The sequence below is a fragment of the Microchirus variegatus genome (assembly GCF_963457635.1).
Source record: "Microchirus variegatus genome assembly, chromosome: 22".
NCBI classification, from domain to species: Eukaryota; Metazoa; Chordata; class Actinopteri; order Pleuronectiformes; family Soleidae; genus Microchirus; species Microchirus variegatus.
Window position 1 is genome coordinate 8,957,619 of NC_139823.1, and position 67,427 is coordinate 9,025,045.

At 40.4% G+C, this 67,427-nt stretch overlaps 11 protein-coding genes across 13 annotated transcripts in view; 6 read left to right on the forward strand and 5 right to left on the reverse strand.

The window, feature by feature from the left end:
- LOC310942990 (coiled-coil domain-containing protein 89) overlaps positions 1-1,821 on the forward strand; it is a gene marked incomplete at both ends in the record, with an annotated part of 6,233 nt that extends 4,412 nt beyond the window's left edge. The window contains 6 exons of the mRNA XM_083908464.1: positions 819-895; positions 985-1,115; positions 1,255-1,331; positions 1,409-1,482; positions 1,566-1,656; positions 1,735-1,821. Of these exons, the coding sequence (XP_083764590.1) occupies positions 819-895; positions 985-1,115; positions 1,255-1,331; positions 1,409-1,482; positions 1,566-1,656; positions 1,735-1,821 (537 nt within the window). The remainder of the gene's footprint in view (positions 1-818; positions 896-984; positions 1,116-1,254; positions 1,332-1,408; positions 1,483-1,565; positions 1,657-1,734) is intronic.
- Positions 1,822-1,923: 102 nt separating this feature from the next.
- Positions 1,924-5,800, reverse strand: LOC310943271 (ATP synthase subunit beta, mitochondrial-like). The gene is made up of 10 exons (XM_083908805.1): positions 5,667-5,800; positions 4,950-5,123; positions 4,683-4,857; positions 4,365-4,486; positions 4,091-4,275; positions 3,075-3,233; positions 2,851-2,973; positions 2,550-2,762; positions 2,248-2,449; positions 1,924-2,157 (listed from the first exon to the last, which is right to left on the reverse strand). The coding sequence occupies exons 1-10, from the start codon at positions 5,770-5,772 to the stop codon at positions 2,060-2,062; spliced, it is 1,557 nt and encodes a 518-aa protein (XP_083764931.1). The 5' UTR covers positions 5,773-5,800; the 3' UTR covers positions 1,924-2,059.
- A 4,287-nt stretch (positions 5,801-10,087) lies between these two features.
- On the forward strand, positions 10,088-23,515 carry col28a2a (collagen, type XXVIII, alpha 2a; the record flags this gene model as incomplete). The annotated part of the gene is made up of 35 exons (XM_083908466.1): positions 10,088-10,223; positions 10,366-10,940; positions 11,339-11,359; positions 11,462-11,521; positions 13,077-13,130; positions 13,490-13,534; positions 13,617-13,643; positions 13,737-13,781; positions 13,891-13,935; positions 14,919-14,972; positions 16,066-16,134; positions 16,236-16,304; positions 16,424-16,492; positions 18,105-18,173; positions 18,470-18,538; positions 18,645-18,713; positions 18,921-18,989; positions 19,086-19,157; positions 19,302-19,370; positions 19,473-19,544; positions 19,699-19,767; positions 19,926-19,994; positions 20,089-20,157; positions 20,247-20,315; positions 20,416-20,484; positions 20,597-20,665; positions 20,842-20,910; positions 20,995-21,075; positions 21,401-21,436; positions 21,516-21,552; positions 21,637-22,194; positions 22,272-22,579; positions 22,671-22,929; positions 23,224-23,415; positions 23,508-23,515. The coding sequence occupies 35 exons, from the start codon at positions 10,088-10,090 to the stop codon at positions 23,513-23,515; spliced, it is 3,720 nt and encodes a 1,239-aa protein (XP_083764592.1).
- A 1,643-nt stretch (positions 23,516-25,158) lies between these two features.
- bbs5 (Bardet-Biedl syndrome 5) lies at positions 25,159-29,001 on the forward strand. The gene is made up of 12 exons (XM_083908342.1): positions 25,159-25,283; positions 26,253-26,335; positions 26,416-26,481; positions 26,610-26,659; positions 26,783-26,910; positions 27,017-27,152; positions 27,385-27,480; positions 27,810-27,872; positions 27,966-28,100; positions 28,193-28,276; positions 28,521-28,544; positions 28,636-29,001. The coding sequence occupies exons 1-12, from the start codon at positions 25,222-25,224 to the stop codon at positions 28,735-28,737; spliced, it is 1,029 nt and encodes a 342-aa protein (XP_083764468.1). The 5' UTR covers positions 25,159-25,221; the 3' UTR covers positions 28,738-29,001.
- A 1,051-nt stretch (positions 29,002-30,052) lies between these two features.
- On the forward strand, positions 30,053-34,567 carry klhl41a (kelch-like family member 41a). Of its 2 annotated transcripts, XM_083908277.1 has the most exons (7): positions 30,053-31,207; positions 31,335-31,492; positions 32,216-32,323; positions 32,431-32,616; positions 33,477-33,623; positions 33,727-33,872; positions 34,040-34,567. In XM_083908277.1, exons 1-6 carry the CDS (start codon positions 30,122-30,124, stop codon positions 33,836-33,838), a joined length of 1,797 nt encoding a protein of 598 aa, XP_083764403.1. In that variant the 5' UTR covers positions 30,053-30,121; the 3' UTR covers positions 33,839-33,872; positions 34,040-34,567. The 2 variants fall into 2 exon arrangements, with proteins under 2 accessions (XP_083764403.1, XP_083764402.1); XM_083908276.1 differs by having other exon boundaries at positions 33,727-34,567.
- Positions 34,568-34,925: 358 nt separating this feature from the next.
- Positions 34,926-39,620, reverse strand: fastkd1 (FAST kinase domains 1; the record flags this gene model as incomplete). The annotated part of the gene is made up of 14 exons (XM_083908275.1): positions 34,926-35,020; positions 35,099-35,213; positions 35,318-35,462; positions 36,132-36,245; positions 36,329-36,460; positions 36,560-36,688; positions 36,770-36,884; positions 36,971-37,457; positions 37,539-37,670; positions 38,221-38,331; positions 38,425-38,829; positions 38,905-39,030; positions 39,139-39,207; positions 39,286-39,620. 14 exons carry the CDS (start codon positions 39,618-39,620, stop codon positions 34,937-34,939), a joined length of 2,499 nt encoding a protein of 832 aa, XP_083764401.1. The 3' UTR covers positions 34,926-34,936.
- A 930-nt stretch (positions 39,621-40,550) lies between these two features.
- On the forward strand, positions 40,551-46,261 carry ppig (peptidylprolyl isomerase G (cyclophilin G)). Its single transcript, XM_083908837.1, has 13 exons — positions 40,551-40,629; positions 41,136-41,221; positions 41,523-41,597; positions 41,689-41,796; positions 42,204-42,248; positions 42,335-42,422; positions 42,532-42,561; positions 42,651-42,790; positions 42,912-43,083; positions 43,171-43,356; positions 43,442-43,526; positions 43,696-43,835; positions 44,321-46,261. The coding sequence occupies exons 2-13, from the start codon at positions 41,161-41,163 to the stop codon at positions 45,327-45,329; spliced, it is 2,139 nt and encodes a 712-aa protein (XP_083764963.1). The 5' UTR covers positions 40,551-40,629; positions 41,136-41,160; the 3' UTR covers positions 45,330-46,261.
- A 741-nt stretch (positions 46,262-47,002) lies between these two features.
- dnajb2 (DnaJ heat shock protein family (Hsp40) member B2) lies at positions 47,003-54,658 on the reverse strand. Of its 2 annotated transcripts, XM_083908939.1 has the most exons (11): positions 54,401-54,658; positions 52,539-52,629; positions 51,986-52,095; positions 51,789-51,842; positions 51,473-51,589; positions 51,068-51,145; positions 50,708-50,840; positions 50,329-50,399; positions 49,596-49,895; positions 47,361-47,414; positions 47,003-47,224 (listed from the first exon to the last, which is right to left on the reverse strand). In XM_083908939.1, exons 2-10 carry the CDS (start codon positions 52,601-52,603, stop codon positions 47,386-47,388), a joined length of 957 nt encoding a protein of 318 aa, XP_083765065.1. In that variant the 5' UTR covers positions 52,604-52,629; positions 54,401-54,658; the 3' UTR covers positions 47,003-47,224; positions 47,361-47,385. The 2 variants fall into 2 exon arrangements, with proteins under 2 accessions (XP_083765065.1, XP_083765064.1); XM_083908938.1 differs by lacking the exons at positions 47,003-47,224; positions 47,361-47,414 and having other exon boundaries at positions 47,464-49,895.
- Positions 54,659-56,459: 1,801 nt separating this feature from the next.
- LOC310943386 (tubulin alpha chain) lies at positions 56,460-59,339 on the reverse strand. Its single transcript, XM_083908941.1, has 4 exons — positions 59,289-59,339; positions 57,873-58,095; positions 57,635-57,783; positions 56,460-57,522 (listed from the first exon to the last, which is right to left on the reverse strand). The coding sequence occupies exons 1-4, from the start codon at positions 59,289-59,291 to the stop codon at positions 56,545-56,547; spliced, it is 1,353 nt and encodes a 450-aa protein (XP_083765067.1). The 5' UTR covers positions 59,292-59,339; the 3' UTR covers positions 56,460-56,544.
- A 1,528-nt stretch (positions 59,340-60,867) lies between these two features.
- On the reverse strand, positions 60,868-64,555 carry LOC310942993 (tubulin alpha-1C chain-like; the record flags this gene model as incomplete). The annotated part of the gene is made up of 4 exons (XM_083908467.1): positions 60,868-61,839; positions 61,973-62,121; positions 62,256-62,475; positions 64,550-64,555. The coding sequence occupies 4 exons, from the start codon at positions 64,553-64,555 to the stop codon at positions 60,868-60,870; spliced, it is 1,347 nt and encodes a 448-aa protein (XP_083764593.1).
- Positions 64,556-65,694: 1,139 nt separating this feature from the next.
- pofut2 (protein O-fucosyltransferase 2) overlaps positions 65,695-67,427 on the forward strand; it is a gene marked incomplete at its 5' end in the record, with an annotated part of 6,327 nt that continues 4,594 nt past the window's right edge. The window contains 4 exons of the mRNA XM_083908468.1: positions 65,695-65,870; positions 66,404-66,657; positions 66,819-66,963; positions 67,332-67,427. The exon at positions 67,332-67,427 is cut by the window's right edge and continues 15 nt beyond it. Of these exons, the coding sequence (XP_083764594.1) occupies positions 65,695-65,870; positions 66,404-66,657; positions 66,819-66,963; positions 67,332-67,427 (671 nt within the window). The remainder of the gene's footprint in view (positions 65,871-66,403; positions 66,658-66,818; positions 66,964-67,331) is intronic.

Here is a 67,427-nt window from a genome sequence, read left to right on the forward strand (position 1 = left end):
ATATCTCTTGAAGAATATTTTTAATGAATTTTTGAAAATCCAGAAAGCGATCCATGCACTTGGACATTCCGAGTATGTTGGAATGTCTTGAAATTGTACTCGGTCATAGTCAACGACGCCCTGAACAAGAATCCATTGAAAATATTTGCATATCTCTTAAGGAATATTTTTAATGAATTTTTGAAAATGAGGAAAGTCTGTGCACTTAGGCAGTGACTTAACGTTTTATTCCAAAAAGACCCCAAAAGTATCTTGGAATGTCTTGAAATTGTACACAGTCATAGTCGAGCATGCCCTGAACAAGAATCCATTGAATATATTTGCATATCTCTTGAAGAATATTTTTAATGAACTTTTGAAAATCAGGAAAGCGATCCATGCACTTGGACATTCCAAGTATGTTGGAATGTCTTGAAATTGTACTCAGTCATAGTCAACGACGCCCTGAACAAGAATCCGTTGAAAATATTTGCATATCGCTTAAGGAATATTTTTAATGAATTTTTGAAAATCAGGAAAGCGATCCATGCACTTAGGCAGTGACTTAACTTTTTCGTCATAAAAGACCCCAAAAGTATCTTGGAATGTCTTGAAATTGTACACAGTCATAGTCAAGCATGCCCTGAAGAAGAATCCGTTGAATATATTTGCATATCTCTTGAAGAATATTTTTAATGAATTTTTGAAAATCCGGAAAGCGATCCATGCACTTGGAGATTCCAAGTATGTCGGAATGTCTTGAAATTGTACTCAGTCATAGTCAACGACGCCCTGAACAAGAATCCATTGAAAATATTTGCATATCTCTTAAGGAATAAGAAGTGGTTGTGCAAAATCTGATGCAAGAAATGAAACTGCTGACAGAGAATTACACAAATAAAGAAAAAGAATATGGGTGAATTGATCTAATAGCTACAGAAATCAGTCAACATATTTGGGTTTGGTTTGATTCTGATGCTGCACTTTACTTTATTTATGTTTCAGAGAGAAATTAGCCGAATGCCAGTCAAGACTCCTGGATGAAGTAACTCGGCATCAAGCCAAGGAGGCAACACTACTAGATCAAGTGCATGACAGTCAGCGAAAGCAAAGAGAAGCTGTAGGGATGAGCAAAGGTATGTAAACATTCCATCGTTCCCTGAAGTGTTGCAAAATGTAAGCACATTTAAATGTGTAGCCTTCTTCAATATCAGACATGAAGCTGAAGCTTGGGAGGGCTGAAGAAATGTTTGCTTTGAAGGAGACTGACATGAGAAAACAGCATCGCACATCTTACAGAAGAGAAGGAAAAACTCTTGTCTCTGTCTATAGACAGAGGGAAAGTGATACAGGTAATTACATGTGTTCGATTTACTAAAAACAAAATGAATCGGAGTATTTGTGCACACACAAACTGGTCTTAATACAGGAGAAGCAAGAGGAAATCCAGCAGCTGACGAGAAAATGGAAAGAGAAAAAATCCCACACTGAACCAGATAATAGGTAGAGTTTGTATAACATTTGCATCACGTTTTCATTGCATTGCAGAGTATAACAAGTCATGTTGGCCTTTGTACTTGCCTCAGGTTTGGAGAAGCTGCCGACGTGGATGTCAACATGAAGTCGCTCCAGTGTGCTCTCCGTGAATCCAACACAAACTATGAGAAGCTTAAAAAGGTTTGTTGGAAATCTGAACATTTTCCAATTCCCATGAAGACTGATTGAACATGTTTTCTCCTCTAACTATTTTTGAAGGACTTTGAAGCCTTCAAAGGACACAGCACCAACCTCCTAACCCGAGAGAGGGAGCTGAATAAGAAACTTCGCCAAATGATGAGCTAAACTGAAGTATTAAGTAAGTGGATATTACAATTTTTTTCTTTTTATATTTACCAAGAGTATTGGTTACCTTTGGTACCAACAGGAAAATCAGGACCAGAAATATAAATATCACAAAGTTATTTTATTATTTCATTTTCGGGGGAAATGTAACAACAACAAAACATACTGTTCACCCAATATTAATTATTCTGAACAAATATTTATCTGATAGAGCTTTCTAACACTGCAGATAAATCATTTATGAATGCTCCTCTGCCAATTTCTCAGCCTTGAGAACGACTTCCTCAATGGCACCCACCATGTAGAAAGCTTGCTCTGGAAGTGCATCGTATACACCTTCAAGAAAGACAGTTATGGCCATTATTACATCTAAAGTTCATTTGATTTTATTACATTTAGAAACAGCTCATTGGCAAATCACATTACCTGCTAGGATGTCCTGGAAGCCTTTGATTGTTTCCTTAAGAGGCACTAACTTGCCCATGTGGCCAGTGAAGACCTCCGCGACCTGGAAGGGCTGCGACAGGAAACGCTGGATCTTGCGAGCGCGTGCGACAGTCAGCTTGTCTTCCTCAGACAGTTCATCCATACCTAGGATGGCAATGATATCCTGCAATGATTTGTAATCCTAAAACAAAACAAAAAAAGGGTTTTCATTTGAGTTCTTCAGCTGCAGAAATTACATTCAGTGCATTTAAAATATGCATGGCCTCAAACACGAGGCTTACCTGAAGTATCTTCTGCACACCACGAGCGACATCATAGTGTTCGGCCCCGACGATGTTGGGGTCCATGATACGGGACGTGGAATCCAGCGGGTCCACAGCAGGATAGATGCCAAGCTCAGCAATGGCACGGGACAGGACAGTTGTGGCATCCAAGTGAGCAAAGGTTGTTGCGGGTGCAGGATCAGTTAGATCATCAGCAGGCACATAGATGGCCTGAAACACAATTCATTTTTTTGTCTGAGTAATACAGATCAAGCAGAGTGGGCGGACATGTTTTTTTAAGCCTCTGGTGTCGTCTCACTTGTACTGAGGTAATGGAGCCCTTCTTAGTGGTGGTAATTCTTTCCTGCATTGTACCCATATCAGTGGCCAAGGTGGGCTGGTAACCCACAGCAGAGGGGATACGACCCAACAGGGCGGACACCTGAAGACAAACAACTGTTCAGACATGGATATACAGTATAATGTTGATTTTTTATAAAGTACAGGCATCTGCAAATACAGGCAAACTCTGGAACTGTTCACCTCTGATCCAGCCTGGGTAAACCTAAAGATGTTGTCGATAAAGAGCAGCACGTCCTGTCCCTCCTGATCACGGAAGTATTCAGCGACACTCAGACCAGTAAGAGCAACTCTGGCACGGGCACCTGGGGGCTCGTTCATCTGACCGTACACCAGCGCCACCTGTGGACAAGGAGAATAGGATAGAGCCATATTTAGCTATATAATTAAAACTGTATTAGGTAATGGCACAATATAAACATTTCCTGTCAAGGTGATCCTGACCAAAAGAATCACAATTTACATGATTCAAATAATTATAAAAATCTGCTTTAAACTCTTTAAATGTTTCTCAAACACACAGTTTACCTTACCTTTAGCTTTCATTTTGGTAATTAACTAAGTGTTTTATAGTGTAGATAAGAATCTTAAAACACACAGTATGTCATTTCTGCCAATCGACTCTCACCGTTTCTGTTCCCATTCCCACTAATTTCTTTTCAACAAGGCTTTTATTGTGAAATATTTGCAGGATCAGTGTCCTGGCAGAGGAGGATTTAGAGCATTTAAAAGTTTATTATTTATTGATTGATTATGTTTTTTTTAAAAGGCAAAGTCCATCTAAAAAAAAGAAAATCAACAGCTCTGCAAAGTGGAGGACATCATTAAAAGACAATGAATTAAACAGTCTATTATATTCTAGAATAGAAATACGTATTTCTACGGCTTTAAATGAATTGGAAACATTTTAGCCGATGTAAGTGCATTACTCAAAAAATATATAACAGTTGTCTTGTAATTAGAAATGTACAATATTATACCTTTAAATAACTGGAAAGATGTTTGCGCCCCCTTGTGGCATGTTAATAGGCTAATAACAAGTTACTCACAAATACACCTAATTTTTCTCTTTCATAATGATCCTGATAATTGAAATTCCCCATAAGAGACTCACTGCCACTATGCTGTTCTGACTTAATTAGTTGTTAGTTTAAAGCTAAGTTTTAACACGTATCATGTAATTAATTTGAAGTTGTTACCTTGGAGGTAGTGTCCTTCAGGTTAATGACGCCAGACTCAATCATTTCATGATACAAGTCATTTCCTTCGCGAGTTCGCTCCCCCACTCCGGCAAACACAGAGTAGCCACCGTGAGCTTTGGCGACGTTGTTGATCAGCTCCATGATTAACACAGTCTTGCCCACACCAGCGCCTCCAAAAAGACCTGAAGGGAATACGACATGCACAATGATCAACAAACAGAGTTGACTAAATTCTAGCCTAGGCTGTGATAAAATTATAAAATCTACCAACCGATCTTCCCACCCTTGGCATACGGTGCCAGCAGATCCACCACTTTGATGCCAGTGACCAGGATCTCCTGCTCCACGCTCATGTCCGTGAACTCGGGAGCTTCAGCGTGAATAGGAGCAGTCCTGCACGACAGCAATGGTCATGATTAAATATCACATATATAGATTATCCCTATTCTACATATTTGTGATGCATTTTTACTACTATGTCGGATTGTGTGCATTAAGTTACATCTTTAATAGTAGACAGACAGCTGTAGACAGAGCTGTGAAATATGAAACCTGACTCAATGACCCGACAACTATTCTCAGCACTCACTGTTTGGTACTAATTGGACCCCTCTCATCAATGGGTTCTCCGATGACGTTCATGATCCTGCCCAAGGTCTCCGGGCCCACAGGAATTCGGATGGGGGCTCCTGTGTCCAGAACTTTCTGACCACGGACCAGGCCTTCTGTTCCGTCCATGGCGATCGTTCTGACCGTGTTCTCACCTGGAGGAACACACGAGGGGTGTCAGTTAAAAGACAGCTTTTAAGAAAGGTCACATCACATCCAAACTGATCTTTATTTTTTGACTTCTCACCCAGATGCTGTGCCACCTCCAGCACCAGCCTGCTCTCGCGACCAGCCACCTCCAGGGCATTGAGAATGGGAGGAAGACCCTCGTCAAACTGGACGTCCACCACAGCGCCGATCACTGCCACGATGCGGCCATTGGCCATTGCGGCCTGAGCAGCTGGGGCGGCATACGCCCTGCCTGAAAGAGCGAGGAGAATGTCATTAATGTCTGACAACACATTCATTAAAATTGACTTAATGGGAAGTAGCAGCAACTAGATTAGAAAAAACACTGAAGATGATCATTGATAGACTCATGTTTAGTTAATATCATTTTTGACTTAAATATTTTATGACAATGATTATTAATAATATAATAATAATATAATAATATTTCGACACACAGTATATTATTCAATAAACTACATGACAGCTTACATTTATATTTTGTTTTCACTGAAAAGTTGACATTAGTTTAGTGGGAAAGGTCATTGACTGTCAGCCAAAGCATAGCTGCCTCTACAACATGTGAATGAAGAACAATCACAGTAACCACCTGCTATAACTGCTTGTGTTTTTCTTGTAGCTGTCTCTGGATTTAATACATATTCACAGTGATCATAAATGAATGGTTATATACTATTATGTGTAAAGTTGAGGCCTGACCCCACTCAGCAGTCAACAAGTAACAACACACACACACACATCGCTGACGGTTTCCCTTTGAATAAAAATCACTTACTCGAATTAAGAGCCACATTCTGCGCTGCGATTGTCTTTAAGGAGTTAATCCCGGGTTTAAACGCCTGCAGAGCCCCGCTACAGCAACGTCCAACGGCACCCAACATGGCTGAAGGTGACCAGAGGATCCAAGAAGTGAAGCAGTGGAGCTAGCTAAACGCTGACCTGAGCATGCGCGTCCTGTCCTGTCCTGTGTGGTTGTCTATCCCCCCTCCGACCGCACGGTGGCAGTGTTTTGTCAAAGCTTCACCTGTTGCATGACTAGCATGTCTTTGTAGTCAGTGAATATGAAGAAAGATATATGAGTAAAACCACACGTTACATAGATATTTCTAGAAAAAAAATCACTTTAATGAACATAAAAGTCGGTGTACAAGGTGTTTCTGAGCAGGAATAATTTAACATTACTCTTACAAAGTGTGGAGTTCATTTATCTTTAGTTACATAAGATAATACAGTACATAGACATGGTTTATTTGAAACATAGCCTCCTTTTTGGCCCTTGGAGTGTTTACAATAGAAAAATAACATTAGACAACAGATAGGTATTAAAGTATAACAATAAGAGAGAGACAAGACAATAAAAGCGTTTAAGCTGATCTACTAAATTCTCGTTGCGTTACTGTTTTCTGTATATTTGAGAGATAAAAAGTAATGGCATAACTCTTTATGAAAAGTAAAGAAAAAGAAGGTCTTGCTTTCATATATCTATTCTTATGTATGAAAAATTTACTGAGGATAATTATAGTGTGAAGTGTTGGTCCATGTGTTGGATCTTTCATAGGAAATCCAAACGATTCAGATGATCACCAATCATATAAATCTTTAAAGAATATGTTCATCAGATATATTGTACAGTTACAATGGCAAGTAAATGCATTATCTAGTTTTAATTATGTAAATTCATTGGTGATACCGATTTGACATAACCTTCTACTTGATAGTTAAAATAAGTATTCACGTTAATGGTGCACATACTATTATAATCCTCAGTTTTTTATTTAACATAATCTATTTACTGAATGCACTCCTCGGAAATGTATATTTCTAGTGGAAAAAATAAGTGAACTCTCTTGTTCCATACCTGCACATACATACCTCAAATAAGTGCTGATTACTGCTGATAACTGCACAGTGTTATGGATATATTTTGGACCATCTTCCTCCATAACTACTTCTGATCAGTCATCAGGGTGTGAACTGCTTTGTTGATGTCATTCAGCAACAATTTTTCCTCTTCTTTGACGCCACTCTTTGATTGGTGCACACTGACAACCAGAGTCGATGTCTTGCTGCATTGTCAAACTTCTTGTGAACTTCATCTGGCCAAGAGACAACCTGACATTATCTCGTACGATATCTTGACAAATGCAGGAATTCCTCTCCCCTGCAATGACAAAGTGCAGTCCAAGCCCAGAGGCTGCAAAGTCCCAAATCATGATGGTCCCTTCACCTTTCTTCCCTGCTGTGATGATGTTTTCATGTTGGTATGCACCATATGCAGTGTTGCATGTTCGTTCAAAACAATTTAATATTAATTTAATCAGATCACCTAATACTTTCCAGGATCCTCATAGTAATACTTGTTTTGGAGAGGAGAGGCATCCTCCTTGATATCCAGCCATGCACAACATGTTCAACCATGCACCATGGTTTGATATGACAAATAATAAATACATTAACCAGCTCAAATGATTCCTTTAGCCTTTAGCTCTTAACTTTCAGTTTCTTTTCACATTTTTTAGCACCTGTTTTGTGTCTTTGGAGTCATTTTACCTAAGTGTCATCTTCTGGAGAGAGAGGCTAGATCACTTCAAATCAACAATTGTTGATCTGAAGTCATCTGTGACCTCAGTTCATACCAGCAGATGCTTCTTAAGTATATTAAACCCATAATTTTTTAGTCCAGTCCATGAGTTTCATTGACAATACTCCAGGTTCCAGGTTTGCAACCACCATCCTCCAGACTCCACCTGGCTTTTGTTGAAATCATTAGCCTCAGGGTTCACATTCTTTTTTCCAGCCTACATTGTGATGTTTTGAATGTTGCATTTAATATACACAAGGTTGTCTTTGTTCATTATTGCAACATAAAGGAAGATGCAACCATTTTTTTTTAACTATTTCATTCCTAAAACAGATGGTTTTACATACATAGTGAGTCCTACATATAAGGAAACACTGTGTGCCCATACAATTTAAACTAAAACATTCATGACTATTACAAGGACTTTAAATTGAAGTTCTATATCACAATAACTAGGATATTGCAGTTGTATGAACAAGTTTGTCAATTACTCAAGCAAATTGCTTCTTCACGATAATTCAGTTTGCTGAGTGATGGCGTTAGTATGTACTTCACAGGTAATTGTCTTCATTTGTAGGTACTAACACAATGAGTAACATGAACAAGAGCATTCAGTCAGGGATAAACATACGTGAAAGGTATTCTTTTAAATCGTGTTGTGGTATATAGGTACACTATAAGTGGCTGTCATTCGTCATAAAACAAAGCGACAGGGTGAATTTTGCCGAGCGATCATTCACTGCAACATTCCTTTGTGTCAGAGAGTCTCTTTTAATTGCTTCTCGCCTGGAGCCTTGGAATACAAAGCCTGTTCACTGCAAGCACAGCGGGGCTAAATAAATGCTCCTCGAATACTCAGCCAGTCTGCACAGGATCAGCCCCATCTTTAAACCACACCAGGAGGCATATTCCTGAAAGGTCACCTTTACCACTGAGTGGTCAGATGGTCATCTCTTAGGGCCTGAAAGGTGAACAACTTGCAGCTTTCAGTTTCATTTTCTGTAGAATAAATTGCATGTCACTCATCCTCTTAGTGACAGCCACTTTTATAAAAGAATAACTGGGAAGGCAAGTTTATTTATATAGCTCTATTCATACACAGGGCAAAGACATTGAAATGACATAAATCGTAATAAAATTACAATTATGAGATTTGCCAATTGCAAAGTGCATTTAAAAGATAATAATGAATTGATAACTAAGATGATTATATAAGAATTTAAGAAAAAGCTGCAGTAAATATTAATGTTTTCAGGCCTGATTTAAATGAGCTGAGCAGACCTCAGGTATTCGGAAAGTTTGTTCCACAGGTGAGGAGCAGAATAACTGAATGCTGCTTCACTTTGTTTGCTTCTGCATCTGGGAACACACAGTAAACCTGTTCCTGATGATCTTAGGACTCTAGATGCTTCATAGGGAACTCATAAGTATAACCATTCAGTGCTGTCTAGCCTTTGATTCACGGGAAGCCAGTGTTGTGATGTGAGGACCGGTGCGATGTGGTCCAGTTTCTTGGTATTAGTCAGTAGCATTCTGGACCAAGTACAGCTGCCTGAAGGAAAGTGAATCAAAACTAACTCAAACAGCACATACACTTTGTGTTTGAACTTGGTATCCAGATCTATCTGACCCTGCTTAGTTCATCTTACCAGTGTGGTAAGTTTCTAATTGAGGCAAAAAAAAAAAAAAAACATGCATCCTATGCATTGCTCATAGCTTTCTTTGAATGATATTGCTCACTCATCCTTTGTTGACCTCAGTGACATTGGATGCCATGGATTAGTATAGTCAATTTTGTTGGGGAATGTTGTTATTATCCACCCACAACAGTATCCATCTGCCCCTTTTCTAGTGTCCCAGCAGTCGTCATGGTCGTCTTTGTCCATCAAGAATTCATTAAGGGGAATCTTGGACCTTTTGACCCCTTTTTCCCAGGTGGGGCTCATTCCAAAGTCGAGTGTGTAGACCAAAGGTGAGCAGGTCTTTGCCATTAAAGCCTCGGAATTTCAAAACACCCTACCTGTGGAATTTATGCTGGCATAAATGCCTTTTTTTTTTGGAGGTTCACATTTTGTGCAAGCCTTATCAACTTAGTGCTGTCTGCAAAATAATCTCTGCGCAGTACTCATATAGAAAATAAAGATATTTGCCTCCAAAAATGTTGCTTCACTCCTTGCAGCCCTCCCCTGCCCTGAGGACAGAGCTGGAGTGTTGGCAAAGCTGGATGGGATGTGGTCTGACAGTGTCTCCTTATAAAGGAGGAGTTAGCACCTCAGGATCCCTCACTGTCTGCTCCCCCAGAATGACTGACAGTGCTGTGGCTGCTGCACAATCAATGAGCTGACTGCAGTCCATCGTGCACCCTGATCCTCTGCTCTTCCTGCTTCATTTTTTTTTTGAGTCTACATTTTGGGCTGCGCTCAAACAAACTAACAGCAAAGGGAGGCTGGAATGTAAGTCAGCATTACAACTTTTTTGATGTACTTTTAAATTGAAAAATGAATTTCAGCAATCAAAATATCCTGCATATGATTTTATTGATGCACAATCTGCTGTGGACAGTAACTTGACTGAAGTTTGAACTGTTGCTATATTTCTCCACAGTTTGGTAAAGAATGCTCCCTTACTTTACATCAGTGCTGTTTGTCACAGCACTGACCAGTGTCTGGGCACAAGACTTTTATGAGGAGAGGAGAACTGACAAGAAATCCAGGGCCAAACCTGTGGCTGCAAATATTCATGATGGACAAGGTAAGAGAATAAATGAATTAATGATACATATGTAATATTTCTATTGCACAATTTACAGTATGCTATAATTAAGAAGAAAATATGCATTAAAATGGGCGGTAACAGGAATAACATTTCTTCATTCTGTCCTGTCTGCACATAGCCATCCTAGACGAGGACTGTAGCTTGGAGCTCTCCTTCCTGTTGGACAGCTCTGAGAGTGCAAAGGACAATCATGAGCAGGAGAAGCAGTTTGCCATGAACGTGGTGGACAGACTCCAAGGGCTTCAGCTGCAAAATGGGCGCAGCTTGAGCTTCCGGGTGGCTCTGTTGCAGTACAGCAGTCATGTCATCATAGAGCAAACCTTCAAAGACTGGAGGGGCACTGACAACTTCAAGACTCAGATAGCTCCCATTGTCTACATCGGGCATGGCACCTACACCACCTACGCCATCACCAACATGACCAAGATCTACCTGGAGGAGTCCAGCCCTGCTAGTATCAAAGTGGCTGTGCTGCTTACAGATGGTGTTTCTCACCCAAGGAATCCAGACATTTTAGCTGCTGTGGCTGATGCCAAAAACCAGGGCATCAAGTACTTCACTATGGGCATCACCTGGGCAGCCATCGACCCAGCCAATATTGCCCAGATGCGTCTACTCGCCAGCTCTCCTTCCTCCCACTTCCTCCACAATTTACAGGAGCAGGACATAGTCCAAAGAATTGTGGCTAAGATTGTGAGTAAAATACCACGTCTTTCAACAGAAAGCGTTAAGTGGAAAAGTGATGTATTTGTTTTGAAGATCTATTCAGAGTTGACATATATATGCACAGGCTTGTTAAGGTATTCACGTTGAGATGGAACGATTACAATGCAGTAGAGGAACAAAAGAAAAACATGTATATGTCAGTTCTGGTTTGGAGCTTTTTCTCCATTGACTTTACACACCAAACAATGCTTTGTCTTAGTTTATTCTCTAGGATTTTTGTGTCTTAGAAAATACACCACATAACTAACAAACTAACTAGTTTTTACACTCAAATCTACACTGAATGACTGATGATCTCTAAGCAATGACTGAACAAACCTGAGAAGGGTCCTCTCTTTATCTTGTTTTTGTTTTCTTTTTTGCAGACTAGCTTGGCCGATGAAGGAGTAAGTATTGAGTTAACCTGACATCCAATACTGTGCAATTTAAGTGAAGGTGTCCACTTTGACGATATAGGATTACAGCAAACATGTCTCTTCTTCTTGAAGTGCCCCCTGGCCCAGAGATGTGCTTGCGAGAAAGGGGAGAGGGGACCCAGTGGACCTGCGGTAAGTATTTACCCTCAAACACCCGCCAAAAAAAGAAAAAAAAGAAAAGGTTTTCCTTGAAGTGTCAGAGACGATTGACAGGGCAAATTATCTCTCAGAATCTGGTAGTGAGAAATCTAAAATGATCCTGTATGGTATGTTGGATGGGATAATTGTTTGCCTTTTCTCTGTCAGTGAAGCTTTCAGGCATTTGCAGAAGCAAAGCTAAAGTGTAAAGGTGGTCCACACACACATTCTAAAATCATAACCTATGGCAACAGGGAAAGAAGAAGAGACGCACTGTTGTTCCTTGAGCAGTACAGTACGTTTGTTGCTGCTGCGTGTGCCTGGTCCCAGCTATTAACTGTGCATTTCTCAAGTAACATAAGATGTCCCCCATGGAAACCAGAGACAACACCATTAAAGCTCTTGTAAATCTGGGCCTTTGACAATGAAAAATGTCACATAGAACGTGACCGATTGATTTATTTTTGATTATTTGTATTGTGCCGTGCATAGAATATATGCCCACCTTAGCAATATAGACCAGTAAGCCAGAGATGAACACAAATTACAACTAAAATAATTCTTCCTAATGTTTCCAGGATTAGCAAACTGACATTAAACTTAAACGACCATTCCATCCTGACATTATCGGTGCACCAGAACATTTCATGCAGTATATGTGCTCTTAATTCATCATAATGAGGACAGTTCTAGTCCTCAGTTCAATAACTTGTTCTTCACTTGACCTATTTTCTCCCTGAACATTTTTAAATCTGCTAGTTACCAGGGTAATGGAAAGGATTCCTGTTTGTAGCTGAGCAACTAGAGACCTCTGACTTCTTGTTAAGTTTGCTATGACATAAGATTCAGCTTGTCAAGTGATGGTGGTACAATAAGTACCGGGTTAGCGAGACGCCAGATGTTGGACATAATTGTTGTTTGATGCTATAGAAAGACAATCTCAGCCCCTTTATTTACCCACAGGCACTTTCAGTCATCTACAAATATCCATTCAATCCCCTCTCCTTCTCAGACGGCAAAGGTAAAATAAAGCTTTCCAGAGCCTGAGCAGATAATCGTGTTGCTGACAGACAGCTGTGTGGTCATTCTCCAGGTGCTTTCTCCTCAGAGAGATTCTTCAAATTTTTTTACGCCAAGACAAAGAGTGTCTCATAATTGGACTCATTAGTTTAATGGTCACAAAGTAGTGGTTTCTGTTGGAACGGCAACTGGCACACTCCATCCAGGTGCAGCTCAAGATGACCTCTGAGTTTGTGGACAAGACACCTCACGCCCAACAGCCAGCCCGTCTGTACATCAACAAGCACAGGACACATTAAGACATTTTGTCCTTTTTTTTGTCTTTCTCAGACAATGGGGTTTCCAGAGAAAGAAACTTGCATTTTGACTTTTCAAACAACATAGCAAATAACCTTGGATTTTCAGGTTATGGGTCATGCACTTGTTTAGTTGTCAGTGGTGATTTCAATGCATTCTGGTCAGAGAAATAAAACATCCAAAAAAAAGCAATTGTCAAATCGTATTCCAATATTTTTGTTTCATTCTCCAGGGGAAGAAAGGCCGCTCCGGAGATGATGGAACCCCAGGGCTTAAAGGTCTAAAGGTGTGTGTTTTTCAGATGGACTTGTGGACTATAATGTCTTTAGCTGACAGACCTTTTCAGGAATTTTGTAATCCCTTCCGAGTGCTCCACAAATCAATTATGAGTTTCAGTTGTGGGTCAAACTTAAAAAAATAAGACATCGAGCATAGTTAACAGTAGTTAATAATGAGTCTCTTTGTAGAATTTATATTCATTATTTGTATATAAGCTTATACACAGATATATAAAGTGTCTGATTTTTTCAGTCTATAGTAGGTAACTAAAATTGTTTTTAGATTAAAAGAAATTTTAAACAATTTCCCCCTCACTGTTGTTTTTCTTAGTGTTTCTCTAATGAATCTATATTATTCTGTCATCAGGGTGAAGCAGGTTTGAGTGGACTACCCGGACGAGAGGGTACTGAGGTAAATGACTATTTTTGTAACAAAATATTTATTTTTTGTTACATTTCTTTATTTACACATGTCTCCTTCATTCCATTTGCAGGGAAAACTGGGTCATAGGGGAGATAAGGTATACAATTCAGATTCAAATTATTACAATCAGAGTCATTTATTTTTGCTCGAGCCCATTTGACTTTATGTTGCACTTGTGATTTCTAAACAGGGGGAGAGGGGCGAGTGTGGCACACCAGGAATCAAAGGAGACAGGGTAAGACTGCACTGTTGACACTACTCATATACAGAAACCAATGTTTTTATTTTGAGAATATCATATTTGATAGTTTATTCTTTCTTTTCCTGTTTGTGATGTGCTCCAGGGTCTCGAGGGTACAGTTGGTGCAAGAGGACTTAGAGGCCTGCAGGTTAGTAATAATCCATGTCTTCATATAGTTTGTTATAGTGTTTTTTACTGTTGAATTTGTCATTGATATGGACCAGGTTATCAGCTGCTTTTAGGGGCCCCTCTCTCAGTATGGGCTCCCATACCAAATCTACTCTGTTGAAATACCAATGTATGAAAGTTAGGTCCTCACCATCATTACCTCGTTATTTACCTCCATTGAGATGTCTAGCAAAGGAGAACAAATAGATATATCACCTTAAGGTTTAGTGTGTAACATTATGTTGTTGATTGAAATCAATATCAATATACTATCTTTAAATAATAAAAATGTAGATTAGATAATAAGTCTAATAGCAAGGCCCCTTGCATTACAGGGCACCAACTTGTGCTGTATGCTTCAACCATAGACTGTGTATAAAAATGAAAACAATCTTTTTTGTTTGAGTTGTTTTTGATTGAATGATTTCTTCATTCACATTCACTGTTTCATAATAATAGTACGAGAAAAGTGGTCATAAAGTTGGATACAACAGTCTTTTTTCTATAAATAAGCTGTGACTGGCAGCTAGTATTGTCCAATAGTTACAGTTGCATACAGTTATATATCACTCTATGGTTTCTACAGCAAACCAGATGGACAAAACAGCCAGAAAGTGCAGATGTGTTGATATTTTGAGCAAAAGCTAGCAAGACAAAAGAAGACAAACAACATGCTTTCTGGTATCCATAAGCCAACATATTTCCCAGACCTGTTGCAGTGAGCGTACACCTGACCTAGTGAGGACACACTGCATTCCCTAGCCCCTTCCCTAACCTCAACCATCACAGCTAAATACCTAAACCCTTAACTTACTCCTGACATAACACAAATTCTTACTTTAATCCTAACCAGGTCTTATGATCCATAATCATTTTGAGGTGTGAAAAAATTTCCTTGCATCCATATGTTTTTTTGTACACACATCTAATGGACATCTATCTGACTGTTGTCTCTCTTCCCAGGGTTTACCAGGACCACATGGAGACTTTGGACCAGAGGGTCCTCAGGGAAAGCAGGTCAGCCCCTCCTGGACAACTCTCACTCACCTCCTCAAGCACATCTGCTCTGACATTTACATTTCTTTTTATGAGGGGTTTAAACAAGAGGCTGGGGAGGTTTAACACCACAGAGGTCTGTTTGTGTGCTGATAGACTGCGATGTCAATATTTGGCATTCAGCCAAAGACCCCACTATCATTACTGTTATCCACTAATATAGAGATACACCAGTGAGCCAAAAAAGGTGTCATTATATAGTTCTCCTTATTGTCTGTAACCTGTTTCCAAATACAGACTAGAAAGTGCCTACAGCATTGTCAGCCTCTCCGACACCCTGCAGTTAATGACATACATGGCTAGTCAATTTATGTTCCGTGCCTTGCCATGTGAGAACATGTAGGTGGTATTTGCACAGAATAGCACCATGCTTGGTGGTCTCTCATTTGTATTACCTCTGCCAAAAAGGATATGTTTCAGTGCTTTTTTTGTCAAATATGACATGACAGATTTTCTTGAAACTTGGGAAACTGAGGGCCAAGGAATAAACCATTACATTCCAAGGAAACAGGACCTTCTTTCAGTTCCTGTATTGCTTTGTTTTTTAAAATATTTGAGTTAGAAATAACATGCAGGTTATTATGAAAACTAGACATTATGTACAATGTCTACCAACAGGTAAAACTTGGCCAAGTGCTAGATAATTGTTTTATACTAGCTTACTGCACAGTTGTTTGGGTTCAACAGAAATTGATATTATATCTGTATGCTGGCAGAATATGCTCTTGGTTAGAGCACTAGTTTAACCACTTTCTAGTTTATAAAGTTATATGCACTATACATAGATCATTATGCTCAACTTTGCAGTCAATTGATAGAAAATACAGTTAAAAGTGATTAAAAGGTTATATCCCAATTATGATAGAAAGCCAGTAAGTAATATCAGTAATGGAGTGACTTTCTTGGTAGAGATGCAGACTAGAGGAAAAGATACCCCTATAAAGAGAGGTTGACAGAAGCTTGTACGTTTATGTTATGTTCTGCAGTGTCTTTTCTCATCCCTTCTACATATGAATCAGATTAGAAACATATATTATACTTTTTGTCTTTACAGGGTGAACGTGGCCCATCTGGTCCTCCAGGAATTCAGGGTGAAACTGGCGTTGGCCTTTCTGGACCAAAAGTAAGTAAATGTAATGGATCGCTGTATAAATAATTTATCGTACTGGGATTTCATAAATTTGGGTTGCAGATATTAAACAAAGTCACTTTGTCAATCTGCAGGGTGACATGGGGTTCCAGGGAAGACCGGGTCCTCCTGGTCCTCTCGGAATAGGTGAAACGGGATCTCCCGTAAGTTCAGAAGCAACAAGCAAGTGTTTGGGCCTGTTATGTACATCATTTCATTTGATTGTCAAATGCACTGTGTGTGTGTATGGGGGTAACTTATTATACTTTGATTTTGGTCACAGGGACCTCAGGGACCACAAGGTGTTCAAGGGGAAAAAGGACCTCACGGTGAAGGATTACCTGGACCAAAGGTATTATTTGAAACCTATCATCAGACAAAAAAATCAGAACAGTAACATTATCTTGGTCAAAGATAGAACACGCTACATTACTTCACTAAGATGCTCTATGGGACAAGAGACAAATGGTAGTCTTTAAAGAAGTGTAGAGCAATCGAAGACCCATCGATCATCTGCAATGTTGATTCTGTGAGAGGGCCCTTCAGTGAGGCATCTAACCTCCAGTTAAGTGACAAATGAGGGCTTTGAAAGTTATAAAGAACCTTCTGGAAATGCAGTTGGAGCTTACATTTTGGGGAAAATTTAAGAAATCAGTATAAGTGAACTAAAACTTGAAACATTCACTCTACGGCGTATCACAAAATTCAATAGTTGAGGGGAAAGCTACAACAGAGCAGTGACACGTGTGCCAAATAGAAGTGAATACATGCATACATTTTGTCTTTGGCTGTAATTTTTACTGCCATTTTTACTTTTTTTTATTGTTTTGTTTTGTTTTTTTGCCCGATAAAAGTCTAGGACCAAAACGTTGCAGCAATAAAATCATACTTTCAAGTTTAGACAATGTGTGAGAGTCTCTTACGCTACTTAATGATCCATGTTTTTTTTCTTAATGCGTTATGATTGCACATAACGAACTGCTTATTTTACAAAAAAAAAAATCAAAACCCACTTGCATAAATACACCAAGAGGCAGCTACTATATCCTGCAAGTATCTCACAGAGACGTGATGTCACAGTCACAGTCTGTTGTTTTCAGACAGTATGTTTTAGTCTTGTTGTGCGGAACAGGAGCATTCAGGAGTTCATGGCCTGCATCTGTCAAAACCAGATCTCACTCTGTTCCGACTCACTGACTCAGTTCAGGTGTTCATTCAAGCATTACTGCTCACTCTCTCACTCAAAGGGAGATAGGATGGATTAAAGCAAGGTGTTGAGCATGACATGGAACACTCGCGGCAATAGGATACGGCTCACAGTGTAAACTATACACAGGGATCATTGTTGACAGCAGAAATCTAACCACACTGAATTAAGATTATACGCCTATGTAACAGTTAAGTATATTTTGTTACTTCCCTGTCATTTTTACTGCAGTTCATGACAGAGCATGAGAGTAAATCCGACAATGGGAGCATAATTATGTGGTTGTTGAAGAAAATCTTCCGACACTTTTATTGGTTGAAGGAAGCGCCTGCGAAATGAGCACAGTGAAAATGTCCTCCAGCAAGTACACATCTGTTCAACCTGTGCCAGACTTCCTGACTGTTGTAAGGTTTATTTCTACCTCTTGTAAAAGGGGATCTGTCAGAGGTGATCAAACTGTCTCTACTCCACTCACTCACTCTCTAGCTTAAATGTCTGTATGTTTGCATTTCATGACCCTTGTATGTTGCTCATGGCTCAAACTGCTCCCATCAGCACCTCTTATTCACAATACTATGAAGGACGGTGTCATTCCTTAAGCGTTGCATCACTCTGCGTCCTTCACAAGAAGCCAACAGGAGCAAACATGCTCCTTTTCCATAGTCTTTTGACTGAGAACAATGCAGATTTGGCCGTGACTCAATCTCAAGTGGTTGTGATATATAACTGACATACATGACCTGGTTTTGTTTCACAGGGAGATCGGGGGCTCCATGGGCCAAGGGGGCCGAGGGGACAGCAGGGTGCAGGAATCAAAGGAGAAAGGGTGAGTTATAAATCCATTGCAAATCAATGCAGCATGTACACAATATAGGGATCTGTAATCCGTAAAGCAAGCTAAATATCTACATGCTCCTTAAAACACTCGCCCAAGATGGGGGAATAGAGCCCTATATTATTATGCATTTGTACTAATGTATAAAAATGTGGGGTCTTTAGCAACTGGACATTATCACTACACTGGTGGCTTCGTTGTCGTTTGAAGATCTTGATACTTAACTACTAAATACATACAGTAGGAATCATACTTGCATTGACCTGTTCCTGTTATTTTACCTTCAGGGAGATTTGGGGCCTCCAGGCCTTCCAGGTCCAACTGGACTACCAGGAGTGGGCATACAGGGAGAAAAGGTCAGCAGAATATTGTCGACTAAATGTTTTCTCTGTCCATAATCGTATCATAATTGCAATACCTCCTGCCTGCACTGAAATACCTCTCATGTTTACTATTCCACAGGGAGTTGAGGGTCCAAGAGGTCCATCAGGGGTCAGGGGAGTTCCAGGAGAGGGTTTACCTGGACATAAGGTTTGTTAAACACCTGTTCAATTCAAGATTCACCATAAAGTAGGTTTGTAGGTCAGACCGAGCTGGCGTAGTAATTTGCATTATGATCTCATACAGAAATGGTCAGGTGTACAAATAAGAGTCATTTTATGGTTATATTGTCATTCCTTAACATTATGTTAAATAGAGTACATTCAACTGATATTTGCCTTTTTGCTGTATTTATAGGGAGATCAGGGTTTACCAGGAGAGCAGGGAGCTTCAGGAGAGAGAGGCCTCGGTGAGCCTGGCGCAAAGGTAACTTTGAACCAAACAAGTCAGTTATGATAACAATGGTCTGTATTATGAGTTCCCTTGTACAGAATCCATCAAAAATCTATTGTAATGTTATAGGGAGAGCCTGGAGCAGGTGGTTTAGGGGGGCTGCCTGGTCTTCCAGGAGAGGAAGGAGCTCCAGGGCAGAAGGTACCGTGCATTATCACAATTCTGTGGACATTTTTGTTCCGTTAACCCATTCTATGCCTTAATTCACTATGTCCAGAGCAAAAATAAGCATTGTTTCTATGTCTCATCTTGTTTCTTTGTCTCATCTGCCTTTCCCCTCTTTAGGGTGAGCCTGGTTTATCTGGTTCAAGAGGTCCTGATGGACAACCAGGAATTGGTATTCAAGGGGAGAAGGTATCCTTTTAGAATATAAAATATACTATATATTTTATGGAGTTTATGTTTTTCATGAGATCAAATGTCTATCTGATGATTTGTGACTGTGCTTCTGCTCAGGGTGACCAAGGGATAAGGGGCATCCGTGGGTTACATGGGCCTCCAGGGATTTCAGGACCCTCAGGTCCAAAGGTAAGAGTAAATAATAATGTAGAAGTAGAAACAGCCAATGTTCCTGGACTCTTTCCAGTTTATTTAAGTCACAATAGATCCATAGTTCTCGTTAGGTTCTTGACAGCTATAGAAGTGTGAAAACAAATGTCTCTTGTCAACTCCCCCTTCCTAGGGAGAACGTGGGATCCCAGGGCATCAAGGCATGCCAGGGCCAACAGGACGCTCTGTTACAGGTCCTAAGGTAAAAATAATATAAAACAATTATCTATTTTGGCAGCTAGAATAGGAGCATAAACCCATAAGAACTGCATGATTGTGTTAGATGCAATGTGTTGCAACAAAACACCATCCCTACTGTACTAAGAACTGTGAATTCACTTTCCTGTCTTTCCTGTCCAGGGTGATGTGGGACCCTCTGGGCCTCCTGGTCTTGTTGGGGAAACAGGCCATGGTCTACCTGGTCCAAAGGTAAATGCTGACAAAAATATATATATAAATGTTATATATACACATGATACATGTTATTTTGATGGATTTTCATCAATAAATGTTGTTAAACCAGGGTGATCGTGGTCAACCAGGTTTACCGGGTCCACATGGTCCAAAAGGCGAAGGCAGTCCTGGCCCTGTGGTGTGTATAACCAACAAAAAAAAGACATCCTTATAATAAGATTATGTGGAAGATGGTGTGATATGAATTAATTTATACGTTACTTTCAGGGTCCTCCAGGTTTACCAGGCTTGACGGGAGAATCAGGCCCTGAGGGAATAGGAATCCCCGGCCCCAAGGTTTTTTCTTTTGTCTGTTTATCTAGTGTATTTGTGTTGGTTGTGTATGTTTTTGCAGAGTGTTTCTCATAGTCCTTTGGTGATAACCTGTCTGTTCCAGGGTGACATCGGCTTTAGAGGATTGCCAGGTTTGCCCGGTCCGACTGGAGAAGGCATACAAGGACCACCAGTAAGGAATATTATAAGACATGAAGAAACATTACCACATAGCTTGACCAAATTGTAATTAATAGTAAAATATTAATCACTAATAAATGAAAGTAACTGACATTTCTTCAAAGGGTAATGTTGGGCGACCAGGACCTCCTGGACCAACTGGACCTCAAGGTGAAGGTATTCAAGGCCCAAAGGTAAGTGGAAATTCAGCTTTGGCAACACATATGCCATATTTTTCCTCATCAGCATTAATTCACATGTCTTTCACATGTGCTTAAAGTAAACGTGAGGCTAAATATGATGTTCCACAGTACAGAACTGTGTGAGAAACTTGCTGTGGGACAAATCGTAACATCATTTTATGATCTAGGGAGAGCCTGGATCTCAAGGTATGACCGGGCCTAGAGGGCCTCAAGGACATGGACTTTCAGGCCCTAAGGTGAGACAATGAAAATAATATAATATTGACGTGTGATTAACTGGTCTCTAACCACCTGATGACACTCTTTTTTCCTTGTTACAGGGCGACCGTGGATCACAGGGAGAGAGAGGAACGAAAGGATCAAAAGGAGACCTGGGAGATCATGGACTTACTGGTGAATCAGTAAGTAATAAAATATGTTATTATCCATATCCCCACATCAGTAATGAAACTCCAATGTCAGATTTATGTACTGTGGTTTATGATATTATATTACCTTGCTAACTGCCTTAATTATAGCCATTTGCCATAAATACGATCCAGGTATTCAGTAAATCAGCTAAATCGTGGGAGTATTATGTCAGTAATTATACATTTTCATTATTACAATCACAACCATCATTTAAGATTGCAATAAAGATCAAATTAAATGAGTGAGTTTCTTAGAGTAATCTTGCCCTAACCTGAAACCACGATGATCATTTTCCACTTTTCTTAAATCTTTAAGGGGAAGCCAGGAGCTAAGGGAGCACCAGGCCTCACAGTAAGTGAATTAGTTCAGTAAGTCATGTTTGAACATTTAAGTAGAGTGATTCATACTAACGTAAATATGTCGTTTTCAGAGAGAGGACGTCATTAAGATGATCAAAGAAATCTGTGGTAAGACCTTAAACCACATCTGTTTTATGTCTTGCCTTGTTTTCCCTTCATGCTCGTTATACCTATGTACACTTGTGTTTTCAGGTTGTGGCATCAAGTGCAAGGAAAGGCCCATGGAACTCGTGTTTGTCATCGACAGCTCCGAAAGCGTCGGCCCTGAAAACTTTGAAATCATCAAAGACTTTGTCTCGCGCCTGGTGGACCGGACCACAGTCGGTCGAAACGCCACAAGGATCGGACTGGTCCTCTACAGTTTGGACGTCCAGCTAGAGTTCAACTTGGCTCGCTATGTCAACAAGCAGGATGTCAAGCAGGCAGTCAGAAAAATCCTTTACATGGGTGAGGGCACCTACACCGGCACCGCCATCAGGAAAGCCACCCAGGAGGCTTTCTACAGCGCTAGGCCCGGGGTCAGAAAAGTCGCCATTGTCATCACCGATGGTCAGACTGACAAACGGGAGCCAGTCAAGCTTGACATCGCTGTAAGGGAGGCTCATGCCGCCAACATCGAGATGTACGCCCTGGGCATTGTCAATTCGTCTGATCCTACACAGGCTGAGTTCCTGAAAGAGCTAAACCTCATTGCCTCTGACCCTGACACTGAACACATGTACCTTATTGATGACTTCAACACACTGCCAGGTGATAATCAGTTGATCTAAATGTCTTAAATGAAATATACAGTATCGTGACAATTTTTTTCGTATTTTTTTCTACAGCACTGGAGTCTCAGCTCATCAATCAGTTCTGCGAGGATGAAAATGGTGCAATATTTTACAATCCCCTCACTAATGGACACTGGAATGGCCATAATGGGCACGGTCATGGAATTAATGGGAACAATGGACACGGAGAGAACACCAATGGATATAATGGCCATAATAATGGTTATGCCTATGGAAACAATAGACACGTGAACACCAGAATCAATCACGATTATCAAGAGGAGGTTCAACTTCAGAGACGCACCAACACCCAAGGCCGTGGAGACACGTTCACACTGCCCATCAGTGCTGATACATTTCAGGTCTTATTCATTTCTGTGGTGTTGTTTTTAATTTGTTCTGCTGGTTCAAAATTGATTGAAATGATTTTGACCTGATTTTGTCTTGCTCTAGGCTGTGGAAGACGACGACGACGGTGAGGATTTAGACATCAGAGTCCACATGCGGGGAGGTGGCATCCTGGCTGTCGTTAACAAAACAAAAGTGTCACTGCCTGAGAGAGAAAGCTCCGTCTCCAATAAGACCATCGTATCATCTTCCTCTTCATCGTCTTCATCCACGTCGTCTACATTGTCATCAATACTGGGTTCAGGTTCATCATTCAATTCTAATCAGTTGCAGCCTGCAGTGGTGACTAAAGTCCTGTCTGAAGGTTGGTGCTGAAATACCACACTGTTGATTGTTTTTCGGGGCTGTGACCGAATAGGATTTAAAGGCAGCAGTTATGTTGTTAGTTACTTATGTGGCACAACATTCTACAGCAGCATAAATGGCAACCTCCCAAATCACAAGAAAAAGTAATGGATTTCTAATGGATGTTGTAACTTTATGGCAGGATGATTCACAACAGACCTATTATGTGAGGCTGCATCAGCACGATGCTAAATATGAATATAAATATTCTTTGAGAAACGTACATATATCTCACACAGTATTTCTCCCTCAGAATCTGTTCTTCCTGATCCCCGCTGTGAGCTCACCCTGGACCAAGGCCTCTGCCGAGACTACGATATCCGCTGGTACTATGACAAGCAGGCAAATGCCTGTGCACAGTTTTGGTATGGAGGCTGTGGTGGAAATGACAACCGATTTGAAACAGAAGATGAGTGCAAGAAGGCTTGTGTTGTATTGAGAACAGGTAAGGTTTTAAAAATTCTTCACAGCAAATAACATTTTGTCTTATTGTTGTTATTTGTTTACTGATTCATTTTGTTTTTTTTCCATCTCCAGCTGGATGAAACAGAAGAAGTGGAACATCAATTTCTATTCTACACTCTGCATTTCTTTTGTTTTAATGTTGTGCACTTTTTGAAAAAAAAAAAATGCATTTTTGGTCAAATAACAAAACTGTGTTAAATCATGACACAGACTGTGTATCCTCAACATATATTGTACTGCACTTGAGGTTTAAAATAACAACTTCAGGGAATTTACTACTGTTAAAAATGGATCTATAGACAATTTCCTGTATAGATCTACTGCATACATCTATACATCTTTGAGCCATAAGCTCTCCATACACTGAATATATTCCTTTTTACGACAGCAAATGTGTAACATTTGTTCACATTGTGTTTAACTTAATTTCTGAAATATGCTCTGAGTTTTTTTTGTCTCTCTGTTGTTTTTGTTTTTCATTCATGTTATATCTGGCAGCTGTCTGTGTCTGCTTAAGAGATGTGTAGTAACAGTGTAATTTCCTTTTTTATGAAGACTGAAGCATTCTGCAAACAACAATCGACTAAAGGTCCATTGTATAACACCTGCAAGGGTTTATTGGCAAAAAATATTACCAAACTACCATCAGTATTTTTGTACAAGTGTATAGATTGCTTCCATATAAAAAGCCAATACAATACGCCTTTTGTGTATACTTTAGCAAAGGTCTTGGTTAACAGAGGCTGCCATCTTGCACTGCCTTGTTTCTACAGCAGCCTGATCACACTAACCATCCATTGCTTTGAAGATGAAGATTATTAAGACAAGAGCATCAATCTGCAAAGTAGCACTCGCTCCTCACTGGGAAAGTGAGGGGTGAGTGTAGGATTTCTCCGCTTTTCGCAACCCCAAGTCTCATCATTACTGTCATTCAGGACCGAGGTCCCCCCAGGGCCTACATAAATTTAGTCATCACCCCCGTTTCTCCTGGATTATGCCTAGTGATTGTGCACACTTCCTGTTCCAGAATATTTTCCAGTCCAATTGGTTGCACAAAAGACGCTGGTAGAAATTCACTTAAAGTCCATCGGTACCAAAACGTGTACAAGTCAGCACAAGGAAGAACAAATGTGGAAGATTTTCTAGTTAAAACTTGTCGCTATTGTAATTAAATTTGAGATTGAGAATGCTTGTATGCTTGAATGTGCATGCGGAAATGTGAATCTACTCTGTGGAATGAGATGACCCCGGCCTTCATTCTTACACTGGATCGTTAAAGGACCGTCAGGCAGCGTGTGTGTGCATCTGAATAATGTTTTGTTTTAATAAAATATAAAGCAATACTGGTTGGATACATTGTATGTGTTTGTAAAGTGAAGTAAATGTTTTTGTTAGATAGTAGGTTTTCATTACTGCCATAAGTAGTACTTTTTCAGTACTGTCATTGTAAATTTACAATATTAATATAGAGTAAACACAAACTGTTATTACTAAAACTATAATTATATTATAGTTTTATAATAAATACATTACATGGTCCAGGGGTGAGGTCACAGCGGGGATCAGGAAGAACTGATTCTGAAGGAGAAATATACACATTATTTTTTCATATTTACTAAAAAAAACATACACACGCGCGAGTTTGAGTGCCAACGCATTTTGTCCCTCTGGCTTGCCGTCTGTTGCTACAGTGATTATGACGCTCGCTACACATTAGCCGATTAGCTAACCTGGAATCCGTGTATCTGCACTAAAACTAAACCAGTGAGAGTGACAACCTGCAGCCATGTCATCTGTTTTAGATGCTCTCTGGGAAGACAGAGACGTGCGATTCGACATCACAGCACAGTGAGTTGACGGCGTATTTTGTTTGGAATTATTTCACAAGAGTAGAGGCTAATTCGCTCAGCTACGCTACATAGTCTGATGCTATGGCTGGCTGTGTATTTTCCTAATGACTGTAAAACGTATTACAGGTGGTTGTTATTACGATAATTTCGTAATTGTCTTAGAGCAGTGTGTCCCAAACGTACTAAGTTGGGTCGTTAAACGAATAATTTCCAATAGACATATATGTGTAGATCACCTGTAACTGTCTGACTAATCTTATTAACTGAAAGATACACACAATAATTAATCAAATATATAGAGCTAATTCATATACAGGTGTAACAGGATATCAAATCGTTTATAAAGGCATTGTAAATGTGAATTTTACCTAACACATTGCTAATGTTTTTACTGTAATGAAAATGAAATAGCTCCCTCACGTGGCTGAGAGTGGTACTACAGATATAAAGGCTGGGTAAGAAATCTGCTAATTTAAGATAAGATGAAATGAGATAGTCCTTAATTATTACAGAAGCAAAGAGAGTAAAGATAAAAGTAATACATAATAAACATTTATTTTGGTTTATCTTGTTGAAAGTGTTTTTCACTTTCAGTTTGTGTATGGTCATCAAAAGTGCAATGTCCAGAATTATAGCTGGAATGTACACTGGAAAAGCAGGGGGAAACAAATAGTGTTAATCTGCTTTAAATAATTTGTTAAACTGTCCTCAGGATGGCGCTATAGAGCTGATACATCTACGTGTTGTGATGATGATGAAATGCAATAGTTATATTGACTTCTTGAACACCTTTCACACTAAAAACAAGCCAATTACCTTTTTAATATGTGTTTTTGGTTTTATGTTTTATGTGAACTGTTATTTATGTGATGTGTTTTTAACTAACCTGTGAAGCCAAAGACACATTAAACTAGTATTATGGCTGTAGCTAATCTTACTGGTCAATGTATTGTGTTGCTGTTCACAGGCAGATGAAAACCCGTGCAGGAGAGGTGCTCATAGACTGTCTGGACTCCATAGAGGACACAAAAGGAAACAACGGAGACAGAGGTAAATATCTTGGAGATCTGCGATGTCTTTGTATTTTATGTTGTTGGTCAATAAGAACTGATAATATCCGTTTCTTGCAGGACGCCTATTAGTAACGAACCTGAGGATCATTTGGCACTCTCTGTCCCTGCCGAGAGTCAATTTGTGTGAGTAAACCTGCAGTGAAAGATCTGTTTCTGGTTGTTTTTTGTTTTTTTGAGTCTCTCATGCTCAACTGAATAATGTCATAAAATGAAAAATATAACCCATCTACTTTTATGTTATTTGTTTTCAGCTGTTGGTTACAACTCGGTCATTAACATCACAACAAGGACAGCTAACTCTGTAATAAACCTTTTTTTATTTCATAAATCATAAAATTGTGACTTTTTTTCAAGTTGTGGTAAATTAAATATGAATTTTATGTGCAACACGTGATTAAAAACGTCTAAAAATCCTGTTTTCCAGAAACTGAGAGGTCAAACTGAAGCACTCTACATCTTAACAAAGTCCAACAACACTCGATTTGAGTTCATTTTTACAAACGTGGTTCCAGGAAGTCCTCGTCTCTTTACCTCCGTCATTGCCGTACACCGGTAGAGCGACACTCTGGGGACGGGGCTGAAATTTTCATTTCTCTGATTGTGTTTTGAATTTCAATTCTATGACCTGCTCAGTTGCCTGAATCTGTTTTCGTTGCAGAGCCTATGAGACCTCGAAAATGTACAGGGACCTGAAGCTGCGCGCTGCTCTCATTCAAAATAAGCAGCTGAGGCTTTTACCTCGGGAGCAAGTGTATGATAAAATTAATGGAGTTTGGAATTTATCCAGTGATCAGGTACTGAGTTTTGTGTCATCTCCAGAATGATGTAATCTTCAGGTCTATACAGACAAATCAAATCTACATTTACTTTTCAATTGTCATTGTATTTGATTGTATTGTGATGTAAGAAGTAAGGCAGTTACTTGTTCATTTAATGTGATTATTGGTCATAAGTAGTTTACACAGCGAGAAACTTAATCATCAATAACGCTGACACTGATACCACGGTTGTTTGTTCTTCTTTCAGGGTAATCTGGGGACCTTCTTTATCACAAATGTCCGTATTGTGTGGCATGCCAACATGAACGAGAGCTTCAATGTCAGCATTCCTTACCTCCAGATTGTAAGTACAAGATCCAATCCTTAAAAATGTTACAAATATATTAGCCTTGACTGAAAGTAGTTCTAGTTTTAATCATTCTGGTTTTAAATGAGAGCTCGCTGCTTCCTTGTCAGTTGACATGTTTTGAATCTTTGTCTTTACTAATTAGACAGAGATACCCTAATGGACTCTCCCTTAAATATATGGCTACCATAATAGATGACAATAGATGGAAGACTTTAAAACAGAAGTGGTTTGATTAAAGTCATCAGCTGCTGCAGAACCAAAATAATGTTTGTCCTTTATTTTAAACTGTATATGTATTTAAAATCTTCCTTTCTCCTGCAAAGTGGTCAATCAGAATACGAGACTCAAAATTTGGCTTGGCTTTGGTGATAGAGAGTTCACGTCAGGTAATCTGTCGTTAATCTCAGCTCGTAATATATGGAGTTTCCTTCTGATCTTTTTTTGGTGTAATATACAAACATGTTTGTTTTTGGCTTTAGAGCGGTGGCTATGTGCTCGGATTTAAGATTGACCCTGTGGATAAGCTCCAGGACGCCCTTAAAGAAATCAACTCATTGCATAAGGTGTACTCCGCTAACCCTGTCTTTGGAGTGGACTATGAAATGGAAGAAAAGGTAAATGAATATTGTCATTGAGTGACCCGGAACACATCTTTATTAGTGATCTTGTTGTCATAACGCTGTTTTGTCCCTAACAATGACTACAGCCCCAGCCCCTGGAGGAACTCACAGTGGAGCAGCTTCCTGATGATGTGGAAATTGAGCCTGATGAGCAGACTGATGCGTTCACGGTGAGTGTGGCTTGTTGGCCTCCATGACTCTCCTCTGGGGAGTCAGAGGTTCAGTTTTCTGACTCTCAGAATAGCTCCTCAGCATGATGCTCAAACACGAATGTATGTGGTTGCCTAGTGCTCATGTTTGTGTGGAGCGGTGCTCATCAGTCAACAATAACCTGTTATCACACACAGTGACTCCTCTGTCTGTTTTGATTTAATGTGCTCATTGCTTTTGTGTTTTTTTTGCGCTTGCTTTCAGGCCTACTTTGCCGATGGCAACAAGGTATGTTATTCACAACTACATAACTTCTGGTTTATGATCAAGTTTGTTTAAAAATGTGGGAAACTAACTTTTTTTTGTTGTTGTTCCAAAGCAACAAGACCGTGAACCAGTGTTCTGCGAGGAGCTGGGCCTGGCCGTTGAAAAACTAAAAGATGGCTTCACACTTAACGGACTGTGGGAAGTCATGGGCTGAAACTCTTTGTGGTGCATATACACTGCCGTTCAAAGGTTTGTGCTCACTTAGAAACGTCCTTATTTTTGAAGGAAAAGCACTTTTTTTTTTTTTTCAATGAATATAACATTAAATGAATCAGAAATACACTCTATACATCTCTATACATTGTTAATGTGGTAAACGACTATTCTAGCTGCAAACGTCTGTTTTTTTATGGAATATGTTCATAGGTGTATAGAGGCCCATTTCCAGTGTTCTAATGGTACATTGTGTTTGTAATGGCATTAGAAGGCTATTGGATGATTAGAAAACCCTTGTGCAATGATGTTAGCACAGCTGAAAACAGTTTTGCTGGTTCTTTGACAAAAGGACAAAATGATTATTTTGAATAAAAATCATTATTTCTAATCTTGTCAATGTCTTGACTATATTTTCTATTCATTTTGCAACTCTTTTGATGAATAAAAGTGTGACTTTTAATGGAAAACACCAAAAAAATTGTATAGGTGATCCCAAACTTTTGAAAGGTAGTGTATATAATACTGTTTATTTATAGCTCGTCTTTAAAGGATTCTTTGAATCGTAAGAAAATATTATATTGCATATTATGTGAAAGTTTTATTATATCATAATTAGTATATTTTTTCCTATGTGTAGAACATATAAATGTATAATACAGTTTGTATTATTGTACGTTTTTTTTTTTTAATAAATGGATTTAAAACAATATAGAAGAGTGTTTTAGCGATTCCAGTTGAACATTGTGTCATAAACATTGATTGTGAAGGTGGAAAGAATGCAATGACCTCAACAAAGTGATGTATTTGAAATATGTTGGAGGACAGCGTCTCCTCCTGCAGCAGCAGTAGCAGCAGCTGTTCACTGTTATTCCACTGTGGATGTGCCGATACTGAATCACTCACTGAAGGGGAAGCAGTCGTCGTTATGAGTGAATTGTGACTCACGACACGTGTCGTCGTCCCGAGAACACGCACGATTTGTACAGTAAATACCAGTCGTATCTGTTATCGTGATCATTTTCCACTGTGTACAGTGGTCGTATAATGAGCTTTTGCCGAATTTGTCACAAGAGTACGTTTTCATTGTATTTCATTGACAGACCGGTAAAAGAAAAACAATGAAAAGATCAGAGGTTATTTCTGTGTGGCTGTACAACAATGTTGTAACTGATCACCAGGACGACAAGGCTGTGACAGCTGTGTGAGCTCTCCGATTTGGCCAACCAGAATTCTTCACGGATGGGCTTGTTGTCTATATTTAGAGGGGCACAGTTATATTGAAGTGGCCTCATATCTCTACTGCCTGTAGCTCTCCGTCTACACCAGCTTGGGACAGCTGATTGGAAACTGCCTCAGGTTCATTCACTTCCTGTCCTAAAAGAATGGATCCCCAAAGCTTGAGGGAAGATCTCCGTCTGTTCCAAAGTACCTTGTTGCAAGATGGCCTCAAGGAGCTTCTGAATGAGAATAAGTTGATAGACTGTATACTGAAGGTTGGGGACAGAAGCATCCCCTGCCATCGGCTCATTCTGGCAGCATGTAGTCCTTATTTCCGGGAGCTTTACTTCTCCGAGGAAGGAAAGGAAGAGAACAAAATGGAGATTGTTCTAGAAAACCTGGATCCCAATATCATTGAGGTGATTGTGAATTACATGTACTCGGCTGAAATTGACATAAATGACGACAACGTGCAGGATATTCTGGCCGTCGCCAATCGCTTCCAGATCCCGTCAGTGTTCACAGTCTGTGTCAACTTTCTGCAGAAGAAGTTGTCAATGAAAAACTGCCTTGCCATCTACAGACTGGGACTGATGCTGAACTGCGCCAGACTGGCAATAGCAGCTCGGGATTACATTGCAGATCGGTTTGAGACCATAGCCAAGGACGAGGATTTCCTAGAGCTTGCTCCACCTGAAATCTTTGCTATTATTGGAGCCGACTCGCTGAACGTAGAAAGGGAAGAGATGGTGTTTGAGGCTTTGATGAGATGGATCCAGAAAGACAAAGAGAAGCGCGCAAAAACCTTAGCAGAGGCTTTCGGCTGCATCCGCTTCCGTCTGCTCCCAGAGAAGTACTTCAAGGAAAAGGTGGAGAAAGATGAACTCATCAAGGCCGACCCTGAGCTTCTCAAGATACTCAAAGTCATCAAGGAAGCCTTTGCGGGAAAGCTGCCCGAAAATAAAAAGGGAAAAGAGACCGAGGAGGGAGAGGAGAGCAAGATTCCTGGCTACCTGAATGACACTCGCAGATACGGCATGTATGCCAAAGACCTGCTGGTGATGATCAGTGACACTGCTGCTGTGGCCTACGACAGCCAGGAGAACGAATGTTTTCTCGCCGCAATGGCAGAGCAGGTCCCACGAAACCACGTCAGTCTGGCATCAAAGAGGAACTGTCTGTATGTGTTAGGGGGACTGTTCGTCGACGAAGAAGACAAAGAGAACCCCATGCAGTGTTACCTCTACCAGGTAGGAAAAACATGTTCAAATCAGAAAACGGGAAAACTTTAACTATGAATATTACGTTCAATAAGATGGATTTCCTTTTATTGTTTTTACCAATATCTAAAAACAAGACTGTGTTTGTGTGTCTCAGTTTGACAGTCTCACATCTGAGTGGATCGCTCTGCCACCGCTGCCGTCTCCCAGGTGTCTTTTCGGCATGGGGGAATTTGAAAATCTCATCTTTGCTGTGGCGGGAAAAGACTTACAGACCGATGAGTCACATGACACCGTGAATTGCTACGACACTGTGTAAGTTCAGTGCCATCGACCATTTTGGATGTTGATTCAATGGATGCTTATTTAGCACTATTTCAGTTTAGTTTTAGTTAATTCAACAAATGATTTTGGTAGTTTTAGTTTAGGTTTTATTTTGAGGAATTGACTAGTTTGAGTCTAGTTTTTATTTAGTTTACTTAGTTTTTCAGGTGTTAAGAGAAAAGGTGAAAAAGATGAAAGAATGTGTGATACCAAATATGGATTATCAAATCCTTTAAGTTCATTCTTTAACCTTGCAGGTATATCAATCAGTTAACTAAATAATTTTTTCACTGCTAGTTTTAGTCTTAATTTTTGTTAAATGTGCCATATGTAAGAATGTGGCCAAAAACGGTTACTAGATTCAAATTCAAAATGCCGAGGTCTTTTAGGTTTCGTTTTCTGACGTAACTGGCAACCTGTGGTTGCTCGGCAGCTAAGACTCTACTGACTGCAATGATTGGTAGATGGCGGTAGGTGGCGCCACATGCCAAAACATGATTTGCAGTCTGCAAAATATATTTTTTAATGTAAATATTTTGTCTGTACTGTTGTTGTTGGAGAGTTCAGTTTGTTATATGAACATTATTCCTGAGTCTCTGTGACATATTAAGAGGATTTTATGGCCAGTTGCTTTAGATTTATTACATAATGCACCTTTAACTATAATAACCCTGCTGATACGTTTTCACTCTCTGTCTTTATCCGCCCTTTTAGAAAAATGAAGTGGAGTGAGACGAAAAAGCTGCCCCTGAAAATCCACGGCCACAGCGTGGTCTCTGAGAACGGGCTGGTGTACAGTATCGGAGGCAAAACAGACGACAAGTAAGACTAGCAATGCTAGGGCGTGATAATATTCAATTCAAAATACAAATTTTCACCAATACATTGACCCCCTTTTTTTGGTACGATTTTGTCTCTTGCTGGTAAAGTAAATCCACCAACAAGATGTTCGCATACAACCACAAGAAGTCAGAGTGGAAGGAGCTGGCCTCTATGAAGACGCCCAGATCCATGTTCGGAGCTGTCATCCACAAAGGGAGGATTATTGTTGCTGGAGGAGTCAATGAAGAAGGCATCACAGCTGCATGTGAAGCCTATGACTTTGGAACCAACAAGTATGTGTGCCGGTGAAGGTTCTCAGTTGTCAGATCATCCATCCATCAATCTGTTATCTACCGCTTTATCCTCCACAGGAGGGTCACGGGGGTTGCTGTGCCTATCTCAGCTGCAGGGTCACATACACAGACAAACAACCATTTACTCACTGTCACACCTACGGTCAATTTAGAGTGACCAATTCACCTAATCCCCAAATATGCATGTTTTTGGACTGTGGGAGGAAGCTGGAGAACCCAGAGAATACCCACACACATACGGGGAGAACATGCAAACTCCTTGCAGAAAGGCCCTTGTTCCAACTGGGGCTCGAGCCCAGGGAACGCGGGGTCTTCTTGCTGAAAAAGCGAGAGCACTAACCACACCGACCGTGGGCCCTTGTCAGATCATGCTTATCCTAAATGCTTCAAATGTAGTCAACTGGACAAGTCAAAAAGGCTTCATTTGACCTCAAGGACTCTGAAAGCCTGTACTCCCCCACCAGTCAGTCAGATCAGATGGATCCATTTGGATGAGAAGCAAAACGTCCTCTAGAAACACCAGGACGTCCAGTTGCCTACCCTTAAAGCACGTATGACCTTTAATTTGTACATATAACGTAAGCCCTTCAACTTAAACTATTCGTTTTGGATATATAGTTGTCATAAATGTGTTTTGGATTTTCTTCAAGATCATAAACATTGCGACATTGGTCTGATCTAAAATGTAACCGACTTCTACTTTAGAATACTCAACTTCCACCAGTTAGAAGGGAGAGGGCAGGAACCCTCAAGCTTATTTAAATCTTTAATAGAGATAATAAATAGAGGCACAAAAGCCAGAGGTGGAATAAGTTAATATGAGTTGTACCTTGTTGCAGGTGGTCACCTTTCACAGAGTTTCCCCAGGAGAGAAGTTCAGTCAACCTGGTCAGCTGTGGAGGGCTGCTGTACGCTGTCGGAGGCTTCGCTATGGTGGAGAATGAGAACAAAGAGTGTGCACCCAGTGAAATCATTGACATTTGGCAGTACGTATTGATTTCTCATTATTATTTTTTAAATTGTCTTAAATACATTTGGTGGAACTCTTAATCCATGATTTATGCTTCAATGGTTTAACTTCCTCACCAGGCATGAAGAGGACAAGAAGCAGTGGACCGGTATGATCAGGGAGATGCGATATGCAGCTGGAGCCACCTGTGTGTCCATTCGTCTGAATACAGCCAGGATGCCCAAACTGTAACAACACTCCGTTCACTGCATTGTTCCAGATCAGGGTTTCTCACTCCCGGTCCTGGGGAGCCACTGTCCTAGCCGTGTTTTAGATGTTTCCCTGCTCAAACACACCTGCTGAAGCCTGATAACAAGCCATTTGTTTGAATCAGGTGTGTTGGAGCAGGGAAACAGCTAAAACACGGCTAGGACAGTGGCTCCCCAGGACCAGGAGTGAATTCACTTTCACAGGTATGCCACATTTAGAATACATTACAACATTTAGAACATCACATGACAAAACATCGGGGATAGACTGTTGTCTGTATATGGTTTTACTTTACTTTTTTTTGTTTAAAACCTGCCTTGTTGCATCTTGGGGAGTCCTATTATTTTGGTGGCTATTTTGATTGCATGAGTGGCTTTTGACACTGAACATAATGAAGAAGCATGTGGAACATTAAAGCAGTATAGGCTGAATAATGCTTTTGTATGACGCACGATATTGAGTCCTTTTTAGTGTGTGGATGACAGACAGTCATTGGTTGCTGTGTAAGATCAGAGTGGCTCAATGTTTTTTTTTCATTTTAATACCTCAAATAGCCTTTACCCCTTTTATTTTGAGTAAAACTATATCATAAGTTAACTTGTTCAGTGAAATCTAAGTTTGAAATAAGTTTTCCAATCTCCTTGCCCTTAAAATATAGCGCAGCCAATTGAAAATGGCTTAGAGACATAAAAACATGCATTTAAAATAAAAACAGTGGATTTTAAAAAGTTTGTCCTCCATTAATTGACAATGTGCCATTGGAAATTGTTAATATCAAGTCTGTGTTAATTGAAATTATACCATGAACATACAATTACAAATAATACAAAAAACTAATTGCAATGATATAATGTATAACATTTTTTTTTTAAAGTAATTTAATACAAAAGGATATTGTACACCATCATACTTCACATGAGGTAGATTTATGTCAATTTTAACACTTGAATATTAGCCACACTGGTCTCTGTTCAGTCACCCTGACAAGATTTGTGGGGTTTTTTAAACCATACAGAAAGCTCACTTTTAAATGTAACATTTCTTTCATTATCCAATAACTAAGTCTTTCAATAAGAAAATCTATGTAAATATTTTCTTCTGTAGATAATTCTTCCAGGCATCCTGTGTTGAAAGCTCCATGGAGTTCCATTCAAAGTGAGGGATCTGCAAAGAAAAACACACAATTCATTGCCATTGTATGCATTAAACGGGCGTTTCTTCATTATCACTCCGTCATCTCACCTGAACAACGTGATATCCCAGAATTTCTAGGTGTCTTTTCCTCATCAGGGTTGCGCCTTTCATATGATGAGAGTTTTTACAGAAGCACTTTGAATCGAGAAAGTCCACAACAACTCTGAAAGACGAATAAAAAGCAGCGTCACATACCATTTGATCTCTTATCAGTGCAACTGTTCACTTTCAACATAAACTCAGGCTGTATTCTGTATAAGTTGCTACCGTTGAGCTCCCGCCGGAAGATCATGTGTGACGTTTTCCAGTGGGCTCGTCTCCCATTGAACCTTCCCTTGGTCTGATATCTGCTGTGTGCTCAGATTACTGTACAGCAGTGGTCGCAGGTGTTTGTCCAGTATGCATTCAAAGTCTAAATAGAAAGAAACAGGGTCACATTACATTGTTTTATAGTGCAGATACTGACTTAATTTTCCATCCAATTTTTCCATAAATTTCCATCTTTTGCACATAATGGACATACAGAAAGAGAGGAAATTAGCAATATGGACTCTTAAACACCTGGGAGGGTAAAAACAGCGTAAGGATACATACATAAAAACCATAGTTGTGTTTATACTATACTTGTATACTGAAAAATGAAAAAGGAGCAATCAATTGTAGGATTTCTGCACCCATTATTGTTCCTGTTAAATGCAATCCAAGCACTTAGGGAAAAATGTAAGCTTGTCCCCTCAAGTAAGCACAAATTTCACAAAAATTATATTAACTTAGGCCCTTTAAGAGGTGTTACCTGCAGACAGCAGAAGTGCCGTCAACAGACGCTGCCGTTCTCTTGTGATTGTGTGTATCCTGCCATATAGTATGGATTATAGCTTATGTTGATTGAACGAACACACTAAAGAACCCCAGTACACGTATGACTAGTATTTGACAAGACTGTTAAACTCAGCCTTCTTGATACGGACCCCATAATTGTTACAAATGCATAAAGGTTTTTCCTTCAGGTTTAAACACAAAAGAGATCGAATACAATCAAAGCAGTGTTTAAAGTATTTGAAAATGAATGATGTTTACTCACCCACTGTGTAAAAGTACGGCGTGACGACTGCAACTCGAACATAGTTGACGCCGCCGAGAACTTCACCCAGCATTACGTGGATCTGCTGCTGCACGGGACTAACAATGAAGTTCCCTGAAAAAAGCATTTTGATCGTATGAACTGAAAGTTCTAACGAACAAAGACTGGAAGACATTTAATCTCGTTAATCTTGATACCATTCTTTTGCATCTGCTGGCAGTAGAGGTCATGAAACCAAGGCACTTGGAACTCGGGACACCCCAGGCACACGGCACGATTGAGCTCCATGAGGCGCAGTCGAGTCTGCATGTTGAGGGAGTCGGATAAAGCTGCAAAATGTGACGTGAAGAAACATTACGTGTGATAAGATTAATGCTAATCACAGATACAACTATTTCCCATGTAATTTAAACTCTCTGGACACGTACTTTCTAACTGCGAGTCCAACTTTCTCAGAAAGTCTATGCAGAAGATTTCTCTGACCAGTTCTTCAGGAAAATAGTCAGCCACAGCCAAAGTGTATGCCAGCAGAACCAGCATGTGTGGGTCAAAGGATTCTACATATATGTGGAGAGATGGTGTCAGTGTGATCATAAAATTAGAAAAACTAAAAGTCCACAATGTAGCTCATCACTTACTGATATGGGGAGTGAAGTGCTGAATGCACACTTCATACAACTCATCTGATTGTGCAGGATCATAATTCAGGACAGTAAATGGAAGCAGGGTGGCGTATGTTGCAGAATAGTGAATCTTGAATGAAAATGACAAAGGAAATGTTCACTTAATGTGTAATAAAATATTTGAAACTTAACATGCCATGATGTTTCATGAAGTACCTTGTCAATGTCCTTAATGACAACACTGGCAATTCTGTCCATCAGAGGAGGGCAGAGGTGAGCCATCCTGGTTAAAAAGAGAGCCACCTCCACCACATTGCTCCCGTTAATTTGATCCATCATTCTCTGCAGTGTGACCATTGTCTCTTGGAGCAGCACTTCTTCAAACCACTCTCCTGTGACATACCTGAGCTCCTCGAGCACAAAGCTTATCCGGTCAGCGGTTTGCAGCCTCTCGTGGCCACACTGGTTCAGAGTCTGCAGCAGACGCACATACCTGCTGGGAGCGTTGTGACGGTAAGACGGATCGTTCCGTATCCACTTGGAAACAGCAAAGGAAATGTTGTTGAGTTCATTCAGATTGCACTGCGGCACCACTGCCTCCACACGGGATTTCACTCCCTCGTCGAGTCGTGGGCAGGGCAGCGTGGACAGAACACGGGTCAGCATGGTCACCTCGGTGGGAGAGACACTGCGCTGCAAAAAACTAAAAATAAAATAACAAGCAGTCAGACAATTTTGTATTCTATTGAAGCAAAAATGATCCTTGGCTAAAATGAACACTTACGTGACCAACATGTCTTGAAGTTTAGTGAAGAGTTCGGGGTTGTGGTACTGCAGCAGGAGAAGAGTTCGTGTGATTCTGGCCACATCCATTGGTTTATACATATGAAGTTTCCTCTGAATTACTAAGGCAATTCTGGAAAATCATTTGGGAAGAAAACATTTAAGTGTTTACTTTTTAAAATCTGATATATATCACTGGAATTTTGGGGTGATTACATAAAATGCATGTTTATGAAATGTTGAAATGTATCTTGTAGTGGGAAAACTCTGTGAACGTGAACATCTCCAATTACACAACAGCAGGACAGCTTCATCAGATGACAAAGGCTGTACAAAAAAACTTGTAAATGGTTCCATTTCCAAGCTCAAGAATACATTTTGAACTTTCGTTTTTGGCATTGCTGTAGTGCAATCCCCTGTTACTTTTCACCTGATTAGTATTGTTGGTTACAATAATCCTAAACTCAGCCTCCACAACACAAGTGGTTATTTCCTCTACAGCAGACACCCAGAGTGTTATTTGGTTGATAGCCAGGTATTTGGCACAAATAACTGGTTCTGGATAAGGTACTTTTAACTGCCTTGATAGAAAAGGGCTATGAAACTGATTTGCAAATATGTGCACCAACATGTCTTGATGAATGAAGTTACTTCAGGTGCAATGTGACTGCAGTGGAACTCACTTGTTCAGTAAGCTCAGGTTCCTGCTCTGAATTTCTTCTAATGCTTCTGCTACAGCAAGGGCCTGCTGTGCACTTAGCTCATCTGCCAACAGGAAGGCAGTGTTCTCCAAGCTACAAGGAATTAAACCACAAAAAATACAACTGGTGAGAGTTATGGACTTCTGAAACAGGCTGAATTTCCACTCCACTAATAATGAAACAAACCTCTCTCTCATATCTGGACTGGCCATGGGAGCCAACGCAACAAACAGTTTAGGGAAGGAGAATGAATCAGTGCTTGAATCAATCAGTTCTATCAATCTCTGCTTCACAGCCAGCCTGAAGTCACAATTGTTGAACTGCAAGGACTGATACAGCCCCAAGATGATGCCAATGTCCTGTTCATCCATCCTGGGAACGCTGCACAGGAGGATCTGGTTGCACTTCTCCAGCAGAGGCCTGTGGATGTACTTGATGTTGCGCATGAACTGCACCACTCTCCGAAGGTTGTTGTACTTTAAGGGATCCATATCCATGGTGTCCAGAAGATCGTCAGCTCTTCTAATAAAGGCATCTCGGAGCCGGGAAGACACCAGGGACGATGTACTTATCATGAATGTAGTTAAGATCCTACAAAATCAATGCCACAGTGTAAATACTCACATTAAGATGCTTAAATCTGATCATATTTTTCTAATGACCAACCTGAAATCATCAATAGACGACAGCTTCTTATCCACAATGTTGGTGATGTGGCCCATGAGGGGGCTGTGTTGAAGGTGCTGATGAGTGAGACAAACTGCAAACTTGGAAAGGGACCTCATTGGAAATCTACAAAAATCCACATTTATAATTCATTGCCATCAAATTGCCATTAAACATCTGCTCAACCTCCAATATCCAATATGAAATAACAAAAACAAGAAAATGAAATGTTACCTGTCTATTCTTAGCCATGCTTCTGAAACCAGCTGTTGAATGAGAGAATCATGTGGATCCACATTAAATCTACAAAAGACAATAAGGTGAACTGTCATTTCAACTTTATAAGTAACATTATGTCATAGTATCTGCAATTTGACGTACCTGAGGAAGCTGTACATGATGTCCACCAACATAAAATCCTCCATTAGAGCAATTTTGTTCTCAGCCAAGACCCGGAGGGTCAAGAACTGAGGGTGGCTCTTGATGAGCTTCACTGTCCTGAGCAGCTGAGGTTTGTCCCTCTGAAACTGCCACAGCATCTCCACAGCACAGCCGACATGGTTCACTGTCAGCTTGGCCTTGTTCTTGGCCACCACATCAAACACCTGGCCTTCCGCAGAGCAAACCTGTAGCTGCTCCAGAACCTGATCTCTGCACACTGTCCCACCATGAAGGAGCCTACGAAGGCAGGAATTCACACACCGGAGCCGAAACATAATCACAGACCTGAACTAAGGTGATATATGAACTGTGGCTTTCATTGCACCAACACAGTGTCTATTATCCTCCTCAATGTAAAACTGACAAGCAGATTCAGCCTACTGATTTCACACCCAGCAATATTTAGTCTGAAGGTGGTCGATGCAAGGTTCTCCTTTGGGGACATCTATCAAGTAAAAACACACACACAAAACAGATAATTTAATGTGGTTCATAATGTCTTATTATACTTATTATACAACAATAATAAACCAAATGCCAGACATGACAGTGAAGGTACCTTACTCGGCTCCGGGGGACTTCATCTCTATTAGTTGTGAAGAAGCAGCTCTCACAGATTCCCTGTATCTCCTCTGCTCTAACTATGTGTTATTCAGCTCAGTTTTGTAACGAGACATTCACGTGGGTAAAGAAACAGTCACATAAAATGGCTGAAGCGACCGGACGGCCCCTGCTCCTCAATTCTTTGCAGGTTACAATGATTCTAACATGTATTATCCCACAATAAATACAACACTGCTACTAAAATGGCTCATTCAAAGTCAAAATTGTTCAGCATGGGTGCTAAAATGTCTCACTTCCGTAGCCAAAGAACGACAGAATTATTACACCCTGTGTTTGTCTTTCAGGCAGCAGCTCGTTCAACCGCGTTAACAGTATCGCAACAATTTTGTTTAAAAGCGACGAGAAACGTCTGTGTTTAGTCTGTACATGTTAATATACAACCAACTCATGTCTATATGAATTACTAATACAATTCAAGGATGTATAAGACGCAGCCTTAGGGAAAGTTGTACCTGACAGGTGAAATTTAGGGCATCTAAACACACACAAGCTCGTCGGTGTGCGTGCTCCGCTGCGTTGACTGGCGCACGAGCCTCGACAGCGATTGACGTCCTCGCCGCGCCATCTTCAGAAAACAGTGAGCTCAACGCTGAATGAAACTTAATTTTCGTCGTCTGTAAGAAGCTGCCCGTTGTATGGAGTGATACCCTTGTTTCCCAGGTGATGTGTTTTTGCATTATCGGCGTTATAGTGGCGCAATATTCAGTCAATACACTAAATCGGCCGGCGTTGTGTTACGAAGGAGAAGCCCTCTCTGTGTTATGTAGCCGAGGCTAGGCGAGCTTGCTAATGCTAACGCCAGGCCGTGCCGCTGGATACAGGCATTGAGAGTGAAACCGCATCGATTAAATCCACGTTGTGGGTGAATAAACGGGGATACTTAAAACCCAAGACTAAAAATGTGTATCTAGTCACCATCATTACCGTAACGAGCAAAACTATCATTGCACTACCTTCCCTAACGTGTATACAATCCAGCTGTATGAGCGACGTGTCTCTTATTTTTCTGATGTATAGAACACTACCCGTTTACATTCGATACCGTTAATGTTTTATTTTCGTCTTGAACTCCCTCAGCTGTTAATATCTGGAATGTGTGACCTTGTGCCGCGCATATCATGTTATTTGTCACTCATATTGGTGTGATCTGTGTCTTTGACCTGCAGGAGTGTTTGGTCAGCTGTGGTTATCATGGGGATCAAGGTGCAGCGCCCTCGTTGCTTCATTGACATCGGAATCAGCAACGTGCTTGGTAAGAGCCAATCTTCGCTCTCTAATATACTCAATCACTCATATAATCACTCGCCAGTGAATTGGATACACCTGACATCCAAGAAAATGGTAGGAGTGGCACTCAATGTCGTCTTGCCCATCTTGCTGCAGCCCATCTTGCCTAAATGTTGGATGTGTTGTCATTCAGAGAAGGTCTTAAACTCTGATTAATCATGATCACCATCATGTCAATTGTCATTGGCTTAGCCTCTGCATACCTTGTACTGGCAAGTTAAAATAGTATATGACCAAAAGTTTTCTAAACTGATGTCTCCTTACAGTTGGCAGAATTGTGGTGGAGTTGTTTTCAGACATCTGTCCCAAAACATGTGAAAACTTCAGATGCCTCTGCACAGGTGAGTAATGGATTTCCTTTGTAGGAATATTCCAGCAGACTTTTGTGTGGTACTCTTTTATAATGATAATTATTATTCATGTTTCATCCAGGTGAGAAAGGCATTGGTAAAGGAACTCAGAAACCCCTGCACTACAAAGGATGTCTGTTCCATCGTATTGTTAAAGACTTTATGATTCAAGGAGGAGACTTCAGTGAAGGTGAGCAAATGAAGGCTGAATGTTTGAATGGTGAACTTAGTTTTAAACAAATTAGAACTTTTCAGGGAATGCAAGAATGAAGTCACTGAAAGTAAAGCACAACTTTAAGTGTTGTAGGAGATCATGTGTACGACCATTTAAATGACTGAGGCAGAGGTGTTGGTTGGTGTTTGCCTCTAGACACTTGAGATACGTTGACCAACCTGAGTTGTTTTCTGTGTAGCTTCATTTAAATAGCAGATGAGTTACAGAGGGAAATGAGATTTGACCTTTATGAATTTCACATTGGCTTTGGTTGCATTTACAACATAAGATGCTGACACTATCACCAAACAATATGAGAGAACACCCTATGTTGTTGTGTATGCTATAGTCTGATGTGCAACTCCCCTTGTCTAACATCTTAGGCAATGGAAGAGGAGGTGAATCCATCTATGGAGGCTTTTTTGAAGGTAAAGCAACTATCTGAGTTTTTAGAGAAGTTTTCTGAACTGACTTTGTCTTCAAAGGTGACACTGATCTTATCCTTCTCCCCCAGATGAAAGCTTTGCTGTTAAACATAACAAGGATAACCTGCTGTCTATGGCAAATAGAGGCAAAGATACAAATGGATCCCAGTTTTTCATGTAAAAACGATATACATTTAACATGTTTGATATGTTTTATCTTAAAGGTTGTTCTATTTAAATAATGGTGTTCATTTTTTCCTCCCAACTGCTTGCTGTGAAACTTCAGAACAACAAAACCATCCCCTCATCTTGATGGGTAATTGCTGCTTGGTTGAAAATCTCACATTTTATCGTGCACAATGAACAGCATGTTTAATTGAAGCTCAAACCACTTTACTTTCCCAGCGTCCATGTGGTTTTTGGCCATGTTATCTCTGGCCAAGAGGTTGTTCAAACCATGGAGAGCCAGAAAACAGATCCTAACAGCAAACCATATGCTGAGGTGAAGGTTATGAACTGTGGAGAGCTGGTCCCTAAGTCAAAAGGTTTGTTTGCCAAAAGATTTTTCAGTATTTTCAAACTTCTGTCTCATTTAATCCTTGTAATCAATATCCATCCTTAGTTTTGAGTTAGGGGTGGTTGTAACATACTTTTACGTCTTTGCAGCAAAGAAGGATGAAAAAAAGAAAGCTCGAGCTTCCAGTTCCAGCAGTAGCTCCAGTGACTCTGATAGCTCCTCAGATTCTTCCTCTGACTCTGAAGAATCTGAGATAGAAACCAAGAAGCACAAAAAGAAGTCAAAAAAGCAAAAGAAGAAACAGGAGAAGGAAAAGAAAAGGTACCTGATGAAGTCTAACATTTACAATGTCACTTGTAAAAACTGTATTTTGTGTCTCGACTGAGATTAGTTATGTTTTTTTCCCAGGGCTGAAGTTGTAGTTCCTGAAGAGAAAGAACAGGAGGAATTGGTTTCATCTACTGTACGTCCTGAGGAAATACCGCCCATCCCAGAGAACAGATTCCTCATGAGAAGAAGTCCTCAATCTGTCCAAAACCAGAAAGAGGAGGTTAAAAAAGATCAGAGGAGTAAAGAGGAAAGACCAAGAGAGAAGTCAGTTTCCTTGACGAGCATTTATTTTATAATCTGTCTTTGTTAGAATTACTTATAATCTTAATCATTTTATTTCTTGTTTTAGCCTGTCCTATAACTCTCAGTCAGCATATAACAGAAGACTGGTGATGACACGATCTGGTCGAAAGATAAAAGGCCGAGGTCCGAGGGTAAGTGCATGTAACGATAACAAACCAAACTCGTGTCACAGTTCTTGAATTATTTAAATTGCATTTTAACATAAATAAACAGTGCTGTTTTTTTCTGTCTTGACGTTACTTCCTTTTCATAGTTCAGTGTCTGTACAAAATTAACTGGTTTCTCATTTCTCCAATCCAGAGATACCGTACTCCTTCTCGATCCCGTTCAAGGTCCAGAGATCGTTACCGCCGCAGTGAAACTCCTCCTCACTGGCGTCAAGAGCTGCAGCGTCAGAGGATGCGGGCAGTCACAGGCGAGCGCTGGATTAAGGGAGACAAGTAAGACGCCGCTCTACCTTCAATAATAAAATATATAAAAAGAAAATGACCAATTTGGGCAGAAAAATTATACACTTTCTATTTGAAACTTTGAAATGATCAAAAGCCCTATTATTTTCCCAAAGCATTTATTATTACTTAATTTTTCCAGTCACAGCTTTTGTGATTTCCACCTTGCAATATAGAGTAGTGAGTATTTTGATCACACCTTACATGAAAATGGTTCTGTTGTTTTTAAATCCATTACAAGGTGAATGAACTGAAGCTTGAAGTTGCAATATCTGGTAGAAAAATTATAATTAGTTATTTCCCCCATATCATTCAGCCCCTCTATTTTATTTGTTTTGTTATATTGCAGTTATTTTATGATAAAGCATTATTTATGTAATGGATGTATATATGTGTTTTTATTCACATTATTGAATCATTAATCATCATCATTAATTAATATTTGCTATACATTTTACTTTTCTTTTTCTGTACAGGGGCGACATGAATGAAGCTAAGAACGATGCTGCTAAAGCTCAGAGAAAAGAGAGACGGGCCTCTAGCACAAAGCATGAAAAAACGTCAGAAAATAAAAAAGACAAGAAAACTCGGTCACATCGATCCAAAAGCAAAGAAGATGCTGCTGTAGAGCAGGAGGAGAAGCAAAGTAAACATAAGGCAAAGAAGCAAGACAAATCTCAAAGTCGCAGTAAAAGCAGAGAAAAGAGTAGACGGTCAAAAAGCAGAGAGAAGAGTCACAAGCACAAAAGTGACGAGAGGAGCGGCCGCTCAAGGAGCAAAAATCGAGATGAAAAGAAAGAAAAGGAATCCGAATCTGATCAAAGTAAAGATAGGAATAAGAGCCATGGGTCTGACAAAAAGCCTAAAGAAGATACAAAAGGAAATGATGAGAGAACTCGATCAAAGTCAAAAAGCAAGGAAAAGTCAGAATCTAAAGACAGGCATAGATCAAGCAGCAAAAATCGCGATACAAGCAGAACTCCAGCAACGAAAGACAAGGAAGAAAAACAAGAAAAAGACAGGGAGAGAGGCAGGGAACGCAGCAAGAGTCAGGAAAGACGGCGCAGCAGGAGTCAGGAAAGACGACGCAACAGTGAAAGAGACGATAAGAGGAGAGGAGCGTCTAGGGACAAAGAAGCTCGAACAAGAAGCCCAGATAGAAACAAGACTAGAGACTCGTACAGAAACAGGCGCTCCAGAAGTAAGAGCAATAAAAGAGATCACAGCAAAGATCGGTCATCTCATAGAAAAGACAGAGTAGCTGCCAACCGAAGGAGAAGACATAGCAGCAGTTCAGACAGTGACAGACACGAGAAAAGAAAGAGTCACAAGAGCCCAGACTCCAAAACAAGAGCAAGCAGTGCCTCCAAATCCAAAGACAGAAGAAGTCCGGCCAGACCCAAACCAGATGGTACAAAAGATAAAAACAGAAACGACCGCAAGAGAAGCAAATCCAGCTCTAGCTCCAGCTCTGACGGGGACTGAGTCTGTGATGGTTTCCTTAAAAAGAAAAAAAAAACAGATTTGGAATTCTTTGAATTGTTATTTTATACCCACTACTCTCTCTCTCTCTCTCGCTCTCTCTCAACATACACAGCACCAGCTTTCTGGGGCATGTTCATATCAGTCCTTTAGTGCTAAAACACAGCTCACAGTTCAGGCAACTGGAATGAGTCATAAAATTTTATTCGGAGAAAAAAATTCAGCAAATGAAAGATGTGTTTCAATGGAGAGAAACCTGAGCTGCTTACAGCTGCCCTCCTCTTCCCTGAGAATAGTGCTCAAACTCTCAGTTTTGTCACCAGTGGCTCGAAGTGAAACTGATCTTTTACCACGGTTTCTGTTGAATTTCATGTCCTGTACTCGCTTCCAAAGTAGCATTTCAGTTCCCTGGCTTTTATTTGTGAAATATTTGCAGTACTGGCAGATGTGGACAGTGAATTTGTTCCCCCTTTAATCACGAAACACCTGATGAGAAGCTAAATCTTTAGTTAAGATGAAAATATATTAATTTAATTGTACTTTCAATAGTGAATCTACAATTAAATGTAATACAAAATGGCCCTTTATGCTTCTAAATTGGGGTAAACGTCAAATTATTTTTACTACACCAGTCAATAGACTCATTATGTCTTGCATGTGTGTTTATCCCAGTCATTGAAATAAATAGATCTGTACATTCATTTTCTTTCTTTTGTATGTCACAGTTTTACTGTAATTCATTTGTTAACCAGTTTTGAGATGCCTCTCTTTCTTTTTTGTTCTTTTTTTTTTAAAGAGAAGTCATGCCGTTAAGGGGAAAAAAACGGTTTAAATGAATTATGTTTTGTGCAAGTCCGTTTTAATTACTCCACCAGTGTAGAATGATTAAATTGCCGAGTTTGGATTTTAAAACCGTTGTTTTTCTTCAATTTTCTGAAAATGTTGCAATTAACTCTATATTAGTTTGGGACGGGATGTGATCACTAATTAACCTATAAATGTATTCATGACATTGTTTGTATATTCAGAGGACGGGTTAAAGCAGTCTGTGCAAAACATAGAAACAAAATAAATGTGGCCCTCTGCACAGTAGACATTTTGATAGGCAGGTCACTGACGGAAAATCACGAATGCTTTGCCCTGATAATATCTAAATTCCCAACATATCTTAACCTCAACTCTGTGAACTTAAGAACAGCTACATTACTTTCATGATTGATATTAGACCAATACCCAAAATTCACCTACTGCCAAGAATGTGACCTACTGACCCCCAAAATCTTATTTTACTTATATTTTATATGAATATACATATTTTTTCAACAGTCTCCATGTCACGTGACTCCATGACAGTACTCACCAATACAAAAGTTGTATTACTTCCCCACTTATAGGACCCATATTGTGTTTATTGGTTTACACTGCAATTGTAGCTATGACAAGTCAAGTAATCCTTTGTTCCTTTGCTCTTAAAGAGACGTTTCTTTACACTTCATGGACTGGTTCCTTTTTACACTTGCAGAGATAATTATTTTTCAGTGTGGTCATTTTCTCTTAAGAAAATTGAGTAGATTTAAAAGATTGGATTTCAGGAAAAATACAGAAATTAGACAATGTTTTGTACTAGCAGATTTTTATCACATTAAAATAATTAAATACACTGAACCAGCTTTCTCAGAATAACATTTAATATAATAGAGTGGAATATCATTGTTTAATGAAGAGAATATTAGAACCATTTCATTGGCTTTCTAAATGCAAAGTTTCCAGTGTTTTGCTTCACAGTAAGCAATGAACACACCCACACATTAACATATAAAATGACACCTTTTTGCATCTATTTTTAAGCAGAGAGGAGCCATGGTGGGGCTGAGAGATGAGTGCAGCAGACCTTTGACCTGGAAGAATAGATGCACAAGAACAACAATTAAAACTTCATCAGTAAGTAAACGAAAAAAAACGCTTAACTTGGGCTGATCTACAGAACAGACATAAAGACAGAATGAATGAAAAAACTTTCAACTGGTCCTTTACCTCATGGCTGGGTCAGACCATCAGGTTAGCTTGTGAAGGCCTCGAAGTCCGAGTCTGAAACAACAAGTAGGAAGTGTCACACACAAACTACAATTTAGAGACGAGAGCCTAACAGAATAGGGCAGATGATCACATGTATTTACATATTCAGGCTCCAAAAAATGGAATCGTTCAGATTAAAGGTCTTTATTATACAGCAGATGTACTATCATTATGTAGTGATTGTAATGGCATCAGTAATAGACAGTTACTTTAATATTCTCAAAAAAATAAATCCAACTCCTCTTTTAGCTCAGACTTTATTATTTTTAATTTCCCTTTTAACAAACTGAAAAAAAAACCAAAAAAAACAGTAACACTTGTCAGTTCAATATCGCACAAATAATACAGGCTGAAATATTCCTCTTTTCTAACTCCCTCTCCTTACACAAGTAACACCTCAGGAAGGAGACATGATGTGTAGAAATTTGTTCAAGCTGATGATGAACTGTCACCTTTTAAAGTGAAGGCAAAACCCATGCAATACAAAACATCTCAGGTGGAAAAAAAAGTCCACGACGACCACATAAACTTTGTGCTTAGTGTGCAGTGGAAACGCAGGGAAGAGACACTGCCCACAGTATTAAGACAGGCACATCTCTCAACAAAAGCATTTTTACATTTTAATACAAATTTATGGCACCAGTAGTTTTTTGTTTGTTTTGTTTTTAGCACTTTCTGTCACGCACATTTTGTCTCTCTCTATCACAGTAATTGGGATTTTTAACACTGCAGAATTGGTCACGTCCTCCAGAGCTGTCACGCAGCAGTGTTGCACCTCTCACACTTCTTCTACTTGGACGTTGAATTCCAGTGCAAAGGAGGAAACAAAGTGAGTTACTAGGAAACGATGACCAACCGTTCAGCAGAAGTTAATCTGGCACTGCAATTGGTGGCATTCGCCATGTTCATGTTCTTATTGCAAGGACTTTACCAAACTTTACCACTAGATGTCACTAAATCCTCCACTCTAGTGCTTCAAAACAAGTGAGTGTAGGAGGAGGGAATTTTTTTGCAGCTGTTGCTCCTCTACGATGGCATCTCAAACCAAGAACAGACTGAAAGACACTTTCACACACAACACCACTGCCACCACACAAACACAATAATCTTACCACTACAAAATACACACACACAAAGCACTTTGTTTACTGTAGTGAATTAGCTTTGCTTATAAAAGACAACTGATTTACTGACTGAACATTTAAGCATGATTAGACATCTTCAAGTGTGTAAAGGCACCAAGGAGATCAAAGTGTGATTCGTTTTAATGTTAACATGTGGTGATGTTTTAGTAAAAGTGCATCTTTGTATAAATAATTCATATATATATGTATATACTGTTTAGAATGTGCCTGTTCTGAGGAGCCTGAATGTAGTCCGGGGTTCGAATGATAATCTTATCTTTTGGGGGGGTCAACATACTCATTTCTCATTCATGTACATTATAATCTTTACACAGAAAACAAATAGATGAGCTGTGTGCTTTAGGTCTGGCCCTAAAAACTCAATGCTGTGTTACACCGACGCCCTTGCTTTTTAGTTGGTTTAACAACCTCCACAGTACAATTTTGCGACCTTCATGGGAGCCCGACCCCTTCCCACTCATTTTAGTAATGTGTGAATATTTGGCAAAGTAACATCATTTATTTATATGTATGTATTGTTGGATAAAACTAAATATTTCCCTTTCGCTTTTGTGTTAGTGGATCATCATTATTATTATTAGGAAACCACTAACCATGTCAAAGCTGATTCACACTTTCTCCTTTAGAGGTGTTAGGACTGATGATGATGTGTCATCAGCTGAGTCACTTCCACAAAATAAAAATCTGGTGTTCACATTATATTAGAGCTGGTCAGTTAAAATGAATGAAGCATTCAAACACACACACATACAGACTTAGCATATAATACAGCCACACTTCTTGTCCTTCTTCACACTGCCATCACCATTTTTCATGGCAGGTTCAAGCTCTTCTTCACTGCACTGAGCTGGGGCTGACTCAGGAGAGAAGCCTGGTGCCCCGGTCTCCTTCCCCTCCCTGTCGCACCTCCCATCTCTAAACCCTGAAGACAATTTAAGCTGCCCCTCCTCATCTTTCTCCTCTGCCACAACCTTTACATTTAATTTTTTTGTCTTGACAGCCCCACCTCCTCTTTGGCCACTAAAAGTTCTGCCCCCACCCCCAGCACCTGATATGAAGCCAGTAGCAGCTGCTCTCTGCTGTGCTTCCATTTCTGACAGGCTGCATGCCAAAGCCATCTGCAGTTCTTCGTCCTCGTCATCCTCTTCGCTACCTCCCACAGTCCCTCCGTAATTGTAGTAAGGGGCGGAGCTGAATGACCGATGTGTGGCTGCAGAGAGAGGGTTGGGCTGGGACCTGTCGCACTCGGCAGGTGATCTGTTTTGGATGCGTGGCTTCTGGGGAGAGTGGTGGGACTGGGCCTCTCGTCGACTCAGCTCCAGAGCGAGGGCCATTTCGTCTTCAACACCTGGAAAACAACACACAAAAAAACAACAGTGCAGGTGTGTGTGTGTGAGTGAGTGTGTCTTTACAGGCAAAACTGAGCAACATTAGCAGCCATTTGGACATGTTTTAGCAATAAAAGCACAGGTGTTACTGATCACATTAACAATGGCTCTGTTCAGTTCATGTCGGTCGATACAGTGCGACAGTGAACCAGCATGCACCCTGAAACTAAGCAAACTAAATGGAACACAGCCATCATTAAATTGATCATTTACACCTGTGCTTTGCCTGCTGTCAAAATGCCTGCTTTGCTAAGGGCTACTTTTGCAAATTCGTGCTGAAATACACGGCTACCACAGATTTCACTTCAGTAATACTACTTAAATCTTTTTGCAAGTGGTTTGCTGGTTTAAACAAAAGAATAAAATGCATCACTAAACAAAGTATTGTCTTACCATTAATTACGACCCTCTTTAGCACTCCATCCTCCTCAACTTCTATTTTTTCCTGCCCATTTTCCTTTATCCTGTGAAGACACAGATAAATGGTGGTGTTAAAAAAGTGTCTCCAAGTCTTGGCCAGGATATTCACCGTAGTTCCAAAGTATTTGCTGTGGCACCTGGAGGCTAATTCAGTGCCAGATGATAGAGCTTTGAGATTGAAGCTCCAACATTACTGTATGTTTGTTTGTTTGTGCTAACCTGTGACCATCACCATTTACAACTCTGTAGCTGTAATTTGTTGTCTATGAAAATGGAAGTAATCTAGAGCTGGCCCAAGGTTTGTTATATGATGATCGGTGTTTTCTGTGAATGCTGCAGGTTGTTCACATACTTCTTGGTAGTGGTGCGTTTGCCGTTTACGATGCGAGTGGAGGTAGAAATGGATCTGAAGTTGCCCATTCCTCCACCAAGGCTCTCCATCCCGTCCAGACCCCCCATGGAAGAGGAAAATGAGGTGAATTCAGCTGAAAAACACAGGTGTGGAGATTGTAATACAAGTTATGTTTACTCACTGCTGAGAGTGTAGATTGACAATGACTTTACTTAACTTTAGTCACCTAATACTTTAGCATGAAGTGTGATTATCATTATTATGATCATGGGTGGTGTTATGTACATTTTGCATAGTTTTAGAAACAGTTGTAAAACTGCTGACTTAAACTACAAGTCCTTACAGTATGTGACTGTTTACCATTGGTTGAAGGGAAAGAGAAGAAGCGACTTGGGCCGAGACGAGAGGAGGTGGAGCCTCCAAATGATGAGAAGTCATCTGAATGAAAGAGACATAAATCTGTGAGTTTACAAACATGTTTCATTGCAGTAATGTTTGTGAGATCCAAGTTTCAAAGCAGCTTTAGACTGTCCCAAGAATTTTAACTTAACCAATCCCAAAAATGTGTTCATTAAAATGGGTGTTCATATTGCATTTTCTTCATACATAACAACATATGTGGAAAAACTACTACTGCAATCTGGCATATACATAGGTTTCTGAACAACCACTATGTGCATGTCCACATAAAAAAAATGAAACACCATGCCTTAAAAATATAATACAAGTGATAAAAAAATAACCCTTTTTGTGTCTATGACTTACCAAAGAAACTAGCAAATGGATCCTGGCCACCAAAGAATTCTCTGAATACCTCGTCTGGGCTGCGGAATGTAAAGGTGAATCCTGGGAAATCTGACGAAAAGTCAGAGCTTGAGGAACCTGAGGAATGAAGGTGTGGGAAAAGTAAATAAGGGAGAGGATGAATAGATAGAGGGTGAAATGAGAGAACAGTGAGGAGATTTAGGAGTGATAAAAATAGGAAAAGGGGGAAGAGGTGGAAAGATCAGACCATTTTCTAAATTTTACCAATAATGGATGCAACAATATCAGAGTAAAAGCAGAGCAGGTTTTCACTAACCTGTGTGTGGCATTCGGTCATTTCCAAATCTGTCATAAGAATCACGTTTACTCTCTGTGATGAAGAAAATAGTGCAGTTTAATGGGTGAATCAACGCACCATACTACTATACAACAAACATCAAATTTTATTAAAACTTCCTAACCCTAACCATAACATAAAAAAACTATCCAGCTCTTGTATATCAACTGACTTACTGTCAGACAGGACTTCATAGGCCTCAGCAAGTTCTTTAAACTTTCTCTCTGCTTCCTCCTTGTTGTCTGGATTTTTATCTGGGTGCCATTTCAGTGCCAGTTTCCTGTACCTTAAAACACACAGAGAAACATAACTACACATGGTCACACATACAAGTAATGTACACAGTGCAGGGTTCCCACACCTTAATTGACGCCAAATTCAAGGACCAATTCCCTCAAATTCAAATGTTCTGGCATGGTTTAAGGTGGGAGGGCAACTTTAAGAGCTGCTTCACTCATGGCGTCCACTTTGTCCTTGAGATCTTGGGCAAGTCAGACTTTGTGATTTTCTTTGCTGAGCCAGAGAGTTCACAGGCATCACGTCATTTTTAAAATTTTTAACTGACTTTCTCACACTGATATCCCTATAGCACGCTGCTTTGGAAGCAACCAAAAATTCAAACTTTCCACCACAAATGAAGTCTCACGGTTTCTACCCAAGTGAAATAAAGCTTTAGTGTAAATAAGTATGACTGCCTGTATATCCTTCAGAGAATCTCAGAATACTCACGCCTTCTTAATGTCGTCCTGAGAGGCTGATTTGGGCACACCCAGGACGCTGTAGTAATCCACCATGTTGTCTCCTGTCACTCCTAACTCTCCTGAAATAAATGCACGACAGTATACGTTTACGTTACGCTTTTTTCAAGTAATGCACATACAGTAACTCTCTCCTTTTTAAAATTCTGCATCCCAAATACAAAACACAAAGAAAAAACAAACAGCTCAATTATAAGTATAACTTGCATGTGAATTCTGTTCTCGTCTGTAGATGTGCACAGGCAAAACTTCATTCTATTTCAAATTCATTGCAATGACCAGTGTTTCCGATTTAGTGCAGGGGTTTCAATCTCAAACCAGTTTGGACAGTGTATCACTTATCACTTGTGACTCGTTTGTCACTAAATTAGCAACAGGTAGAGGCAGGTTTCATTTTCATAATCAGGCCGATGAAACACAACCACCTTGTGTCCTTGAACTGGTCAGACCTCAGTCGAGTCAGTGATTCTATTATAGCAGCACAGTCAGCATGCTAACATCCATGCCGGCCTTAGTAAGTGGACTGCTGCAGTTGTGGGTTTGAGGCGGGGATTTCCAAACAGAGGTAAATAACTCATCTTAACTTTCAATGCCTCGTGGGGAACAACCGTCCGCGCACACACGTACGATTACCATGTTATTTCTAGCGTTATGGCATCTGACAACTGCTTCTGACAAGGCCTCGTAGGCCGGCACAAACTGGCTGTTCACCATTTCATTGGTTAGCTGATTAATCATGGCCATGTTTGCCATGTTCCCATCCAATGATTACATTTTGATTGTTCAGTCAATGTTTCATTAAGAATACAGTGTGTAAGAATTAGTGAAATCGAAAGGTGAGACAGCACGATGGCCTTCACATGGCAGAATGGATGTTGTTCTTTGTGTCGTAAGCTTGCGCTTCAAAACACAAAAGACACACTCTGAATAATTTGTCCACTTTGTCCAGTCTGCTGTAAAAACAGTGTCTTTGCCTTAAGTACATACTGTATAAAACTTAAGGATGGGACAATACCTTTTTGTGTCCGTTACCGATATCACAAACTCGAGTATCTACCAATACCCGTCCGATACAGCCATTTTAGACTATGAAGCTGTTAACACATTTGTGCTGAGTCATTTCATAATTCTCCAACTATGTAACAAATAATTTTCTCACAAAAAGAAATTAACAGCCCAAACATGACTCAGCTAAAATGCTTTTGCTCATTTTTTATTTATTTATTTCTTATATCAGGATATGTGTGATATCGGTCAAAGTCAAAACTAGGGTTCAGTTTCTACTAGTCATAATGATGTCACTTTTGCCATCCACATGGAGTTTGTCATTATGGATACCCGTAACTGAATTGTTGATAACTCTAATTTAAGTAGTTTTAGATATCTACAACGACATTATGACTAGTCATGATGCAAGTTCAAGATATCTTTACTTATCCTCAATTGAAGTTATCTACATTGTCCTTTTCAGATATCATTTTGAATAGTAAAACCTGAATTACAGATAGTTTATATTAGTAGGAATGACGTCATATGATCCCTTATAGGTAATGATCAGAGGAAAAGAAGACAGGACCAACATGTCAGCCACAGAAACATCAGTACAGTCGACCTAAAACCCAAAACTACAGAGGCAGCAGATGCACTTGCAGCGACAGGTTCAGTTTTATTCCCAAGTACCGTTAACATTCATGGATACCGTGGACATCGTTCTGCCTTCCCTATTATGGTGAAGTTAACGCGTGACTAAACTGAAGTATTTACGGACCGTGTTAGCCGTACATTAGCGACAAGTTGTCACGACTAGCCAGGCAGAGCGAGCAGTGGACGTACCGTGTAAGCTCCGGCCTGAACGGTCAAGGAGTTTAGTTCAGCTGTCTGTCCACCACCGGCCTGGAGGGAGCGTCGACGAACTCATGAAATGAAGTTACGATAGCGGTGACTGTGAAATGCTGTCACCGCTCTGCTCTACGTGTGTGTACATACGCACACACACACCCTTCTTATTCGTCAGCCCGTCTCTTCTTCGTCTTCGTCCACGAATGCCACAAACACCGACGCATAAACCCGGTGAGCCTCCGACAAAACAGGCGAATTGTGAGCCCCGTTTGCCCCTAGCGTTAAGTCACTGTCAGTTGAGAGGGGAAAAAAATAGAACGTCTAGAACATGCCATGGCCAGACCTGCGCCCCGCCTCACTCTGTCCCTCTGTCTGTGTTTATTCAAGGCTGTGAGCACATTTTTTATTTCAAAACTTGTCTTTTTAAGGACATTTTGTTCATGAAAGGATATTTTAGGCTGGCCTTTGATACTTTTAAGTGCTTTTGGAGGGTTTATGGTTATGGTTTGGCATGTACTGTGGTTTAGAGCCACGGTTCTCAAACTGTGGTACGTGTACCACCATCTGCAAAATCAGAAATGTTGTTGTACTGTATCCTAAGGTATGTGATCAAAGTGGAGCTGAAGAAAATGAAACGTAAATAAATAATAATAATTATAGTAACCTTATCTCTCTCCATCTTAATCTAATTTATACTATACCAGTGTCTGGAGTATATGTGAGGAGGAGGATGAGAGAGGGCAAATTGACTAATTAGGAATAAACATGCCTCCTGTGAAAAGTCCCTATAGCTGTCCTTGCTCGGCCTATTTACAACACTGTATTTTGTTGATGGGGACATTAGGTAATCACAAATAAGATGTACAAGAGTGAGTAAAAAAGGTAACTTCTGGGATGGATCGATAGTTGGCTTTCTTTTTGATTTGAGAAAACATTGACTGTAGACTTTCTGATATACCAATATTATGTCTGGAAATGGTGAATCTCTGAATACCGACGTGACATACTGAATACATACAAATTAAAAGCCCCAGTTATCTTTGAAACTGGCTCAATTTTATTCATACATAAACAAATTGCTTTATAATTTCTCTGGCAAATTTACATTTTAAAGTCTCTCATGTGTACGTTAATATGACAAAAATCTCCAATCTGGTTTGTATTGTATAATTTCAGAGAATTTTTCAAATTCAAAGTCTCACATTTGTACACAAGACAAAATATGATCATTGGACCTGCTATTACAACATATTGCTCCATAATTTCTGGCAAGGACCTGCAAATCTGGGATCAGGACATCTCTGCACATTGCCAGATATGATGGTGCCATTCATTGTTATAGCTTGAAATTTGGTGTTACACCTGTTGCAATCTAATCCATACATTATCTGTCACCAAGTTTCCTTTCTAGGCTAGAATTTAACCACTTTTTTATCCTTAAATTTCACAGAATCCTTGGAAACTATTTGGTGTCAAGTTTCACAATTCTTACTCCAACTGGTGAGTTGTGTTTACAGCCTGTCATGTCTTCATTGCTGTACTATACTGTATATATTTTTTTCATAATGTACATTTTTTTAAGTGCAATATATTGTCATTTTTCATAATATTTATTATCCTTATTGTCTTGCTGCTGTAACACTGGAAAATTCCCCACTGCGGGACGAATAAAGGACTATCTTATCTTCTCTGTCTACAAGGTGATCACATCCTCCCATCTGGTGGCCAACATCAGCAACTGCAGGCGTAAGGTCAGCAAACACTATTCTGTTCTTTGAGGCTTCATTGTGAACAAGATGCACACAATTAACGGTCAAGTGCTGAGAAACTAACATTTATTTTGCTGTTGAATTGAAGCTTTATGAAATCCAAAACAATCTATGGAAATTATCCCTCTGCAATGTCCACAAGTCGCATTATGTGGATTGTAGTTACGTTAACATATGTACTTTTGTGTGCTTCAATTTAATCGTAATTTATGCTGGACAAATGGGTTCACAAGTCATAATGCTTACAGGGACTTTTATTGACAGGTCACCACCACAGGTTGACAGGTCACCACCACAGGTTATCAGAATGATTTTGGGAATGTGATACGTTCATGATAACTTTTGGAATGTGTGATGATAGTAAGCTTTTCAATACTCCTCTCCCTCTTCATCTTCATCACCCACACTGTCAGTGCCAACTTCTTCATAATCCTTCTCTAGAGCAGCCATATCTTCTCTGGCCTCTGAGAACTCTCCCTCTTCCATGCCTTCCCCAACATACCAGTGCACAAAGGCTCTCTTGGCATACATGAGGTCAAACTTGTGGTCGAGACGGGCCCAGGCCTCAGCGATGGCTGTGGTGTTGCTCAGCATGCACACAGCCCTCTGCACCTTGGCCAGGTCACCACCAGGAACCACAGTTGGAGGCTGATAGTTGATGCCAACCTTGAAGCCAGTGGGGCACCAGTCCACAAACTGGATGGTACGCTTGGTCTTGATGGCTGCGATGGCGGAGTTAACATCTTTGGGGACGACATCACCACGATACAGCAGACAGCAGGCCATGTATTTACCATGACGAGGGTCACACTTCACCATCTGGTTGGCTGGCTCAAAGCAGGCGTTGGTGATGTCGGCAACAGACAGCTGCTCATGGTAGGCTTTCTCAGCGGAAATGACTGGGGCATAGGTGGCCAGAGGGAAGTGGATACGAGGGTAGGGCACCAAGTTGGTCTGGAATTCTGTCAGGTCAACATTCAGGGCTCCATCGAAACGAAGAGAAGCGGTGATTGAAGACACAATCTGGCCAATGAGCCTGTTCAGGTTAGTGTAGGTTGGCCTCTCGATATCCAAGTTTCTGCGGCAGATGTCGTAGATGGCTTCGTTGTCCACCATGAAGGCACAGTCTGAGTGCTCCAGGGTGGTGTGGGTGGTGAGGATGGAGTTGTAGGGCTCAACGACTGCAGTAGAAACCTGAGGTGCTGGGTAGACAGCAAACTCAAGCTTCGACTTCTTTCCATAATCGACAGAGAGTCTCTCCATCAGCAAGGAGGTGAAACCGGAGCCAGTGCCACCACCAAAGCTGTGGAAGATGAGGAATCCCTGCAGGCCAGTGCACTGATCAGCCTGAAAGAAAAGTGTTTTTGATTAAGCAAAATCTCATTAGCACTGCCAAATTATTAATAAGACAAAGCTGTAATCCCCTTTGTTCCAACGAACACACTAATGGAACACTCACCAGTTTACGAGTCCTGTCAAGAACCAGATCAATAATTTCCTTTCCAATGGTGTAGTGTCCACGGGCGTAGTTATTAGCAGCATCTTCCTTTCCTGTAATCAGCTGCTCAGGGTGGAACAGTTGACGGTATGTTCCTGTACGCACCTCATCTGTAAAATGGACAATCAAAATTAAGTAATGTTCCCATCTCAAAAATCTGCTACGCTGTTTTGTTCATGAACAAAAGATGCATACTGACCAATGACAGTCGGCTCCAGGTCGACAAAAATTGCTCTGGGAACATGTTTTCCAGCTCCAGTCTCACTGAAGAAGGTGTTGAAGGAGTCATCCCCTCCTCCAATAGTCTTGTCAGAGGGCATTTGTCCATCTGGCTGGATACCGTGCTCCAGACAGTAGAGCTCCCAGCATGCATTGCCCATCTGGGCTCCGGCTTGGCCGACGTGCATAGAAATACATTCACGCTGAACAAAGGAAACAGGAAGGCTTGGTCAAAAAGGGCTGCAGTTGCATACGTTTACTATTCTAATATAAAAATGAGACTAAATATTTGCAATAGAAGTATTACCCGTAGCTAAAAGTGATTACGAGATAATATCAACAGGATTTTCAGGCCATTTTCGATTGTGTTAAATGACATGGGCGTGTCCGTCATTTCCAACAAAGAACAGAAAATCTAATAAATTCCATTACGGCTCTGATTTCTTTGTACGTTAGGTCTTGTGACATCTCCTCTCAGTTTACTGGAATAAAGGCACCTTTGTTATCTGAACGCTGTGTGCCAGGAGAGATTATGTTCAGCTCTCAGCGTCTCGAAGCGCTCACACGAGGCCGCATTTTAACAAAGGATTTGGGGGAAATAACTCAGGCAGCACCATGGTGCATAATATGGGTTGGGTTGGGTTTAGAGCTACAATTAAATACAGCTTTGAAAAACGCCCAAGATGGCAACGCCGCATGATAATGCAGACCCCCCCCCCCCTTCTCTCCTCCTTCTCCATCCTGTATCCTCCCTATCCTCTTCTCTCCCTCCCTTTTTTAGAGCCTCTCTCCTCCCCCATCCTGTCCAGCTGCACAGGACATAGAGCCGAGTAACAGTCGGGGATCTCTCTCTCTCTCTCTAACAAAAAGCTTCCAACAGCTGCAAAATGGCTGCCAAATAAGTCACAGTGCACAGACCACTCCTTCCCCCCCCCCTTCTGTCTACCCATCCCCCACTGCCACGATTACCCTGGTCACTCCCTCGTCGCCGAGGAAACCGTTAATCTTGACAAACACACGGCTTGATTCCCGTTAGCCTTTGTCTTTATTCCCTTTTTTTTTTTTTTTTTAATGACTAGCTGTAATATACCGCATCACTGCGTTTTGGGGGGAAAAAGCGTTCAATTAGTCTTCAGACAGACAAGCATTTGCCGCATGACGCAGTATTGTTCCAGTTTCATTAGATAAAATTCGGCTCGAATGCGCTGATGTAACGAGGACAAAGCCGCTTTCGTATCGATAACCTTCGCCTCAGCAGCAGCAGAGGCCTGGTGTGCACGAAAGACGCCTCGCCGTTAAATCCATCTAACGCTGCGAATAAGAGACGCAGGAAAAGGACCGAATTCGGAGAGAGTGCGTGCATATTTCCGCATCATCGGCCTGGGCCGTTACTCACCATTTTGTCTGCTTGTCCTACGAACGACGTTGAGGAATCAGACTAAAGGCAAAAGTGCGGAGGAGCGGGAGCGTCGGGGATTTTATAGGCGCGGGTGTGGAGGGGGCTGGGAGGAAACCACAGCCAGCAGCAACTGCATAGCGCATTGGCGGGAGATAACAACCCTGTTTTTTTTGTTTGCTATTTCAAATAAAACAGGGAAGTCCCTGTCCGGTTTGTCTCACTATCCACCATTACATGCTTTCGATTTAACATGACATGTCTGAGCATAAAAATAAAATTATTTTCTGTACCATTATGGGAGAGATATGGTCATTTTCAATCAGGCACTTGCCAGGCTTTATTTGATCACTAACACAATGTATTTTATGCACCAGTGTACAATGACCACCTTCGTACATTTATCAACATGAAGTAAAGCTATTAAACAGGGACTAAACGTCTGAAAGTGATGATGCTAATCTCAAAGCTGCACCAGTGTTGTGCTAAAAATAATGTATTGATTATAAAGGAGTGTCTTTCTAGTGGAGAAAAGTGATGCAGTGCCCTATAAGATGCCCTTGCGACTTAGTCAAAATGGTTGACGTTATGAAGTTATACACAGGTGTGTGAGAATGTAGGACATTATATACTAGTGGCACCTGCTCCACTAATATAATATTAATTTAATTTTACCTTTTTAATTTTCGCACCTGCCCTCCCAAATGTCTGTGCACGCTACTGATCTGAACCCACACACTCCCCTCAACAAACGTTCAGTCCACTATGTGTCTGTATTACTTCATTTAATGAATAATAGCACATGATAGTAATGTTTATTAAGTTCTTTATTGTTAATCATCATATGTAAAATATATATTTATTTGGTGCAAAAAACAAAAGGGTTAGCAGGAAGTACAATACGAATATACTCAAGGATGACAAAAATGACAGGACACCACGGCTGTTCAACGGGCTTGTTCAGAATATACAGAAAAATAGGACTTTTGCTATGAACAAACCATTGAAACATAAAGAATCAAAATGAACCCAACGCCTACAAAGGCCATTTACTTTGGTACAACTTTTCAGCAGAGCTCCCAGGATCACAGACGGGTGATTCATACACAACTGGGATCCTATTGTTCCTGCAGGCCACTGTCTGAGTATGAGCTACATCAACAACACCAGTCAGTGAGTCAGTCAGTCATTCCCTCTCTCTCTTCCCCTCTCTTGCTCCCTCTCTATGACAGAATCGCAGCTGAATGGCATATAGAAACTGACATAGGACCTCTTTCATAACTTACATTCCAAATGGTAAAGTGGGGGAGGATTTGGTTAGCTTCACACCCTGATACAACAGGATGAAAAGATAAAGCCCACTATAACAGATGTCCAACTACAGTTTGATAAAGCCCACGATAACAGATGTCCAACTACAGTTTTCTTATGCCCCACCTACACAGTACTCCACAGGGCTCCTAAATGTAGTCCTAATGCTTGGAACTATTCTCTAATATTACATTGTTAGCTGACATTTTAGATTGGATTGTTATGATGCCTCAACCACAAAATCTACTAAGTTCAAGCCTCAGTAAAGTTAATATTCTTCCCCTTCATCCCCCTCCGTCATATCTGCACCCACCTCTTCATAATCCTTCTCTAGAGCAGCCATATCTTCTCTGGCCTCCGCAAACTCTCCCTCTTCCATGCCTTCCCCAACATACCAGTGCACAAAGGCTCTCTTGGCATACATGAGGTCAAACTTGTGGTCGAGACGGGCCCAGGCCTCAGCGATGGCTGTGGTGTTGCTCAGCATGCACACAGCCCTCTGCACCTTGGCCAGGTCACCACCAGGAACCACAGTTGGAGGCTGATAGTTGATGCCAACCTTGAAGCCAGTGGGGCACCAGTCCACAAACTGGATGGTACGCTTGGTCTTGATGGCTGCGATGGCGGAGTTAACATCTTTGGGGACGACATCACCACGATACAGCAGACAGCAGGCCATGTATTTACCGTGGCGAGGGTCACACTTCACCATCTGGTTGGCTGGCTCAAAGCAGGTGTTGGTGATGTCAGCAACTGACAGCTGCTCATGGTAGGCTTTCTCAGCGGAGATGACTGGGGCATAGGTGGCCAGAGGGAAGTGGATACGGGGGTAGGGCACCAAGTTGGTCTGGAATTCTGTCAGGTCAACATTCAGGGCTCCATCGAAACGAAGAGAAGCGGTGATTGAAGACACAATCTGGCTGATGAGCCTGTTCAGGTTAGTGTAGGTTGGCCTCTCAATATCCAGGTTTCTGCGGCAGATGTCGTAGATGGCCTCGTTGTCCACCATGAAGGCACAGTCTGAGTGCTCCAGGGTGGTGTGGGTGGTGAGGATGGAGTTGTAGGGCTCAACGACTGCAGTAGAAACCTGAGGTGCTGGGTAGATGGCAAATTCAAGCTTTGATTTCTTCCCATAATCAACAGAGAGTCTCTCCATCAGCAAGGAGGTGAAACCTGAGCCAGTGCCACCACCAAAGCTGTGAAATATGAGGAATCCCTGCAGGCCAGTGCACTGATCAGCCTGAAAGAAAAGTAGCTGTGATTAATAAAAATGTAAGTAGAACTGCATTATTAGGCACAATAGAGGCAGAAAATGGATTTGGAGATAACAAAGTGGTAAAACTGCCTAGCAAACAATGGAGTAAAACTCTCACCAGTTTACGAGTCTTGTCGAGAACCAGATCAATAATTTCCTTTCCGACTGTGTAGTGTCCACGGGCGTAGTTATTAGCAGCATCCTCCTTTCCAGTAATCAGCTGCTCAGGGTGGAAAAGCTGACGGTAGGTTCCTGTGCGCACCTCATCTGGACAACAAAAGAATTACAGTAAATATACTGACTGAGTTGTCCTAAAGATGAATTACAAAAAATTTGGTTCATCGTACAACTGCCTTAATCAACCAATGTAATCTGTTGTCAGCTGTGTACTTGGCACTGACCGATGACAGTAGGTTCCAGGTCAACAAAGATTGCTCTGGGAACATGTTTTCCAGCCCCTGTCTCGCTGAAAAAAGTGTTAAAGGAGGCATCTCCTCCCATAGCCTTGTCAGAGGGCCTCTGTCCATCTGGCTGGATGCCATGCTCCAAGCAATACAGCTCCCAGCATGCATTACCAATCTGAGCCCCAGCTTGGCCAACATGAATAGAGATACACTCACGCTGCAGAGAGTGAGCAAAATGGTAAAGTCATCAAAAGCTCATGTTTTTTTTCCCCCACAATCAATACTGTCAATAATGGGACGATGCAAATAATAATAATAGTAATAAAGAATACATTTTGTCTTAATACGCAACATGGCACACATTTAAAACACATTTTAGACTAAATAAAGCTTATCAAACAATGTTAATGCTGCACTTAAGTTTCACAGTCGTAAACCATATCTCACCATTGTTTATCTTTCTTCTCCAATGTCCAGGGCTCGGTAGAAAGATGTGTTCGTGAAGGCAGCTGTCTTGCTCTGTGTTTATATACCCCACAGTTGAAGGTGAAAAGTGATTTGATCTGTGCTGAAATCAGAGAGCCCACTGATGGTACCAGGATAAGATCATCCGCTTGACTGACATAGACACAATGAAAAAGGAGGTCACCACCCAGTGCATTGTGTGAATCTGTGTGTTTTATGTACACCTCAAATTTCAGAAAGGAGGAGAATCCCTCAAGAGGGGTTGAATAATGTAGTTTCACTCGATGGTCTCTCATGCCTGACTTACAAGAAAACAAGCCCCTATTGTTTTGGGGGTATTTGAATATATAAAAAGGGGAACTGAGTTATGCCAAAACTATAGTTATTCACATTTATTGAAGTTTCCATTGTTTTATTGTCATGTTGTTAATGTGATACAGTCTTATGACACTGATATTGTGTGGATATGTGAAAATTTGATGCTTAAATGTAAGAATCTGCACACTTTTGCTGAATTCATTAACATGTTGCCTTCACTTGCAATCCCAGGCACTCATTTCAGATTTATTACTCAGATCCAATATTTGTGTTTTGGTTCTTCACTTCATTTCTTAAACATGTCCTGCATCAGGTACCATGCCGTCACCGTACCCGTTAAAGTCAGCACGTAGGATTTAATGTATAATGTATTTGGTGGATGTGTATGCATCACTGCATCCATACTGTATCAAAATCTCCCGAATCAGAATTTTAAAACAATTCCATGTAATTTGTGCTAATGTTTCATAACATGCAATCGTTTGAACAAAGATGAGACGATAATCTTTAACTTAATTCAATATTGCTCCTCCAACAGAAACTTGGCACAAAATGGATCCCTGGGGAAAGGAAAGGCAGTGAATCCATGCAAAATGTATCGCATCAGCTGATTAAATGGAGCAAATAGCAGCTGTCTGCTACAGGCAAAACAAAAGGAAAGGGCGGAAAAAGGTACATAAAGAAGGCAAATATGCACAACAATCATGGCTATTAAAGTTATCTTTGGTTGTCCATGTTTCCTCTCCTTTCTCAGTAAAGGTTGTATATTTAACTCGTTTTAAGCTCTTTTGAACACGACTTTCATTCTGGTGGCAGTGTGGTAGCTGCTCTTACACTTGGCAGCTATTACCTAAAACTGTTGACACAAGGGTATGGCTCAAAGGCAGAATGCTCAACTCAAACCAGCCAAACCACTTTAGAGACCAGCATGAATTGACTGTAACATCAGAATTGAAACATATAAGGGCATGTTGATTCGGTAAACTCAGGAAAACCATCAGTGGTAAAACAATAACAACAACAACACAAACAACCCATGATTTCACTCACAAATGATACATAACTATCACCATCAGCCTCAAAAAGCAGTGGATGTCACAAAACTGAACACAATTAATCACTAAGATACTCTATCTTTGAACACATAAACATATTTGCTTTGAGGCTTAGAATGACACCACACTGAGTGTCAAATGCACTGCTATTATTCATTATGTGGTTTGTTTCTCTCCTAAGGCTGTGAGACTCATCATAACAAGTGTATTGATGCTTTAAAAAGAACTAAAAACATGCAAGTATAATTCAAACAATCATTTTATAAACTATACAACACAAAATGAGGAAATATCTACACACATCAGTTCATAAAATAAATATAAAGCCTGGTTCATTATTATATGCTTAAACTGAATGAAATATCAGTGGGAAAACACACAGCTTGTTATTGTTTTCTCTCATGTTTGAGTACCTTATAGGTGTTGCCCTTGTCATATAAAGAGCTGACCCACTTCCATTGTTGAAGAGTGCAGGTATATGTAGGTCCCCAGTGCCCCACAATTATATCTTTTCACAAATGGCTCATAATAATGCTTGGGCTGACAAAGAAATAAAGAACACCGCAGCAGTGTTTTCTTGTGTATTTTATTCCACTGATACTTTAAAAGCAAGTTTCCACTCATAATCCCACAGCCAGAGAGTCAAACGCATAAACAATGTGCAGACTGCACTGTAGTGATGGAAACATGCAAGTTTCAGTGTCACATGATAGTCTCCCCGTTTCCCACTCTCACTCAGGAAGTAATGAAGCAACCAACTGTCTATAAGGGCAAAACCTCTGCCACTAGGTGGAAGCAATGATGTGTAGAGGGGAGTGTGATTTGCTGCAACTGTCATATGACTATAAATGATCAGATCTCATAAACATATCAACACCGAGACAGATCTGAGACAAAACAACTTTTCTGTTGGGCAGCGATAATTAAATACCTGTGTTTCCTGCATTACTACATTTTCCAGGAAGATGAGGTCACCTGTGGGGTTTGTCATCCACTCTCCCACAAGTAATTTTCTCGTTAAACACCCCCCCACCTCGAGATTGTGCTATAAATAATATATAATATAATACCAAAATAGTGCAACAAAAAGTGATGTTCTATCTATCCATCCATCTATACGTATATTTATGTTTCTGTAATGATTAACATACCAGTGTGTAGAAGCTCTTTAACCTAAATTATATTTTTAATGCTAAAATATAATTATTATTGTTATCCATGCATTTCCAAATGTACTGTTTTACAAACAAACTAAAAAAAAAGTAAAGCACATTATTATTTCTTGATTAAGGTGTCAAATCATACCTGAACAGAATAATTAGTGTTATAATAATAATGTTATGCGTGATTCATTTCTGACTCCTCACTGCCTGCTCAAATTTGTTTATAAAAAGGTGAATCCTGTTTATTTACCCAAATCAAGTTATGGAAAGATAAAATATTTATGTTTTCTAATTTTTATGACTGGTGGTCTAATACATTAAGTACTGCGTCTGTGCTTGCAATCATTTTACAAAGAAAAGTCAATCTCCCCATGGGTTGCTTGGCAACAGTGAAGACGCTTTCCCCCTCCCGGAAGTGCGTGGTTGTGAGGAAACATGGCGCACAGGGCAGTAAATGAACCGGGGATATTCACTGGTTCGCCGTATGTTTTCGCTGCAGCGTGTTTGTCTGCGTTCGTAGCGTTTGCAACATTTGATATAGCAAATACTGAGAATGTGTTCGGTGCGAGCCACGCGCCAACCGTAGCTGTCGCTGCCGCGAGGGATTTACGGTGAGTTTGTCTCTCGCGCTGCTGTTAGCCAGTTTAGCTAACGTTCACCTAGTAACATTTACTGCGTTTAAGCGTTTAATTGAAATCTTTGACAGAATCCATAGCCTCCAGGAGCACTATTATCTGTTAAGGCTGTGTTTAAGTCAAGTCTGACATGTTTAGCTGCTATATTTTAGATACAGTATACAATCCTTAGCTAGATTTACAGGTTTGTTGACATGGGTGCATTATGTATAAAGGCTGTAATGGTTAGTCGATTATTAACTTAATCGACCACTATTGTGTAATAATTTTGAGTGTGTTCCCCCCAAAAGTAAATAAACTGATACACTGAATGATTTTATCATCTTAATTATGAATACTTTTCAGATTTCTTTGCTTCTATATGACATAGGACTGCAACTGATTATTTTATTTTGATAATCGAATACAATATCAAATTTCCTCTCTGTTGAACATGGCAGTGTTATTGTATAGTGCAGATCAAACTGTGGCTTCCTTTTTCCATTCAAGACCTCATGTTCCCCCCTCAGGTACTTGTTATATGATGTGAACCCTCCAGAGGGTTTCAACCTGCGAAGGGACGTGTATATACGCATGTCCTCCCTGGTGAAGACTTTGAGGAAGAATGGGGATGACTGGGTTCTGGTGCTTCCTCCATGGGGTCGCCTCTATCACTGGCAGAGCCCCAACATCCACCAGATCCGCATCCCTTGGTCAGAGTTCTTCAGCCTTACCAGTCTGCAGGTCAACGTGCCTGTTATTGAGTATGAGGAATTCATAGCTGGTAAGTTATTTTTATATTCTGTGACCCACTCCAGGGTTACATTAACTGACAGGTTTGTGAACGCATGGCAACCTCATTATCTGTATGTGGTGTTTTGTTGATCGTATGTTGACTCCATTTCACAAAGCACAGGTGTTTTATCTCTATCTATTCCACCTTAGAGAACGGAGGCCCCTTCATAGACCAGGTCCTTGTTCTGCAAAACTACGCTGAGGGATGGACTGATGGAAAATGGGAAGAAAAGGTTGACGAGCGGCCCTGCATTGAAAAGATGATGTACTCCAAAGACAAACAGGGCTACTACAGGTACACTGCATCAGAACAGAGGATTCTCATCTCATTACACGCTTTCATCCTATGTTTTCAAATATTCCACCATACTTGCCATTGAGTGAATGTTTTCTGAATGTTGGTTTTGAATTGCAAAAACAGACATTTTCACCTATTTAGTATTACTATAACGTATAAATATATGTTTGTGATGGCAATGCTTTTTTCTAGGAAGTGCAATACTAACACTGTGATGTGTCGGGTTTGCTCTGCTTGTACTGCCAATGAAGACTTTTACTCTTTAAAAGATAGTTTACTACTTCTAATGATACAGAATCTACCTTAGTGTTCCTGCCCACTCATCTCTCTCCTCTTCATTCTTAATCACCTGTTTGATTTCTAAGGGGCTGGTTTTGGGGCTTTGAGGAAACGCGAGTTCGAAATGTGACGTGTCTTTCAGCCCAAGGCCATGCTTCCATTATGGCTCCAGTTCTTCAGAA

What these genes read in the sequence shown, in the direction of transcription:
- LOC310943271 (XM_083908805.1), bottom strand. Translation starts at nt 5,772, where the DNA reads ATGTTGGGTGCCGTTGGACGTTGCTGTAGCGGGGCTCTGCAGGCGTTT. An exon ending in GGAGGTGGCACAGCATCTGG is followed by an intron (nt 4,858 to 4,949) that starts GTGAGAAGTCAA and finishes GTGTTCCTCCAG; the next exon opens with GTGAGAACACGGTCAGAACG. An exon ending in CTTCCAGGACATCCTAGCAG is followed by an intron (nt 2,158 to 2,247) that starts GTAATGTGATTT and finishes TCTTTCTTGAAG; the next exon opens with GTGTATACGATGCACTTCCA.
- bbs5 (XM_083908342.1), top strand. Translation starts at nt 25,222, where the DNA reads ATGTCATCTGTTTTAGATGCTCTCTGGGAAGACAGAGACGTGCGATTC. An exon ending in TCCGTCATTGCCGTACACCG is followed by an intron (nt 26,911 to 27,016) that starts GTAGAGCGACAC and finishes TTTTCGTTGCAG; the next exon opens with AGCCTATGAGACCTCGAAAA. An exon ending in GCATTCCTTACCTCCAGATT is followed by an intron (nt 27,481 to 27,809) that starts GTAAGTACAAGA and finishes TCTCCTGCAAAG; the next exon opens with TGGTCAATCAGAATACGAGA.
- klhl41a (XM_083908276.1), top strand. Translation starts at nt 30,122, where the DNA reads ATGGATCCCCAAAGCTTGAGGGAAGATCTCCGTCTGTTCCAAAGTACC. An exon ending in GTGAATTGCTACGACACTGT is followed by an intron (nt 31,493 to 32,215) that starts GTAAGTTCAGTG and finishes CCGCCCTTTTAG; the next exon opens with AAAAATGAAGTGGAGTGAGA. An exon ending in GGAGGCAAAACAGACGACAA is followed by an intron (nt 32,324 to 32,430) that starts GTAAGACTAGCA and finishes TTGCTGGTAAAG; the next exon opens with TAAATCCACCAACAAGATGT.
- ppig (XM_083908837.1), top strand. Translation starts at nt 41,161, where the DNA reads ATGGGGATCAAGGTGCAGCGCCCTCGTTGCTTCATTGACATCGGAATC. An exon ending in CTTCAGATGCCTCTGCACAG is followed by an intron (nt 41,598 to 41,688) that starts GTGAGTAATGGA and finishes TGTTTCATCCAG; the next exon opens with GTGAGAAAGGCATTGGTAAA. An exon ending in AATGGATCCCAGTTTTTCAT is followed by an intron (nt 42,423 to 42,531) that starts GTAAAAACGATA and finishes GTGAAACTTCAG; the next exon opens with AACAACAAAACCATCCCCTC.
- dnajb2 (XM_083908938.1), bottom strand. Translation starts at nt 52,603, where the DNA reads ATGGTGGATTACTACAGCGTCCTGGGTGTGCCCAAATCAGCCTCTCAG. An exon ending in CAGGACGACATTAAGAAGGC is followed by an intron (nt 52,096 to 52,538) that starts GTGAGTATTCTG and finishes GTGTGTTTTAAG; the next exon opens with GTACAGGAAACTGGCACTGA. An exon ending in AAAGAGGGTCGTAATTAATG is followed by an intron (nt 49,896 to 50,328) that starts GTAAGACAATAC and finishes GTTGTTTTCCAG; the next exon opens with GTGTTGAAGACGAAATGGCC.
- LOC310943386 (XM_083908941.1), bottom strand. An exon ending in CCTGGAGCCGACTGTCATTG is followed by an intron (nt 57,784 to 57,872) that starts GTCAGTATGCAT and finishes TCCATTTTACAG; the next exon opens with ATGAGGTGCGTACAGGAACA. An exon ending in TTGACAGGACTCGTAAACTG is followed by an intron (nt 57,523 to 57,634) that starts GTGAGTGTTCCA and finishes CTTTTCTTTCAG; the next exon opens with GCTGATCAGTGCACTGGCCT.